This window comes from Equus quagga, chromosome 13 (genome assembly GCF_021613505.1).
Source record: "Equus quagga isolate Etosha38 chromosome 13, UCLA_HA_Equagga_1.0, whole genome shotgun sequence".
Taxonomy (NCBI): Eukaryota; Metazoa; Chordata; class Mammalia; order Perissodactyla; family Equidae; genus Equus; species Equus quagga.
The window spans coordinates 93250603-93322691 of NC_060279.1; the positions used below are offsets into that span (position 1 = coordinate 93250603).

Genomic DNA, 72089 nt, shown 5'->3' on the forward strand with positions numbered 1-72089 from the left:
TAAATTTTCCTATCTTCTTCTGCATTCTGTCTGTGGTGATGTATTGTTTTGGTTGAAGAAATGAAGAAAATCCAGCCTCCCACAGTTATAGGTGGAAAAGAAAGGATTACTTTAATAGACTTTGCAGATAATATTCTCCTTTGATCCTGCACAAAAGTTCGACAAGTGATAGTTGCTTAACGTTATTGCAGTGAAACCATATCGGAGTACTTTTTGTGCTCTGTTACTTTAAAACCCCATGATCTACCTTCTATTTTGAGTCTTTTACCCATTCATGGTTTTGTGAAATTATGCATTGCTCATTTGGAAAATATTAAAGGACTGAGTTTTGCAGATCTTTCAAATATTGACGCGTTTGATTTTAAAATAGTTTTAAAAATCACTTTTGTCAATATCACCACCCATCTCATCAAAAAAAGTTCTGTCTCTAAAGTCTTTAAGTCTTTAACTATTGGGAAACTGTCCAGCTCTCACTTCCTACCACTATAGGAATTCTCCAAAATTCCATTACTTGTTTGAAAGCATAAATTTTGTCATTGGCAACAGATGCTGTCGGTAATTTACTTTGACGTGACTGGCTTGTTTTGCTCATTTCCAAAAGTTCTGCCAAATACATAGGTCTGAGTAACCACTGTTTCTCAGTCTTTTGAGAAAGAGACGTTCTATGGGGGAAAGTGCCTACTTCACCTCATAACTCAACCCAAATGACGCAACTACATTCCTTCGGACAACCTTTGTATGTGGCCGTGCTGACTGCTTACTTGACAAGGAAGCATAAGTTTTACCACAGAATGTTGTGAGGACATAGCCTCAAGAGTTGAGATGCAATAAAATTAATAATTTTTACTGCTTCTTCAAGTGCATTCTTAAGTGGAACTCTAACTTTTTAAAATTTGTTTTTACTGTAAGTGCATGGCAATAAATACAGTAGGGGCCGGCCTGGTGGCATACTGGTTAAGTTTGCATACTCCACTTTGGCGGCCCAGGGTTTGACAGTTCAGATCCCAGGTGCGGACATGGCACCGCTTGTGAAGCCATGCTGTGGCAGGCGTCCCACATATAAAGTAGGGGAAGATGGGCACGGATGTTAGCTCAGGGCCAGTCTTCCTCAGTGAAAAGAGGAGGATTGGCAGCAGTTAGCTCGGGGCCAATCTTCCTCAAAAACAAAACAAACAAAGCAGAACTCAGATAAGATGCTTTCCAAGTACATTTGGGGCTGGCCCAGTGGTGTAGTGGTTACGTTTGCACACTCTGGTTCAATGGCCCCGGGGTTTGCAGGTTCACACCCGAGGCACAGACCTAGCAGCACTCATCAAGCCATGCTGAGGTGTGTCCCACGTAAAGTAGAGGAGGACTGGCACAGATGTTAGCTCAGGGACAATCTTCCCCCCCACACACACACAAAGAGAAGCAGGCTCTAAACAACTAGAAATGTGTTTATTTGGGCTACATACAAACAATTGGATGTGTAAAGATTTGAGTTTGGCACCAGCGATAGTCCCAGCCTGCTATGAAGAAGTAAACACACAGGGCTAATACACAGGGGCCATCATTGGCTAATTTATAAAACAGTTCTCAAGGTGGGTTCTGATTTGGGACTCTTTGCAGTATTTCATTGCTTATATACAATATGAGTGGAACTATCATTTGTGATTTTTGTGACAGTCCAGCCTGACTCAAAATTATTTTTGTTAACATTTCAGTAACAGGATGCTACGTAACACTTGAATCTTTTGACCCCATTACAGTGTTAAAGTCGAATTTTACTGTAATACTTAGAAAGTGTCGAAAGTAGTTATTCATGACAAAAATTTTCCTAGTAAACCCTGATTGATCATTGCTTTTTTAATTCTCTCTATTGTCATCAGGGCGTTGATATGATTGTAGAATGCTGTAGCATTTCTTCTATTAACATTTCTTAGGTAGGGCTATGTTGAATTAATTTTTTCAAGTTCCCTATCCAATGTTCTCCCAATCCTCGAGGGAATTTTTTTTAAAAAAAATTTTGTCATTTGGTCATTTAATTTTCAAATGTATTCATTATTTGGGGCAGGGCTGACATTTTTACACATATATAGGGGAAATGGGCAAACAAGGGAAGTTTCAGAATGTCGACCGTCTGGGGTGACACACTTCAAGGCATCACATTATCTCTTTCTTCTGTCATTCGTGATGGGTACCAATGTAGGAATTTTCTTCCTGGAGGTCATCACGTCCCTGGGGATCTCAGAGAATAAAGTTATTGTCTTATTGCAGCTGGGAAATATATGCAAGCAAGAGTCGTAAAACTAGCAGAGCAGAAGCGAGAGGTGCTTGATCCTTTAGGCGACATGCGGGCTAGAACATATTCACAGAGACTAGCGAGTCAGGGTCATATATATTTACAATGTTTCCCTAAGATGTTTCCTTTCCCTAATATGGCTTCCCTCATGCTAACTTAAGATCCAACTGTTACAAAGTGAGGTCTCATAATGGTGATGAACAGATGTGTTCTTAATTTTAATAGGGTCTAACATATCAGGCTTTCCTTTTATGATCAGTAGATTTTATGTACTTACTAAGAAAACTTTTCCTGCCCTGAGATCATAAAGGCATTCCCGCGTACTATTTGGTGGTGCAAAGACTCCTGACACCAACTACCCAGAGTTAGGTCAAACTTCACAGTTTAAGGGCACACTCTTCACAAGACTCCACTTCAAGCTGCAAGTTCAGGGGTTCCGATGCCACCCTCACTTCTGACCATCTGACCACTTCTGACCACTAACCCCTGAGGTTCAATAATTCACTAGAACAACTCACAGAACTCAGAAAAGCACTGTATTTATAAATTACAATTTTATTATAGCAAAAGGATATAAATCAGAACCAGCCAAAGGGAGAGGCACATAGGTCGAGGTCTGGGAGGGTTCCAGATGCAGAGCTTTCATTGTCCTCTCACGATGGAGTCAAGACACATTACCCTCCCAGCACCCAGATGTGTGACGATACACAGAGTATTGCCAACTAGGGGAATGTCATCCAAGCTTCTCTGTCCATGGACTTCATTGGGGCTTTATTATCTAGGCATGATTGATTGAATCATTGACCATGTGACTCAGTCACCAGCCTTCCTCCCCTCCACAGACTGCTATTACCTGGCTCAAAGTCCCAACCTTCAAATCACCTGCTTGGTCTGTCTGGTATGATCAGATCCTGAGTCATCTCATTATCATAAACTCTCTAGGGACCCACCATAAGTCACCTCTGTAGCATAAGCAATCAGGTGTAGCCTGAGGGGCTCACCATGAACAACCAAGACGCTTCTTTCACTCAGGAGATCCTAAGGGTTTAGAGGGTACGTCCCAGCAACTGGGGACAAAGGCCAGCCAAATTATTTATTATACAGGTGCATACAAATTTAGAATTGTTGTATGTTATTGATGAGCTTAACATTTTATCAGTATGAAGGGCATCTCTAGCCATGCTTTCTTTGAAAACAGCTTTATTGACATATAAGTCACACACTACAAAATTCACCCTTTGAAACTGTACGATTCAATGGGTTTTAGTATAGTCACAGAGTTGTGCAACCATCACCATTATCTAATTTCAGAACAGTTTCATCACCCGAAAATGAAACACTATACCCATTCACAGTGACTCCCTCTACCTTCCCCAAAGCCCCTGGCAACCACTAATCTACTTCTGTCTCTAGAGATTTGCCTATTCTGGACATTTCACGTAAATGGAATCACACAGTAGCTGGCCTTTTGGCTTTTCTGTAGCTTTTGCTTAGCATAATGTTTTCAAGTCTTGTCCATGTATCAGTACTTCATTCTTTTCTTTATTTTTCTCCCCAAAGCCCCAGTGCATAGTTGTATATCATAGTTGTAAGTCATTCTAGTTCTTCTATGTGGGACGCCACCACAGCACATCTTGATGAGTGGTGTGTAGGTCCACACCCAGGATCCAAACCAGCGAACTCCGGGCCGCTGAAGCAGAGCACGCAAACTTAACCACTCGGCCATGGGGCCAGCCCCTTCATTCTTTTATTTTATGACCAAATTATATTCTATTGTATGGATACACCACATTTTGTTTACCCACTCATCAGTTGGTGGACATTTGGAGAGTTTCCACTTTTTGGCTATTATGAATAATGGGCTATCAACGTCCACGTACAACTTTCTGTATGGTCTAGCAATGCTTTTTTAAAAAATAGCTTTTTACTGGGGCTGGCCCCGTGGCCGAGTGGTTAAGTTCACAAGCTCCGCTGCAGGCAGCCCAGTGTTTCGTTGGTTCGAATCCTGGCTGCGGACATGGCACTGCTCATCAGACCATGCTGAGGCAGCGTCCCACATGCTACAACTAGAAGGACCCACAATGAAGAATATACAACTATGTACCGGGGGGCTTTGGGGAGAAAAAGGAAAAAAATAAAATCTTTAAAAAAATAGCTTTTTAAAAATATATTTTGTCTGATAATATTATATTTGAAAATTTGTCAAAATGATTTCAGGCTTATGGTAATATTATCTTTTTTCCAAAGAGGGCTTTCTTTTGACTCTGTCTGATGCCTGAGAGCATTAGCAATTAGGGACTACTTTTATACAACTTCAAAGATACAGCTGATTTGGGGCCGTGCTTCAGACCCTGTGAGGGCAGATCTGTATCCTTGACACCTTTACCTCCAGGGTGCAGAGGCTGCTGGCGTCCAACACAAATGTAGGAGTTCTACCAGTTTCCCACTCTTGGCAGGCCCTTGACTCCAACTTTCATAACCCTAGCCCCATGACAGTGTCAAAGACAAGTGTCTTACTTCTCAGCCTTACAGTTTCCAGAACTGGCCAGTGCCCCTCAGGGCAAAAGTGGCTTCAAGTAACTAAGCTCTCCTCTTTAGATGTCCCTATTCTTCTGAATTTTGGACTGCTAATTCATTCTCCACATGTTGTTTTCTTGCCGATAGACTTCACGTGTGTGTATGCATGTATATGTCGTGTGTGTCTAGTTAATGAGAATTACCTATTTTGCCATTACGCAAAGCCTCCATCCTATTTTTTATTTTGGCAGTCATTTTTATCTGAAAACTATCTTTTCTGTTATCAGATAATCCTGTTTAATATATGAAACTACAAAACAATTACTACCAAAAGTTTTTACTGTGGGGCAGAATCCTTTCATCTTATTCCTTAAGATTTTTTTTTCTTGAAAACCACTATTTTTCACATATTTACTGGGGTTTTTTCCCTATCCAGAGGTGCTTTGCCCAGGATTTGAATTGACTTCAGTTTGTCTTTATTCGGATATTTCCAGCAGCACCTATGGAGTGGTCTTTTTGTCAAGGGTTGAACTTAAATCTAATCAGGACTTCAGATTATAGGAAACACATAGGATAGAGGAAGAAATTATTTAATGACCCAAAAAATAAACAATGGGAGAAATCCAGAATGTGAGACATTGAGACAACCGACCTGATTCCTCAACAGGTGAAAGATGTAAAAAATGAAATGGGGGGCTGGCCCCGTGGCCGAGTGGTTAAGTTCGAGCGCTCCGCTGCAGGCGGCCCAGTGTTTCCTTGGTTCAGATCCTGGGTGCAGACATGGCACTGCTCATTGGACCACGCTGAGGTGGTGTCCCACATGCCACAGCTGGAAGGACCCACAACTGAGAATATACAACTATGTACCGGGGGGCTTTGGGGAGAAAAAAGGAAAAAATAAAATCTTTAAAAAAAAAATGAAATGGAAGGATAGTATTCAAGTATAAATGCATCAGAGTAGGTAAACAAATAAAATGAATGGACTCTGTGGACATTGATTTGAACAATACAGTTATGAGAGATTTTTGAGGAAAATTTGAATAGGCTTTGGATATTAGAAAATATTAAGGAATCATTGATAATTATTTAGTGTGATAACGGTATTGTGCTTTCGAAAGAAAACACTTTTATTTTAAGAATATTTAGCAAGGTATTTGGGGTGAAAAGACATGATGTCAGAGATTTGTTTGAAAATTCCATTGTAACTAAAAGAAGAAAAATAATGATAGATGAATTAAATGGTTCAAACAGTGTTAATTAAATTTGGGATGGAAGGATATGGGGTCCATTTTACTATTCTCTCTACTTTTGTCTATGTTTGAAAACTTTCATAATAAAAAGCTACAAAATATATTCCCAGCCTGGGAGAAAAATCATGCCTTCCTGGTTTCACTTGGCTTACTCAGTCACAAGACAATTTCTGTCAGGAGCAGAATAGAAGTATGTAATGAAATGTCTGAAGGCAAAACCCGAATTACAAAACAGTTTAGGATTTCATATATGCACGCATCACAACATTTTCTTAAATTCCCAGCGATGGAACTGCTTTCGTTTGCTATAACAACCAATGTGTTTATTTTTAATGAAGTTTATAGCCTAATCAATGTTTGTATCGCCTTTTTGTAAATTCTTAGCATATTGGAATGAACAGCTCGTTCCACACACTTGTCAAGAGTGTTAAGGTGCCTTGTGGAATAAAGGAGTCAAACGCTTTATTCCTTCCCCTCCCCTCCCCCCAGGACACAAAGCTTGGACAACCTAGACAATGAAGATTGGAACTTCCTACTTACCCACCTCTCCTCCCACAGTTTACTGTCTACATTAACATAACTATTCAGTTGTCATTAGCATGCCTCTCCTATTCCAGGAGATTCCTGCACAAGCAAACTGCTTGATTGTTCATTACAGGAACTTTCACAAATACCCATCAACTCTTCCAGAGAAAGCACCAACCGTTTGCTCCTACGGATTCCTCGCCTACAAAATTCCTTGCTGCTCCCACCAATCCTGGACTGTCGCATCATGATCCTTAGCAATCCTAATAAAGTCTCTTGCATTGAAAGACCCGGTTTAAGCCAAATTTCCAATTCCTATTGAATCTCAACCTTGCCTTCCCGGCTCCGACACTTTGCTCGTCAAGGTGCCAAGGTCTGGTGTTCTCCCCCACCCCGAGAAGCAATAACTCCGTCATTGTCTTATTAACAGGTTTTATTGGTGATATCTGGGGAGCCAGCATTCGAAACAAGTTTGAGGTCCAGTGTTCCTTAAGGTCGTGTTAGCAAGCTCAGCCTACATCACTTTCATGTTTCCCATTTTTAGCCTCCCGTAAAAAACTTGGTTTTTAACCCATTTTTATACTGCAACCTTCGCTTTCCTCTAAGATGGCCACCTTTTTTCACATTCGCGATTATTTTTCTCATGAGTTTGAAGAAATGAGTAAAACAAGAAGGAACTGACACTCTCCGCGCCTGAAAAGTCAGTCCACCGAACGCGCTTCAGCCAAAACAAAAGCCAGCGGGTCGGAAGCGAGGTCCCCCGAGCTTCATTCTGGGAAATGTAGTCCAAGAGGTGTGTGAAATTGGAGGCGCTTCCGCTTGGGGATTCTGGGAAGTGTAGTCCGGGACCTGCGTCCAGAAGGAGGCAGTTCCGCTCCGGGAAGGCGAGGTCGGGCCGAGCCTGCTCCGAGTGAGGTGAGTGAGCCGCGCGTCCCGGCCATCCCTCGGGCTCCCGGCCGCGGCGTGGGGCCGGCGGGGACCCGGTCCCGGCTCCTGGGCACGGGAAGCGGCGGCCCGCGGCGGAGGGCGGGCTGGAGGCGGCGGGGGCGCGCTGGGGTCGTGCTCCGAGTTGGCGGGTCCCCCGCGCTCCGCTCCCCCAGCCCTCGCCCCGGACCTCCCGGCCGGCTCTGCCTGTTTCTCCGGGGAGATGAAGGGCAAGTTACTTAATCTGGCCTCGCCTCCGTCTTCTCATAGCTAAAAAGGATGATCCCCTCCCACTGGTGTTCTTGGGAGCATTAAATGAGATTACTTAGAGAAAGCTTAGAAACAGTGCCTGGGAAAATGCTGGCTGGTACCATCAATTCTGTTCTGATGCTCGGAGCGGCGCCCTGTTGTTTGGCTGCTCCTGCGAGCCGGGGCTGCGATCGGAGCTCCAGCTGCAGTGCCACTGTCCTGAAGGGGAGCAGAATTTGTCAACCCAAAATAGGCCACTTTGGCATGAGGATTATTTTGAGCTGAAAGCATCCCAAACCCAGCAGGTTCCGGAAAAACTCTTTTCCTCCCCCCCTTGAAACTCCGTAAATTTACATCCGAAAGGGGGCCGGTACCAGGAAGAAAGCTATTAACCCTTTTAACCTAAGAAACTTCTCTGCATAACAGGGCAACCTTTGTTTTCGAAACATCTCTGCCGCCCTGTGCTTTCCTCACCTTTTGCATCCCCAGACCCCCCACCCATTTCCGTGGTTGGTGATGTATAAACCTCAATTACCTAGCCACCCTTTGAGTCCTCAAATCTTTCTGAGGCTCCTGCTTTTCTCCTGGTAGTCTGCTTTATAGCAATTTAATTATCAGACTAACCAAAGAACCTACAAGGGAGGAAAGGAGCACTTTTTCCACCCCTATAGTCCTTTCACTGATCGCTGCCTGACGTGGGGCTGCTCCTGGATTCCTGCACTTCTAGGCTCTCGGTTAGAAGGGAGCGTTGTCTGCAGCAGGACTCTGGGATGTCCTCCGTGGTTTATCCGCATCAGGACCAATGCTGATCGCAGCTTTGCAGAGCGACTGATGTGGAGCGAGGCGTTAAGAAGCGTTCAGTGCTGTGTCGTAACCCCGCGCTGTTGATCTAAATTCAACACGATTTCTTGAGGTGGTTTTTATTAGTCATTGATTACCGCCACGCCTATGGGAAAAGAAGCTTCGTTGAGGTTTTTCCAGTTTGATAATGTGTGTGAGTAATTACGTCTGTTGGCGAGGAATCCGTGGTAATTTAACTTTCATTACCGACGGAGCCAATTATCTGTGAGATAACCTGTCAGAACTAGACTTGTCTGAGAATCACCGTAACTCTTGGCACAGCAGTCATCTTTGAAGTCGAGGTTTCTTAGAAGACTCATTTTCGGGAATCACCTTCCCAAGGGCTGTTTTATGAAGCGTGAGAGCCCAAGCTTGTCTGAAGCTGCAGGAACCAGGGAATACCAGCATTATCCGCATCTCCCTAGACAGGTGCCTGTGTTGAGGACAGAGAGATGAGCTTGCCCAGGGTTTACACAGCTAGTAAGTAATAAGTAGAAATGCCGGAATTTGAGTGCAGGCATTTTGGCCTTGTGACGTTACACTGCCTGTCTGTGTAGCTCATTCTTCTGACACCCAGGCTCCGAAGTCCCCCAGGAGCTCCCTGGGGCTAGGGCTGTTGTGTGGATTGTTCTTGAACAAAGGCAGCTGGCAGAGGGTGCCCAGGGGAAGCTGGAATCGGCCCCTCCAGCCAGGTTGCCACTGTGTCTGCCTAGAGAAAGGCCATCCCTTTCTGTTCCCCTGGAGTGCCATGTGGACCAGCGGCATCCCGAAGCATCTCTCTCATGATGCCTTTCCCTTCCCCAGTTTTGCCTTCCCAGATCTCTGCCTTTCCCCAGAAGGAAGAGGAGAAAAATGACCAAGTTCCAGGTGAGTTGGGTTTGCCTTTCTGTTTCTTAAAAGGACATCTCATTTCCCAGAGATTGGACATACTGTTTTCTTGCTTGGTCACATAAAAGGGAACCAAAGTCACTTGAGGAATTGCTATAAGCTAGGCTCTTGCTTTTTGCTTATTTGCAAATAATTATGTGAAAATTAAAATTTAATACTTTTTTTTTTTTTGGTGAGGAAGATTCACCCTGAGCTAATAGCCGTTGCCACGCTTCCTTTTTTTTCCTTTTTTTTTTTTGCTTAAGTAAGATTAACTCAGCTAATGTTGCCGCTCCAAATTGGGGGTCTTTGCCTGATTTGCATAAACAAGCCAATTAATTACACATTAGCTTTTGAGGGGAGAAAGCAGCTTTTATTCTGTGAGATCGATCTCCAGGGAGACAGGGGGCGTGTGTCCTCAGATCTGTCTCCCTGATTCCCAATTTAGGATGAAGTTTAAGAGGTTAGGGAGAACAGGTTGGCACATGGAAACGGTGGTGGGACAGGCTTTGATTGGTGGGCTTCAGGCATTTGTGATAAGGTTCTAAACATTTATGGTGGGCTTCTAAACATTTTGCACGTGGAGGAGAAAGAATTTTAACACCAGATCTTCCTGAATGTGGGACCCCTCGCTTCTGATAAGAGTCCAGCTTTCGAGTTCCAGTTGTGTCCCAGTCCTTAGGTTCCGCGGGAAGGATGAGCTTTGGTTCTGAGGTCATTTCAGGTCAGGATTTCTTCTTTTGTGCCTGCCTTGGCTGCATGACTTTGCAGTTTTTCTGAAAGACAATCCTTAATCGTTTTTGTTGATCAGAGATGGAGGTCTGTTCAGACTGACTCTAAAAATGGGCCCAGGGTTACAAATCCCCCCTATTTATTGTTCATTCCTCAATCTTGAGGGAATGGGGTGATGACCACTCTAGCTGCTTCCTGCTGGTAAAGGGCGTGGGCCTAACAGGGACTTGAGGAATGATCAGCTTATAATTGTAACTACTCACAAGTTCCAGAGAGTTGTTCTTGGAGGGATTGATCTCCTTGGGTCTCTGGGAGTAGACTTGACAAGAGAGTTAAGATTCTCAAACCTGAACAGGAGGCATAACAAGACCGTCACCAAAGGACCTGTTAGTAGGTACAGCCATGCCTCACTGGGGAGAAATTCTTATGTATAAAGAGAGACTGGGTTGAGAGGAGGGTGGCATCTCTATCTTGGCTTTGGGGACATTGTCAGTGCCTAAAGCAGATGTACAAAGCCTGCCCAACAGGCCAGTCAGGCCTTTTTGTGAAAAACTGGGTTAGGCCAAATTAACTTGAAACTAAGCAGCTCCCTCCTATGTTCTAATATATTCTATTGCTTTCCATGTATTTATCCTTTTCCCCATTTTTGATGATCCTTCTGTGGAAGGCACTGATGATCAAAGTATCGTCCATCGGCGCCAGGGTGGTTACTGCCTGCCCTGGACCCCTCAGGTGCCTCTGTGCTAGGCCTTTGTCCCATTGGTTTGCCTAGTTATCCACGTTGGGGGGACACTGTGGACAAGCGTGGATATATACCCATTAACAGAGGAAGCTTTTCATATGTTTTTCAATTAACTTTAGATTGTTGTGCGGACATTGTACCTGTGCTTTTTGTGATTCTTTATGATTATATTGTTTATAATTATGGAAAAGACTATTTTCAAAATAAGTTCTTAAGTTTTATCAGAAATAGTCTTTATCAGGAAGAGAAATTCGTTCAGAGTCATAAAATTGATCGACCATTTCGAGTTGTCGAGCCATCATTACGTTAGCTTGCATACTAGTCTTACAACACTGGGTAAAGAAAACAGTAATCAGTTTGAATACTATGACTAATACAAGAATTCCAAAAAGTAATAGAAATTGAAATCCGGATCTTAAAAAGGAACCAACACCCGAGGGAAGCAACCAAATAAATCAGGACCGAGGGTGGGGTCACTCAGGGCATTCGCTTGCTTTCTCATGTGCTTTAACCCGGATGGCACATTGGAGATTCATCAGGTGTACAGACACAGCAGTCAGTCTGAAGAATTGCACATGTTCGACCTTGGGAGGCTGTGAGAATATCTAAGGCCATTCTGTTTTGGAGGACATCCTTCCTCATTAAAGACACTTAAGTAGTTAACAAGGCTGTTCCTACTTGACTTTTGGGAAGGGCCTAAATTTAGTCAGAGCTTCTACATGTGTTATGACATCTTCTAGCCCCAAGGGAGGAGCAAATATAGCTGCTAAGTGGGTCGTACCAGTGGAACACCGAATGAGTCCATCTGACCTTAAGGACAGGAAGAGTAGCAACGGAGGTCAGCTCGGGACGCATCCTTTCCTGCTTCCAAGGGAAGCCCAGGGCATAGCGCCCTAGCCATCCAGGTGGTAGCCAAGGCCAGAGGTTTGTTGCACAGAACCACTGAGTCCCATTAGGAGCCATCCAGTAAATGCCTGGCCATCGAGACCAGTCTGTTCCAGACCAATCACTTTCTTTAAGTACGATAGTATTTTGACATGACTCAGGGGATATGCATCCCGTATTTCTGGTGCAATTCGGAAAATTTTGTTTGGAATGATTTCTTTGTTCCCAACATAAGGGTACCGGTGCATTTAAAGATCCATAACTAGGAGGACGCCAAACGCATCCATCCCAGATTGGGGTAAAACCTCCCATAGTTCTTGCAGTATTACCTGTCTGCTTTAGTTTCTTTGTGAGTTCTTGGGATCATTGTATGGTCTGAGTAAGAGAGAAAGAGAAGCCACATCCTGTATCATGAATGGTGTGGGCCATTGGCCACGTTTCAGGATCATAATTGGTAATATTGGATATACTGTGAATACTAGATCTTTCTATCTTAATAAATCACTTTAAAGCTTTTCAATCTGTACCTTGTAGGAGAGAGACCAAGCAAGGTAACCCAGACGTACTGGAAACGGGAAGTGGGTCACATGTGCAGCAATTAGACTGACTGTTGTGTGCCGCCAAGGAGGGAATCCATTGTAAAACCTTGCGATTAGAGGCCCATTCAGATGTAGATTGGAAAAACAAACAGAATATCAGGAAAATCTTAAGTGGCATTTTGTGATTAATGAAAGGGTCTTATATTCCAGCTTATAGAACCGGCAGAGGGAGGTACTGGGGTAGGTTTAAAAGTAAGACAATCTAGAAATTAATTGTTAGAGCAATTTAAATGTCATGAGGATTTGAAATGAGATAAAAGGTTAAGGATACAGGCCTGGTCCGGAGTCTTGGGACAGCTGTCTACAACAGATGCCGTCTTCTCATCCTGGTTTGGAGATAGTTGTATTGGTCAGTCGAAGTCAGGGGTCAGAAAGGGTATTGAAACCCACTCAGCCTGGTACCTGGAGACCCAAGGGTTCCCTCAGTTTTTGTTGCTTTTTCTGGAAAGTAACTTAAGATCAGTTAGAGGTTCACAGGAATATTCTCGGGTGGAACTGCGTGCCATAGGCCGCCATGCCCGCCCAGTGTTTGCAAGATTCGGTCCTTCTGTTTGCTGCTGTCTGTGAAGGGCGTTCCCTGTTAGAGAATTAGAAAGAGGACGAGGGAGCTCCTGGCTGGAAATCAGGGCTATTTGAACTCGTGAGTGGTGTACCCAAGGCTTCACTCCCTTTTTTTTTTAAAGATTTTTTTAATTTTTTCCTTTTTCTCCCCAAAGCCCCCCGGTACATAGTTGTATATTCTTCGTTGTGGGTCCTTCTAGTTGTGGCATGTGGGACGCTGCCTCAGTGTGGTTTGATGAGCAGTGCCATGTCCGCGCCCAGGATTCGAACCAACGAAACACGGGGCCGCCTGCAGCGGAGCGTGTGAATTTAACCACTCGGCCATGGGGCCAGCCCTGCTTCACTCCCTTTAATTTCACTGAAGAATGTGTGACCAGAAGGACATCATTCCACTTAGGTTGCAGTTGGTCCTCAGGGTGTTGACTTTTCCACGTCTTGAGGAGGGACCCACCCAATGCCCTGGGCTTACGCGGTGCAGGGGCACGTCGGGAGGGGGAACATCAATCGCCTGGAAGTGTACTTACGTATAGCACGTAAAGTAGCACCTAGAGACCGTACACGTTTTATAGCATCCAGTTCTTTTACAACATGACCATCTTCAAGATTGCAGTAGTACTGAGTGTGAAGGAGGGGTCTCCCATGTGACAATTCAGAAGGTCTTGACTGAAGCCTGCTTCTCGGGGCTGCTCTTACCCAAGCAGGGCAACTGCAAGACCCTATCCCATGTTAGGTTGGTTTCCTGACGTATTTTGGCAATTGTTTTCTTTAGGGTCTGGTTCATCTTTTCAGTCTTTCCCGTAGACTGAGGCCTCCGTGAAACGCATGACTTCCATTGCATTCCGAGGGCTCCAGACACCTCTTGTGTTGCTTTGGCTGTGCAGGCTCCTCCGCTGTCGCTTTGAATTGAAAGACGCAGCCCAAAGCGAGGGGTCATTCCTTTTAGTGAGGCCTTTGTTACTTTGGAAGCCTCTTCTGTCTTGCACGGAAAGGCTTCGACCCATCCTAGGAGGGTCCACAAATACCAGCAAAAATCTGTAACTTCCCACAGCTCTTTGCATCGCAGTAAAGTCTATTTGCCAATCCTCCCATGGTTCTGTCCTTCAGGTTTGCCCCCTGTGGATTATAGGTGGTGGCCCACTTTGGGGATTGCTTCTGGCACATATCAAGCAATTCTGTACTACCTTCTGGATAGTCCTTTGCATTTGTGGACCAACATTAAACTTTGTAGCCACTGGTAGGTTGCGTCTTTCCCATAATGGGTTCCCGGATGCAGGTGAGTACTGATTTTTCCCGTTCGGTGCTCGGCTGTAAGCACTGGTCCCCATTCTTTATAGGTCCAGCCTGCTTTAGGCGTTTGGTACTGATCGCCACCTGAGCTTCGTGAGTCTGTGTGCAAACCCCATTCGTCTGCTCACTTTAAATCCGTTTCTGATACTGAGGCTTAACCAGGGACAGATCCACGCTCAGGGTGAGTGCTGGGGCTTTAGGATCTGGGTCTTTGGTTCTGGCTGCCTGTTCTACTCCCCGATCAGCCAGATTATTTCCTTTCGCTATGTAGCTGTCAGTCTTTGGGTGGCCCCGGCAATGTACTACGGCCACTTTTTCCAGCATCAGAACAGATTCTAATAGGGCCAGTATCCCCTCTGCGTGTTTGATGACTTTTCTTCTTAGAGTTAGCAGCCCTCTCTCTTTCCATATGGCCCCATGTGCGTGCACGATGGAGGAGGCATCCTGAGCATCGTATAAATGGTTACCTTCCTCTTAGCTCCAAGGTGCACGGCTCTCGAGGGGGCTGATCTCTGCCTTCTGGGCAGACGGACCTGGAGGGAGGGCTTCTGCTTCTGGGCTTTCCTGAGGAGTCACCACTGCGTACTCAGCATCCTGGAGTCCACGGTCCATGAAGATGCTCCATCAGTCAACATTTCCGTATCCGGATTTTCCAAAGGCTGGGCAGTCAGGTCGGGGCTGCTGGAATAAACTTCTTCAATTATTTGCATGCAATCATGGACAGGTTCTCCTACGGTAGAGCGAGGCAAAGTGGCTGGATTTGCGGTGGATACCACCTTTAATTTTACATTCACGTTGTCTGGTGGTAGTGCCTGGTATTTACCTATCCTCCCCGAGGTGAGCCAGTATCCTCCCTTTTGTTCTAGAAGAGGACGTACACAGTGAGGAGTCTGCACAGTAGTGGGCCGACCCAAAGGAAACTTTTCTGTCTCCTGTAACAAGGCACAGCTGGCGGCTACCGCCCTCAGGCAGACGGGCCATCCTTTAGTCACTGTATCCATCTGTTCTGAGAAGTAGGCTACAGGCCTTCTCATGTTACCCCAATTCTGGGTTAGTGCCCGAGGCTAACTCCTTGCCTTTCATGAACAAACAGGTCAGACGGCTTCCTGCTGTCTGGGAGGCCTTGAGCAGGGCGGTGAGCAGCTTCTCTTTCACGGTTTGGAAGGCTTTATGGCGTCCTCCAGTCCAGTGAAGGAGTTCACTGTCTGCACCCTTGAGAGCCTCATGGACGGGCTTGGCTGTCAGTCCAGAGTTGGGGATCTAGCTACGGCACAATCCTGCCATGCCCAGGAACCCTCGCACTTGTCTCTGGTGGTGGGCAGAGCCACCCTAGCTAGTGCCTCCCTTCCATCAGGCAGTAAGTTTCTTTGTCCTTGTGATAACTCAAATCCTAGGGACTTTACAGTCGGTTGAGAAATTGGTGATTTTTCTTAGAGACTTTATATCCCCTTTCTGCCAGAAAGTGTAAGGTAATGATCGTAGTTGGGTCTGAAGCTTCCTTAGTTTTACCGGCAATCAGTACGTCATCCATGTATTGGAGTAAGACTCCTTCACTTAACTGGAGATCCCTTACGTCCTTGGCTGGGGCTTCCCCGAAGACGGTGGGGGCATTTTGGAATCCTTGCGGGAGGACCATCCAGCAGTATCGTTTTACGTTAGTCTCTGGATTGTCCCATTCAAGGCAAGCAGTTGCTGGAACTCAGGACTCGGGTATGCAGTAAAAGGCATCCTTCAAGTCTGGAACTGTAAGCCAGCCGAAGTCTCCAGATAGAGTTGTAAGCAGAGTATAAGGATTTGGTACCACTGGATGTGCATCCTCTAACATTTGATTATTGGCTCTCGAATCCTGTACACAATGGTTGTCTTCGGTCCCGGGTGTTTGCACTGGTAGGATGGGAGTGTTATATGGGGATCGACACAGTCAGATTGATTGGCATTTGAGAAAGGCGGCTGTCAGAGGCTTCGCACCCTCTCTCGCATGTGTCTGTGAAGGGGCTTGCCTTGAACCTGGAGCCTTGGCGTCCGGGCAGAGTTTAACTACTCTTGGATTAACTGTCTTGGCTCTCCCTGGTTCCCCGTCGGCCCAAACGTCTGCTCTTACTTTTGCAGAATTTCATCAGGGACTTCCGATTGAGGCTCTTCTCCCAGTTGTGACAGCGCTGCTTGGAAGGCACGGGCTTGATCTGGGAGGACTTTAGTGTCTGCTTTTTCTGGTGAAAAGGTCGCTTGGGCATTTAATTTTGTCAGTAGATCTCGTCCCAACAACGGACTAGGGAACTCAGGCATATACAGAAAGCTGTGTTTTGGCTATGATTTCTCTATGTGGCACTCGAGCGACTGTCGGAAAGGCTCATGACAAACTTTGCCAGAGACACTAGGGATGGATGTGGCCCTGGGGGAGAGAGGGCCCTGCCTGGGATTTAGAATAAGTTCAGAATAAGTAGTTCTGGTGTCAATCACACAGTCTCTGAGTTTCTTTCCCACTGCTGTGGTTCCCTGGCGTTCCTCGTAGGAAATGTCAATGGAGCTAATGGAGTTTGAAGGACCCACCAGGCTCCATCCTTCCTGCAGCTGTGGCATCTGGGGGACTTTGAGGCCAGCCTCTTTCCCCTCCAGCAGAGGGAGGTTGGGACATTCTCATTTCCAGTGTCCCTGCTGCTTACAAAGGGCACATTGTCTTGGCCCCAGGCCTGAGTCTCTCTTGCGGTTGGAAGGTGGGGGCCCCAGCAGTCTCACCCGTGGCTGTCTGTCTTCTCTCATTGGCCTTGGCGGATTGTGGCTGAAGGCTGCCGAGCTGCGAGTAGACTGACCTGGTGCCACATCTCCCGCTGTTTTCGTTTCTCTTGTTCCTGGTCTCGGCTATTGGACACCTTAAATGCAATCTCAACACGCTGTGAGATGGGCATCCCTAATCCCCCATCCCATTTGTGCAGTTTCTTCTTTACCTCAGGTGCTCTCTGGCTGAAAGAGGCCATGTTGACCAGCTTCATGCTATCCGGATGCTCCGGGTCCATGTCAGCGCGCTTTCTGCAGGCTTCAAAGACTCTAGAAAGGTTGAAGGATTTTCTTTTGGCCCTTGTTGTACTTCCTGGACCTTATTTAGGCTTCTTAGTTTTGGAACCCCCTCCTGCATTCCAGTTATTAGACATGCTTTATGTTGGCTTAACCTTGCCCGATCTCCGGGGTCATTGGGATCCCAGCCTGGGTCAACTCCAGGTGGGGCCTCTGCCGCTGGAGCCCTGATTGGATTGTTAGGTTGTGACTCATGGAGTCTCTCCGCCCCCTGATGAACTCTGTCCAGTACTGTCCTCTGCTCCTCTGGGGTGAGGAGTGTGTCCATAAGGGCCTGAATGTCCGCCCAGTTGGGGTCATGAGTAGCAAAGATGGACGTAAATAAACTTTCCATCCTTTTGGGATCGTCTTGATAAGTAGACATGTTGTTTTTCCATTTGTCTAAGTCCGAAGTTGAAAAGGGAGTATGCACATAGAAAACCCTCTGGGCTGGCCGGGGCCATCGACACCTGCAGCGACTTGTCTTAAGGGAAATTGTCCTGCCTGGGGTGGAGCGTTCCCCAGGTCAAATTGAGTACCTGACGGGTATGAGGAGGGGAGACCATCCTGTCTGACTATTAGGTAAAGGGGGCTATAAAGCCGAGCCAGCAGCTTCAGGGGGGTCATCATACCCTTCCCGGTCATCTCCAGCTGCACCTCTGGCACGTGGTGTGGGAGCTGTGGGAGACTGCAAATGCGGAAGGACAAGGTCAGCCTCTGGCTTTGATTCTGGAAGGACAGGATTTTTCTGCAGATCCTCCCTCTGAAGCATGATCTTCCATCTTTTTGCCAAATTCTTCTTCTGATATAAAGACATAAAAGACTGCACGTAGGGATCTCATCTCATTTCTCTTCCCTTTTATGGAATAGGTCTAATTGCAAGATGGTATTGTAATTCAGAGACCCGTTCTAGGGCCATACCTCATCTGATCCCAATGAGTATTGGGGCCAGCTTGTGTTACAAAGAAAAGTCATTGTCTTCTTCTTCGTGGCCTTATCACTGGACATTGCCCACTTCTGAAGAATGTTTCACAGTGGGCTACATTCTGGTTACTGTTTTTATTTCCCATTTTGAGGGGGCTTTTATCAAGGTGGCTGCAACAAACAAGGTCCTTCTAGGGAAAGGTGTTTCAGGGCTGACATAGTGCTTGTGGGAACAGCTCTCCCAAGAAACACCAAGGGGTTAGCTCTTCCCCTTACGTGTTCTGGCCCCCACCAAGTTTAGGTCATTCAGGCCCCGGATGAACTGCCGCTGTCGACTGCCTTCCCATGACCAGTGAGGGCCCAGTAAGATAGTCTTCCAATGGGGTCCCTATGAGGCCGTTGCACATCATGGGCAGATGCCCCGACACCTCTGCAAGGCCCCAGTCACCTGGGAACATCCCGAAGGACCAGAGGGAACGGTGCCTCTCTTCTTCGGAGTCAGAGGACCCTCATAAGATTAATCTAAAAAGGCAGTTTGTACGGTCACCAAGAAATTCAGTCCCCAAGCAGCCAATTTTTAACAAATAACACAGTCATACAGACAAACGTGAACAGACAGAGAAATGCATTGCTCTGGGACCCCACCCCAGGGCTCGGGACTCTAACCCGATCCTTCAGGGGCCTCAGCGGCTGTCACCCTTTGTATTGTCCCCCACAATCCTAGATTTGGGACTTTAACCCAGCAGCCAGATCTCATCGGTGGGCCTCCAACCCACAATCCTTATGAGGTATTAGACAATTTAGGCACAGGTGCGTTTCAACGAGGTCACTCACCCAAAAGACATCTGATCCTGGAGCTGTTTTCTTCTCTCAAAGGAAACAAAAAAATGCCTTGGGGCCTGGAGCGCTGCTGCGGGGAAACGGGAATCCAGTCAGTTGAGCGTCTGGACGAAATTGTCTAGGCAGCCGCTTAGGGTCGATGGAAAGACCCCACACCCCGCAGGGGGTTTCAGAGCCTCGGGCAGGCTGTTACATGACCTCGTCCCTTTGTGGTCGCCAATTGTTGCAGCCCCAAATTGGAGCTCTCTGCCCGATGTGCGTAAACAAACCAATCAATTATGGCACCAGCCTTGGAGGGGAGAAAGCAGCTTTTATTCTGTGAGATCAATCTCCAGGGAGACACGGGGCATGTGTCCTCAGATCTGTCTCCCCGATGCATGATTCAGGACGAAATTTAAGAGGTTAGGGAGAACAGGTCTGCATGCGGAAACCCTGGTGGGACAGGCTTTGACTGGTGGGCTTCAGGCATTTATGGTAAGATTGTAAGCATTTATGATGGGGCTCTAAGCATTTACGGTGGGGCTCTAAGCATTTATGGCGGGGTTCTAAGCATTCTGCACATGGAGGAGAAAGAATTTTAACACCGGATCTTCCTGAATGTGGCACCCCTCGCTTCTGATAAGAGTCCAGTTTTCAAGTTCCGGTCACATCCCAGTCCTTGGGTTCTGTGGGAGGGAGGATCTTTGGATCTGAGGTCGTTTCAGGTCAGGATTTCTCCTTTTGTGCGTGCCCTGGCTGCATGACTTCGCAGTTTTTCTGAAAGACAATCCTTAATCACTTTTGTTGATCAGAGATGGAGGTCTGTTCAGACTGGCTCTAAATGGGCCCAAGGTTACACTAACATCTGTGCCGATCTTCCTCCACTTTGTATGTGGGACGCCTCCACCGCGTGGCTGATGAGTGCGTGCAGCAGGTGCATGCCCAGTGTCCAAACCCGCGAACCTGGGCTGCCAAAGTGGAGTGCACGGAACTTTAACCGCTCAGCCACAGGCCAGCCCCTAATAGATATTTTTTTTTAAAAATGAAGAGCAATACCCTCAGGATAAACATGTTTACAGATCAACAGTTTTCGTTTTCCCACATTCCTTTTCCTTTGCATATACATGTATGTATTTGTGATCACAATTTAAGGACCATTTTGGATGTCTCCAATTTAATTTTATAGTCCCTACATCATAAATGGCTGCATCATTTTCCATAGTTTACCTAATATTTTTCCCCATTCTCCTTATTTCTGTGGTTTATGAATTTTACTATTTGATAGATGTTTCCAGTGACAGTTTTTCTATGTACAGCCTTTCTTTCCGAACAGGAATCCTGACAATTCTACCATTTTTTTCCTCCAAGTTCCCCAGACGGAATTGTTTTTTCGCACGTGCTGCCTCACATTTTGTGCAAAGAGTGTCTGAAGAACGGCTTGTGCAACACAGTCCAACTGGTACTGAGCTCGGAGAAAATAATTTTAGTTTCAAACAAAAAGAGTTGGATTCTTTAATTCTAAGTTAAATCATGTTTGTGTTATAGCCAAGTATCAGTTTTATTCATCGACACGTTAGTCTGTTTCAAAGAAGTACATACTTAGTTTCCAAAGGCTTTCGCACCAGGCGCTTGCCAGGCATTTCCTCCATGGAGCAGCCGGGCGAGGATGTTGATGGTCTCACCTGCATTTTAACACAAAGAAACAGGTTTCTGAACCCAGAGACCTACTGAAGTCCGGCCAGTGCCCACCTGACACTCAAGTCCCTGTTGCCTAAGCCAGGAATTTCAGGCATCCAATTAGGGTAAATGGAGAGACTCAGAGGAAAAGCGACTTCATTCAGGGACCCGAGGCCACATTGTGGGTGTGCCTGGCATGTCTGGTGGATGGAAGACTCCAGAAATAGCACTGCTTCTCACTTGGGTCCTCTTCTTCGCGCCTGCCTCCTTACCATGTGTGTCATCCAGTTTTTTAGTCCAGAGATGCTCAGAACTCTGGCCAAAACAAATGCAGAGATGAGTTGAGTCTTTAGATGAATAATTGTTATTTCCATACAGAGAAACACCGTAAACAAAGACAAATGGGAAACAGGAAGGGGTGAGGGTGGGAATTTATCCGTGCTGGAGACACGCCTGACAGTCTCAAGAGGAATCGTACTGATGCATAAGATACTCAGGACTGTGAGCAAGGAAAGGATCATGCAGTATGTGAAAAAAATATATCGAAAGAGCATCTGTTCAAGAAGTTAAGTAAATGGGAATTTTTTTTAAAGAGCTGTTTTTGTCACTTACCAAATTGCCGAAGATTTAAAAAGATAAGGTAATGTCCAGCTTGGGCCAGAGTGTGGAGAATTAGGGACACTTCTCTCTTCCAGGAAGAGTTAATTGGGAAAATTGCCATTATACTAGCAAAATAAAGGTGCATATTTTTTGATAGTGCAATTGGCACTTCTTGGAACTTATCGTAAGGAAACAACCAGACAAGTTGGCTGAGACCCATGTAAAAATGTGGTTTTTGCAACATTCTTAATAATTTAAATTTTTTAAATTATTGTGTTTTAATTATTTGGAATGGTTAAATATATTAGATCATCACCTTTTTTTCCTTTTGGTGAGGAAGATTGGCCCTGAGTTAACATCTGTGCCAGTCTTCCTCTATTTTTTGTGTTATGCCGCCACAGCACGGCTTGATGAGTGGTGCATAGGTCCACAGCCAAGATCCAAACTGGCAAACCTCAGCTGCTGAAGCAGAGCGTGTGAACTTAACCACTTGGCCACAGGGCAGCCCTATATTACATCATCACTTTTGTGGAATACCATGCAACCAGGAAAAATGATGATAGTAATAGTGACAGCTGACATTTATGGGGTAATCAATGTGCGTCAGATACTGTCCTAACTGAGTCCTTCACCTATTCTCACTGACCCCCTTCAAGTACCCTATGATGCACTGCTCTTAAACAGATGAGGAAATTGACGTATGCAGAAGTTAGGTGACTTGTCCAAGGTCACACAGCTAGTCACGGACAGGGCCTTAGCGTGTGAACCGAGGCCGCCAGTCTCCAGAGCCTGTGCTCCTAAGCTTGACGCTGACTGCTGCTGCAGGCGACAGATCCGGCGTGCTCTGAGAAGAGAATGAACCGTGTGCCTGCCCTGGAGGGGCCCTGGAGGCCTGTCAGGTTGGCAGGCATCGACCAGGGAGGGCAGGAGACAGGCACTATTCGATACGGTTGGCACCAAAGGAACTCAAAATTGCTTACAGGATTTGACAGTCAGTCAGACTGTAAAACGTGTGCATCCCCGATTTAACAATGACAGTTCTAGAGACGTGACTGTATAAGAGGCACCGTATTACATGTACACGAGACAGTGTTCTTTCTGTTTCCTTCCTTCTCCTGTCACCCTCGCCCCCAGCATTTTTGGTGTGAATGTGGAGGGGGAAGAGAAACGACCAGGAAGAGTTGTTGAGGTTCCTCAGAATCTGGAAGAGCTCCCCACACATGTCCTCCACCTTCTTGGTCTGCTCGTCTCCCAGCGGCCATTGGTGGAAGATTGAGGTTGCGCGTGTTTGGTGTTGTAGGAGGCAGTGACCTTCAAGGACGTTGCCGTGACCTTCAATGAGGACGAGCTGGGGCTGCTGGACCCCGCCCAGAGGAAGCTGTACCGGGACGTGATGCTGGAGAACTTCCGGAACCTGCTCTCTGTGGGTGAGGACAGACGCCCTCTCTAACTGATCCCCTCAAGCAGGGTTTCCCAACCTTGGCACTGCTGACATTTTGGGGCACATAATTCTTGGTTGTGGGAACTGTCCTGTGCATATTAAGATGTTTAGTAGCACCCCTGACCTCTGCCGAGTGGTTCAAGGCTTCAGGGCTCCTTAGAGATCAGAGTTTTCTAGTTCCTTTGGAGCATAAAGAGAAGATGTTTCTACTCTTTTTACATTATCTTTTTTTTTTTTTTGGTGAGGAAGATTGGCCCTGAGCTAACATCTGTTGCCAATCTTCCTCTTTTTGCTTGAGGGAGATTTGTCGCTGAGCTAACATCTGTGCCAATCTTCCTCTGTTTTATGTGGGATGCCGCCAAAGTGTGGCTTGATGAGTGGTGCTAGATCTGCGCCTGGGATCCGAACCAGCAAACCCTGAGCCACTGAAGCAGAGTGCACGAACTTAAACACTATGCCACTGGGCCAGCCCTACATTATCTCTTATAAATGAACTATAAATGAACAGTTGAGTTGGGTTCCCCTTGCTCCTTATTTCATTTATCTTTTTTAAACTTGTGGATCATGATCCATTGGTGTGTCTTGAAATTAATTTAGTAAGTTGCATCAGCATTTTTATAATAGAGAATAGAGTTGCAATCTCAGAGCTCCTTAGCAAGAACAGTGTGCATCGTAGCAGTCACTGCAAGTTTACAGGAAGGACGTCAGACTCCGGAAAGGATGGGATGAGAACACACATTGGTTAGAAACAGGGTCTTTAAACTTTTATTTCAGCAATTTGTGTGGTTGCAAAGGGTGCTGGATCCCATTCCAACACGTGTATGTAGAGGCTTCTTCACACTAACACGCAGTCCTCAGATGCCAGCAGAGAGTCCAGCAATTCAACTCACTTCTCAGACTGTCTACCCGGAGATAGATTCCAGAGGGAAAGGGCTCAGGCCCAGAAGACCACCCTCCACTCCAGGCACCTGTCGCAACCCAGGTTGTTACCTGTGCTTCTGGACAACCAGCCACAAACTGGAGATTCCTACGGCCCCCTCCTCGAACGGCTCACTGAGAACCTGAGACAGTCTGTTCACTCACTCAGTTACTGATTTATTACAAAAGATGTTACAGGATATGAATCAACAGCCCCATGAAGAGATAGATAGGACAAGGTCCCAAACAGAGGAGCTTCTGTCCTCGTGGAGTTTGGGGCCCGGCTCAGTGGCACAAGGAAGTGTTCTGGTTTCCCAACATGGAAGCCTTCCAAGAAAGGGCCAGTGAGCTGTCCTGTTGGGTTTTATGGAGGTTTCGTCATGTAGTCATGGTTGATTAGGTCATTGACCGCTGGCAGTTGATTCAGCCTCAGGCTCCCCAGAAATCAGCGGGTGGGAATGAAAGATCCGATCCTCTGATCATATGGCTGGTTCTCCTGGCAACCAGCCCTCACCCTTGGGTGGGGTCCAGAAGTCACCCTCAGTGAACAAGAGACACCTGTATCACACTCAACACTTATGAAATTCTGAGGGTTCTGGGACCTGTGAAGGAAATTCCAAGGGTTGCAGGACCTGTGAGCCAGGAATCGTGGATGAAGGCCAAATATGTTTTGGTCATCTGAGTGACCAAGTATGTCTTCTGAATCACGATATGGCGGTGATAGTAATGGACTTCTAATGATCCTAAATGTATTTCTTTTGATGGGTCTTGAGAAACCATGCTTTGGGGGAGGGGCAGAGCCTTACGTTATGGGATTGGAGCCATTTTTCAGTTCTCTTTGTCTTTAATGTTTTCACTTAAATCTTTTGACAGGGCATCCATCCTCCAAACCAGATATGATATCCCAGCTGGAGAGAGAGGAAAAGCTTTCACTGAAGGAGACTCCAGCTCAGAGAGGTGGGCCCTCAGGGGAGAACTGGGCAGCTCGAGGCCTCGCAGGTGACAGCCCCATTGTTCTGCCTCTGTGCTGGATGCTCTCTTCACACAGCAGCTAGAGACCCTTTGAGAACGTCAGTCGTGTCATGTCACTGCTCTGCCTCAAACCCTCTGCTGGCTTCTCATTTCACTCAGGCAAATCCAGATAATTTAAGGGGCCTGGAAGGCCCTATGTTTTGCTCATTCACCTAGCTTTACCATTCACTCTACATTTTTCTCCTGTCATCTCCTCCTCCATTTGTCTCTGCCAGCCTCACTTGTTCCTCACATATGACAGTTATGCTTCTGCCTCAGGACTGTGTACTTTCTTTTTTCTGGCTGGAAAGGTGCTGTGCCATAAACCTCTGACCCCTGTTTCTTATTCATTCATGTCTCTGCTCAGAAATCATTCACCCGAGTCCGTCTCTGACTGCTCTGTTCAAAATACCATCTTCCCTTCACTCTCCATGTCCTTAACTTGCATTAATTTGTGACTAAGCACTACACCACCCATCTTATTAGCATATACAGATTTTTTAATTGGGGCCAAATATACATAATGTAAAATTTATTCTAACCATTTTTAAGTGTACAATCAGTGGATTGAGAACATTCACATTGTTGTGCAACCATCACCACTGTCCATCTCCAGAACTTTTTAATTATCCCAAACTGAGACTGTGTCCCCATGAAACAGTGACTCCCCGTCTCCCCTACTCCTCGTCCTCAGTCACACTGTTCTACTTTCTGCCTCTGTGACTTTGACTATTCCAGGTCCTCACCTAAGTGGAATTTTGCAGTATTTGTCGTTGTGTCTGGCTTATTTCACTTAACATCATATCTTCAAGGTTCATGCATGTTGTAACATGTGTCAGAATTTCCTTTTTTAAGGCTGAATAATATTCCATTGGATGTACACACCACATTTCCTTGATTCATCCATTGAATTTGGGGTTGTTTGTACTGTTTAGGTACCGTGAATAATGCTGCTGTGAACATGGCTGTAGACATATTTGCAGAAGTCCCTTCTTTCTATTCTTTTGGGTATATATTTAGAATAGAAATGTTGGGTCATGTGGTAATTCTGTTTTTAATTTTTGAGGAACCACCATTCTGTTTTCCACAATAGCTGCACCATTATGTCGCCACCTGCAATGCACAAGGCTTCCAGTTTTTCACATCTGCTCCAGCACTTATTTTCTCCTTTTTTAAAAAAGTAATAGCCATCCTAATGCATATCAGGTGGGATCTCATTGTTTTGATTTGCATTTCTCTAGTGATGTTGAGCCTCTTTTCATGTGCTTATTCGCCCTTTGTGTATCTTTGCAGAACTGTCTATTCAAGTCTTTTGCCCATTTTTGAGTCAGGGTGTTTGTTTTTTGTTGTTGAGTTTTAGGCATTATCTGTGTATTCTGAATAATAATCCCTTACCAGACACATGATTTGAAAGTATTTTCTCTCATTATGGGTGTGGCTCTTCTACTCTGTTGATAGGGTCTTTTGATGCACGAAAGATTTTAATATTCACGAAGTCAAGTTTGTCTATTGTTACTTGTGCCTTTTGGTGTCATGTCTAAGAAATCATGGCAAAATCCAGTCTCATGATGCTTTTGCTCTGTTTTTTTCTAGGAGTTTCATCCCTTGCATTTAGGTCTTTGATGCATTTTGAGTTGATTTTTGTATATGGCGTAAGGCAGAGTTTAACTTCATTCATTCGCACGTAGATATCCAATTTTCCCAGAACCACTTGTAAAAAAGACAGTTCTCTTCCTACTGAGTGGTCTTGGCACCCTTGTCAAAAATCATTTGATGATATATCCAGTGGTTTATTTCTGGGCTCTCTGACCCTTTTCCTTGTTCTGTCTGTGTGTACGTCTTTATGCCAGTACCACACTGCTTTGATTTCTGTAGCTTTGTAGTAAGTTTTAAAATCAGGGTGTGAGTCCTCCAGATTTTTCTTCTTTTTCAAGATTGTCTTCGCTCTTCCAGTTCCCTTGAGATTCTCTGTGAATTTTAGGATGGGTTTTTCCATTACTGTGTTGTTGGGATTTTCACAGGGATTGCATGGAATCTGTAGATCTGTTTGGGTGGCATTGACATCTTAACAATGATAAATCTTGCAATCCATGAACATGGTATGTGATTCCATTTTTTTAATGACTTCTTTAATTTCTTATGTCAGCGTTTTATAGTTTTCAATGTATAAAACTTTCACCTCTTTTGCTAATTCCTGAGTATTTTATTTTTCTTGATGGTATTGTAAATGGAATTGTTTGCTTAATTGCCCTTATGGGTCATTCATTGTTTGTGTATACAAATGCAACTGATTTTTATGTGTTGACATTGCATCCTGCTACTTTGCTGAATTCATTTATTAGTTTTAACAGGTTTTTCAGGTGCAATCCACATTCCCAGCCAGGCAGTCAGCTTCTCACTTACCCATCCATCCTGTCTTCTCTGTCCCTCTCTCCTAGTACTTAATCACGTGACCTAGGTGAAGTTTTCTGGTACAAATTTCAAGCATGACATTTACGAAAGTCACTGATGCATCTGTGTAGATAAGGAGAATCCTGTGTAGGAAAAGAAAATTACTGAAATGTTGAACCTTTTGTGAGTCTGAGTCAGTTCACATGTAATTTGCGTCATTTGGTAATGTCGTCACGTGCTGTCCGATCAGCTTCGACCCTCAGTGATGTCCACAACGTCCTGTCCTCAGCAGCTCTGCTCAGCTCTCATGGACTCAGGCCTATGGCTTCCTTTAAGGAGTCTTTCCCTGCTGCCTTCTACTTTTCCCAGCATTATTGTCTTTTCCAAAGAATCCTGCCTTCTCTTGATGTGCCCAAAGCAGGACAGCCTCAGTTTTACCATTTCTGCCTCCAGCGGTTGTTCAGGCTTAATTTCCTCTAGGACCCACTTGTTCGTCTCTCTGGCAGTCCAGGGCATCCACAGAGCTCTCCTCCAGCACCATATGCCGAATGACTCCATTGTCTTCCTGCCAGCCTTCTTCACTGTCTGGCCTTTGCACCTGTACGTAGTAATTGGGAATACGAGGATGTGGATAGTCTTGGCCTTGGTCTCAAATGTCACTTCTGTACACTTGATAATGTTTCCTAATTCTTTCATTGCCATCCTTCTGAGTCTCAGTCTTCTCTTGATTTCTTGGCTGCATCTCCATTTAAATTGATGACTGAACCAAGGTAAACGAAATCTTTAACGATTCCAGTGCCTTCATTGTCTACCTTACAGTTGTGTAGCTCTTCTGTAGTCATGAGTTTTGTCTCCTTGATGTTCAAAGGCAGTCCTGCTTTGGTACTTTCTTCTTTCACTTCCGTCAAGTCATTACTGCTGAATCACGGCCCCTACAACAGTAACTCTTTATTGTCATTTAAACCTATTCTGTGATCACTGTGGACTGAGGTATATTGATTTTATATTTTGGGTCATAATGCAATAGCACGCTGTTTATTTTGCTGTCAAATTGATGCTGCTTTGATCTTTCAGGTTGGCTGCCGTATCCCTTTGTCATGCCCCATCCTTACGTTTTTTGAGCGTTTTCTTATTCTGACTCTACAAGATGCTCCACGCCCCCCTCCTTGGGTTCCAGAAATTTGCTAGAGTGGCTCACAGAACTCAGAGAAACATTGTACTTACTTGATTGCCAGTTGATTATGAAAAGACATAACTCAGGAACAGCCAGATGCAAGAGATGCTCAGGGTAAGGTATGTGGAAAGAGGCCCAGAGCTTCCAGGGTCTCTCTGGGCCTCCACTCTCCCTGCCATCTCCTCGGGGTCACCAACCTGGAAGCTCCCCCAGCCCCCTCCTTTTGAGTTTTTATGGAGGCTCTGTCCATAGGCATGATTGATGAAACCATTGGCCATTGGTGATTTAACCTCCTCCCCATCTCCCCAGAGATTGGGGGAGTGAATGGGATGACAGGACACAGGACTGAAAGTTCCACCCTCTAATCGTGGTCTGTTCCCCTGGCAACCATCCCCCATTGTTAGTTGCTTTCCAAAAGTTACTTCAGTAACATAAACTCGGGTGTGGTTGACAGGGGCTTGTTATGGATAACAGGATACCCATTGCATCTTTATGGCTCTGAAGCCACTTGAGGAACTGATGATAAAAGACCACATACTATAAGAAAAAATGCTCCCATTTATCACTTAAGAAATTCCGAGGGTTTGGGGAGCCCCGAGACAGGAGCTATGGACAAAGACCACAACATATATATGCTGTAAATCACAGTATCACATTTATAGTGTTTAGTGTATAGGAGTTGTATATTTTAATTTTTTAGAAGTGTTTCATTCTTTAGATGCTATATAAAGAATAGCTTTTTAATTTCAATTACTTGCTTCTACCGTAGAGGAATACAGTTGGTTTTTCTACATCAACCTTGTATCCTGTAACCTTCCTCTATTCACTTGTTCTAGAAGCATTGTTTTTTATTGAGGTTATGATGGTTTACAACATTGTGAAGTTTCAGTTGCACATTATTATTTGTCAGTCATCTTGAAGCATTTTCGTACATTTCTAAAGAGTTTCTATGTATAGAATCATAACCTCTGCAAATAAATAGTTTTCTTTCCTTCCTGTCCAGTCCGTGTGCCTCTTGTCCCCTTTTGTCTGAATGCAGGTGCACAGCGTCCAGTCTTTCATCACTGAGTGTGGCGTTCACAGTGGGGATGTTTCAGCTTCCCTGAATGGGTTGAGTTCCTCTCTCTTTCTCATTTAATGAGAGTTTTTAGCTTGAACGCATAGGTATCAAAATGCTTATTCTGCTTTTACTGAGATAAGATTTTTTTCTCCTTTATGTTGTTAATAATGGTAAAATGCATTGGAGATTTCACATGTTAAAGTAGTCTTGCATTCCTGGGATTAACCCCACATATTTATTATTTAGGGCCTTTTTAAATTATGTTTCTAGAAACAGATAAGATTTCCTCTTTGTTAAGGATTTTCACACCTTTGTTAAGTATGGATTTGGGTCTGTAATTTCTTTGCATTTGACGTCTTTGTCTGGTTTTGATGTCAGGATAGCACTGGCCTTAGTCAGTCACTTGAGAAGTAACCCTCTTCTGTTTTCCGAAAGGGTTTGTCTGGGACTGGAGTTAATCCTTTCCTCAGTGCTAAATGGAATTCACCAGTGAAGTTGTCTAGTCCTTTTGTGACAATGTTTTTATTTATGAATTCAATTCATGAACTATTTAAATGTTTTGCCTTTCTTGTAGCAGATTTGCTAATTTGTATCTTTCAGGGAATTAGAATGTTTTATCCAAGTTGTTCAATGTATCTCCTTATTTTATTTATTTATTTATTTATTTTTTGAGGAAGATTGGCCCTGAGCTAAGATCTGTTGCCAATCTTCCTCCCTTTTTTCCCTCCCCAAAGCCCCAGTACGTAGTTGTGTATCTTAGTTGTAAGTCCTAGCTTTTCTCTGGGGGACGCGGCCTCAGCATGGCTTGATGAGTGGTGTGTAGGTCCGCGCCCAGGATTCAGACTGGCGAACCCTAGACTGCCAAAGCAGAGCGCACGAACTTAACCACTGAGCCACAGGGCCAGCCCCATATCTTATTTTAATGCCCCTGTGATTTTTAGTATTATCGCATCTTTCATTCCTGGTGTTGGTGATGTCTGTCTTTTCTATTTTCTTTCTTGATTAGTCTAGAGGTTATCACTTTCATTAATTATTTTTTAAAGGCCCAGCTTTTGGTTTCCTTGATTTTTCCCTATTGTCTGTCTTTTTTTTTTTTTTTTTTTTAAGATTTTTTCCTTTTTCTCCCCAAAGCCCCCCGGGTATATAGTTGTGTGTTTTTAGTTGTGGGTCCTTCTAGTTGTGGCATGTGGGATGCCACCTCAGTGTGGCCTGATGAGCGGTGCCATGTCCGTGCCCAGGATCCGAACCAGCGAAACCCTGGGCTGCCAAAGCAGACCTCACGAACTCAGCCACTCCACCATAGGGCTGGCCCTCTGTGTGTTTCTATTTAGTTGATTTTCACTCTTTATTTCTTTCCTCCTTCTTAATTTCTCCTTTTATGGCTTCTTGAGATGGAACCTTAGGTTATTGATTTAGATGTTTCTTGCTTTCTAATACAAACATTTAAAACTAACTTTATCTGAGTGCTATTTAACTGCGTGCCAGAAATTGTGACATGACGTTCTTTATTATTTCAAAATATTTTCTAATTTCCCATGTGGTTCTTGTTTGACATGTGGGTTATTTAGAGTGTGTTTAATTTCCATGTAATTAGGGCTTTTCTGGATATCTTCTTGTTACTGGTTTTGAATTTAATTTTACTGTGTGTGGCCAGAGACCGTATTCTTTAATATTCCACTCTTTTGAAATCTTTGGAAACTTAATTTATAGCCCTGCATAGGGTTTATCGTGATGGATCTTGCATGTGTAATTTGGAAAAAATGTGTGTTCCGTAGTTGGGAGCAGTGATCTCTAAGTTTCATTTTGGGTTCAGATCTTGTCTGGCTTTACTGATTTTTTTTTATGGTCTAACTATTCTTTCAACAATTGAGAGAAGTGTTAAAATCTCCAACTCTGATTGCAGACTTGTCCGTTTCTCACTTTACTTGTTTTTGCTTCGTGTATTTTGGTGCCATTTTTAGACACACGCTTTCACAATTCTTGTATCTTTTTGCTGTATTGATGTTTTTGTTATAAAATGTCTCTCTTTGTCTCTAATAGCTCTCTATTTTGTAAGGTCCCTTTTTGTCTTATATTAGTCTAGCCACTCAAGCTTTCTTAGGCTTTGCCTCATATATTTGTATGATATACTCAAAAGAAAAGGTCAAGAAAAAGACCTATGTATTTAAGATGTGTCTCTTGTTGACAGCGTATTTTGGTTTTTTGAGCAAGATTAGCCCTGAGCTAACATCCGTGCCCATCTTCCTCTATTTTATACGTGGGACGCCTACCACAGTGTGGCTTGCCAAGCGGTGCCATGTCTGCACCTGGGATCCAACCGCTGCGCCACCGGGCCGGCCCCAGACAGCATATTTTGGATCTTGCTTATGATGTTCTCTGCCAATGTCTGCCTTTTGGTTTTAGGGGGGGCTCCACTTACACATCATGTAGTTATTGATACAGATGTTTTTACATTTACCATCTTCCTTTTTTCTTTCTTTTTTTGGTCTCATCTCTTTTATTCACCCATATGTCCTTTTGTGCCTTCTATTGGGTAAATCAAATGTTTTTTTAGTATTACATTTTCATGTCCATTGCCTTCCAGCTGCTCCTTCTTTGGTCCAGGCCCTCGGGTCTTCCTGTGTCTGCATAGTTGACAGATCTGCCAAGGATGTGGGCAGACCTTCTCCTCAGAGACTGGCTCTCTGTGGTCTCCTTGCCTTTGACTTTCTCCCCTAAATTTCCTGTGGTATTTCCAGCCCCGAGTGCTGCCCTCTGGCACTTTAAGCCACGTGTGGGTTACATAATGCACTCAGTCCGAAGAGCGTCAGACTCAAACCACCTGTGCAGTAGTGGTCAGCCGGGTGTTTGGAAGGAACATACATTCACAGTGATCTCACGCCTTTTGTGGCCTTCTCGCTTTCCAGAATTTCCGCCCTAAATTTCCAACTCTTCCCCAGCCCGAACTCTGCCTTTTGCCAACTCGAGCTGTTTTGCTGCCAGATCTGGGAAATGGGGGTTAATTTGCAGAGCACATCAAAGCAAAAGAAATCCTTAAAAGCCCTACAAAATCCTCCTGTCCATTTGTAGTCTCTCCCTCTCTCCCCACTTTCTTGTCCCAGACCCTTCCCAAGGCAACCAGTGATCTACTCCGTCACTATACATTACAAATGAAATCATGCAGGATCTGTTCTTTTGTGTGTCTATTTCACTCAGCATAATTTGAGATTCACCCATGTTGTCACATGTATCAGTAGTTCATTTTTTATTGCTGAGTAGTATTCCACTATGTGGCTATACCAGCATTTGTTTATTCATTCACCTGTTGATGGATGTTGGTTTCCAAGTTTTGGCTATTACAAATGAAGGTGTTAAATATTCTTATACAAATGTTTGTATGGCCATCAGCTTTCATTTTTCTTGGGTAAGAATCAGGAGTGGAATGGCTGGATCCATGTGGTTGGTGTATGTTATTTTTTATTTATTTTTTCACTGGTGTGTGTGTGTGTGTTATTTATTTATTTAAATAGATTTTCTTTTTCACAGCAATTTTAGTTTCCCAACAAAATTGAGCAGGAAGTGGAGAGTTCCCATAGACCACCCACACACAGGCTCCCCAGCTATCACCACCCCATACTCGAGCAGTGTGTTTGAACCTATATTGACACATCGTTATCACCCAGGGTCCATAGTTTACATTGGGTGTTGTACATTCTGTGGGTTTGGACAAATGTGTCCTGACGTGTATCCTTCATCATAGCGTCACACAGAATGGGTCGCCTGCCCTCCAAGTCCTGTGTGCTTCACCCCTTCACCTCTCCCTCCCCTGGAACCCCAGGCAACCACTGCTCTTTTTGTCTCCATAGATTTGCCTTTTCCAGAACATCCTACAGTTGGAACCGTACAGTAGGCAGCCTTTTCACATTGGCTTCTTTCACTTACTGATGTGCATTTACGTTTTCTTCCTGTCTTTTCATGGCTTGGTAGCTCATTTCTTTCTACCACTGAATAATGTTCCATTGTTCAGATGTCCCACAGTTTACTTACCTGTTTGTCTTCATTGCTTCCAAGTGTTGGCAATTATGAGTAAAGCTCCCATAAACGTCTGTGTGACAATTTTTGTGTGGATATAAGTTTTCAGTTCATTTGGATAAATACTAAGGAGCAGAATTGCTGAATCCTATGGTAAGAGTATATTTAGTTTTGTAGTTTTCTGAGAAACCGCCAAACCGTCTTGCAGTGGCTGTATCACTTTTCATTCCCACCAGCAATGAATGAGCGTTCCTGTTGCTCCACATCCTCAGTAGCATTTGATGTTGTCATTGTTGTGGATCTTGGCCATTCTCATAGATGGGTAGTGGTGTCTTGTTTTAATTTGCAGTTCCCTAATGACATACGATGTGGAGCATGTTTTAATATGCCTATTTGCCATCTGTATACCTTCTTTGGTGAGGTGTGTGGTCAGGTCCTTTGCCCATTTTTCAATCTGGTTGTTTTCTTACTGTTGCCATTTGAGAGTTTTGTGTATATCTTGGTTATTGGTCCTTTACCAGATATGTCTTCTACAAGTATTTTCTCCCAGTCTGTGGCTTGTCTTCTCATTCTTGGACAGTGTCTTTCAGAGTAGAAAATTTTAATTTAGGAGTTTGATAGTTTTGCATTTACATTAAGGTCTGTGATCTGTTTGGAGCTAATATTTGTGAAAGGTGTAAGTTTGTGTAGGTCTTTTCGCATCCGAATGTTCAGTTCCAGCACCATCTGTTGAAAAGACTGTCTTTGCTCTTTTATTACCTTTGCTCTTTCATCAAAGATCAATTGATGATATTTGTGTGGGTCTGTCTCAGCTCTTTATTCTGTTTGTTCTCTCACTGATACTACACTGTCTTGAATACTACACATTTATAGTAAGACTAGAAGTTGGTTGATGTCAGTACTCCAACTTTGTTCTTCTTTTTTGATATTGTGTTGGTTCTTTTGGGTCTTTGCCTCTTCATATAAACTTTCAAATTCATTTGTCAATATCCACCCAGTATCTTGCTGGGATTCTGATTGGGTTTGCACTGAATCTGTAGATGAAGTTGGGAAGGACTGACGTCTTGACAATGTTAAGTCTTTCTATCCATGAACATAGAATATCACTTCATTTATTTATTTGAGTTTGCTCATCAGAGTTTTGTAATTTTCCTCTTATAGATCTTGAACATGTTTTGTTAGATCCATACCTAAGTATTTCATTTTGGGAGGTGCTAATGTAAATGGTAATGTGATTTTAATTTCAAATTCCCCTTGTCCATTGCTTGTATAAAGTGATAGACTTTTGTATATTAACTTTTGTCCAGCAACCTTGCTATAATTTTTAATTAGTTCCAGGGGATTTTTTTGTTGATTCTTGGGGATTTTCTACATGAGCAATCATGTCATCTGCAAACAATGAGAGTTTTATTTCTTCTTCCCTAGTCTGTATCCTTTTTATTTCCTTTTCTTAACTACATTAGCTGGACCTTTCAGTACAGTGTATAAAAGGCATGGTGAGAGGGACATCCTTACTTGTTCCTGATCTTAGTGGGAAAGCTTTGAGGATCTCACCATTTAAGTATGATGTTAGCTGTTGGTTTTTCTAGATGTCCTTTATCCCGGGGAATTTCCCCTATCTTACTAGTTTGCTGAGAGTTTTTATCAATTAATAGGTGTTAGAATTTATCAAATGCTTTTTTGTCTGTATCTGTTAATAGGATCATTTGATTTTTCTTATTTAGTTTATTCATATGATGGATTACAGTAATTGACTTTCCACTGTTGAACCAGTCTTGCATACCTGGCATAAATCCCACTTGGTGATGGTGCATAATTCTTTTTATACATTGTTGGATTTGATTTGCTGATATTTTTGACAATTTTTACATCTATATGCATGAAAGATAGTAGTCTGTAGTTTTCTTTTTTTTTTTTTTCCCCTGCTTTTTCTTCCCAAATCCCTCCAGTACATAGTTACATTTTAGTTGTGGGTCCTTCTAGTTGTGGCATGTGGGACACCACCTCAGCATGGCTTGATGAGCAGTGCCATGTCTGTGCCCAGGATTCAAACTGGTGAAACCCTGGGGCACTGAAGTGGAGGGTGCGAACTCAGCCACTCGGCCACGGGGCCAGCCCTTAGGTCTGTAGTTTTCTTGTCCTGTCCTTGTCTGGTTTTGGTATGAGAGTAATGCTGGCCTTGTAGAATGAGTTACGAAGATTCCCTCTGTTTCTGTCATCTGAAAGATATTGTAGAGAATTGGTATAATCTCTTTCTTAAATGTTTGGTGAAATTCACCAGTGAGCCCATCTGGGCCTGGTGCTTTCTGTTTTGAAAGGTTATTAATTGATTCAAGTTCTTTAATAGATATAGGCCTATTCAGATTGTCTGTTTCTTCTTGTATGAGTTTTGGCAGATTGTGTTGTTCAATAATTTGGTCCATATCATCTAGGTTAGTAAATTCTTGGGCATAGAGTTGTTCATAGTATCCATTTATTATCCTTTTCATGCCCATAGGATCTGTATTGATGTCCCCTCTTTCATTTCTTTTTTCTTTCAATTTTCAGATATTATTGATATACAGCACTGTGAAAATTTAAGATGTATATCATAATGACTTGACTTATGTATACCACAAAATGATTACCACAGTAAGTTTAGTTAAAATCCATCACCTTATGTAGATACCAAAAAAACTTTTTTTCCTTGTAATAAGAACTTTTAGGATTTACTGTCTTAGCAACTTTCGAATATACCACATAGCAGTGTTAAGTGTAGTCAGCATGTTGTCCATTACATCCTCAGGACTTATTTATCTTATAACTGCAAGTTTGTACCTTTTGATCACCTTCATCCAATTCACCCACCCCCTGCCTCTGGTAACCACAAATCTGATCTCATTTTCTATCAGTTTGGGGTTTTTGTGGATTCCATATATAACTGAGATCATACAGTATTTGTCTTTCTCTGGCTGACTTATTTCACTTAGCATAATGCTCCCAAGGTCCATCTCTGTTGTTGCAAATGGCAGGATTTCCTTCTTTTTTATGCCTGAGTAGTAGTCCATTATATATGTGTGTGTCTCTATATATATTTCTCCCATATTTTCTTTGTCCATTCAAATGTTGATGGACACTTAGGTTGTTTCCATGTCTTGGCTAATGTGAATAATGCTGCAGTGAACATAGGCGCACAGATCTCTCTTCAAATAGATATACACCCAGAAGTGGAGTTGCTGGATCACATGCTACTTCTATGTTTAATTTTTTGAGGGACCTCCATATGGTTTAGTGGCTGTACCACTTTACAATCCCACCAGCAGCCAAGGATTCCCTCTTCTTCACCTCCTCACCAGCATTTATTCTCGCTCATCTTTGTGATGCTACTCATGCTAACAGCTGTCAGGTGGTGTCTCATTGTGGTTTTGATTTGCATTTCCCTGATGGTTAGTGATGCTGAGCATCTTTTATGTCCCTGTTAGCCATCTGTATCTTTGGGGAAATGTCTAGTCGGATCCTCTGTTCATTTTTTTAATTGGATCGTTTGTGTGGGTTCTTTTGCTGTTGAGTTATTTATATATTTTAGATATTAACCCTTATCAGATATATTATTTGCAAATATTTTCTCCCAGTCAGTAGGCTGCCCTTTCATTTTGTTGGCTTCCTTTGCTGTGCAGAAGCTTTTTAGTTTGGTGGAGTCCCACTTGTTTATTTTTGCTTTTGACGTCAAATCCAAAAATCACCACCAAAGCCAATGTCAGGGAGCTTCCCCCCCGTGTTTTCTTCTAGGAGTTTTGTGGTTCCGGGTCGTACGTTCAAGTCTGTAGTCCATTTGGAGTTTTTGTGTGGGGTGTAAGACAGTGGTCCAGTTTCATTCTTTGCATGTGGCTGTCCAGCTTTCCCAGCACCATTTATTGAAGAAACTGTCCTTTTCCATTATATATTCTGGGCTCATTTGTCATAAATTAATTGGCCATATATATGTGGGTTTATTTCTGTGTTCTCTATTCTCTTCCATTGATCTTTGTGTCTGTTTTTATGCCAGTACCATACTGTTTTGATTACTATAGCTTTTTAATATAGTTTCAAGGGGCTGGCCCCATGGCCGAGTGGTTAAGTTCACGCGCTCCACTGCAGGCGGCCGTGTTTCGTTGGTTTGAATCCTGGGCGTGGACATGGCACTGCTCATCAGACCACGCTGAGGCAGCGTCCCACATGCCACAACTAGAAGGACCCACAATGAAGAATATACAACTGTGTACTGGGGGGCTTTGGGGAGAAAAAGGAAAAAAATAAAATCTTTAATATAGTTTCAAACCAGGGAGAATGATGCCTCCAGCCTTGTTCCTCTTTCTCAAGATTGCTGTGGCTATTTGGAGTCTCGTTTTCAATAATGTACAGTCTGTAGTGATGTCACTTCTCATTGCTGATGTTTGTGATTTGTCTTTTTTTTTCTTTTCATGAATGGTCACAGGTTTATCAATTTTGTTCTTTTCAAAAACCAGCTTTTGCTTCTTTGTATTTATATATATATTTTAAAGATTTTATTTTTCCTTTTTCTCCCCAAAGCCCCCGGTACATAGTTGTATATTTTTAGTTGTGGGTCCTTCCAGTTGTGGTATGTGGGGTGCTGCCTCAGCATGGCTTGATGAGCAGTGCCATGTCCATGCCCAGGATCCGAACCAGCGAAACCTTGGGCCACTGCAGCAGAGCGCGCGAACTTAGCCACTCGGCCACAGGGCCAGCTGATTTATATTTTTTGTTTTCTATTTCATTCGTTGATTTCTGCTCTGACTTATTTATTTATAATTTATTTGCTTACTTTGGATTTAATTTGCTTTTGGTTTTCTGGTTTCTTTGAGACTTTCACTCTGTATAAATTTCCCTCTAAGTTCTGTTTCAGTAGCATGTCACAAATTGATATTTTATGTTTTCACTATCATTCAGTTCAAAATACCCTTTATACTGTGTTTTTTTATTCACAGTTTAGAGTTATTTATTTTCTAAGTACTCAGGGATTTCCCAGACTTTTCTGTTATTAATTTCAGTCATGGTTGGCCTATACTTTGTATGACTTGAATCCTTCTGCATTTATTACAAGCCTGTTTCATGACCCAAAATATAGTGTGTTTTGGAGTATGTTCCATGTGCACCTAAAAAGAATGTTTTGTGCTGTTTATTCTGTAAAGGCCAGGTAGTCAAGCTGATTGATAGTCTTGTTCCAGTGTTCTGTATCTTTACTCGTTCTCTACTTGTTTTGCTAGTTATTGAGAAGGCAGATTGAAATCTCCAAGTATAAATGTGGATTTGTCGATTTCTCCTTAGAGTGAACACCTTTTCCACGTGTGCAGGTTGTGCAATGAGGTCCTGAAACTGAGGCAGAAACTTAGGCGGATTTATGTAGATGGTACTTACAATTCAGTAGCTGTAGCTAAAGAAGAACAGACTTTTAATTTACCATTTTTATAGGCAAGGAAGTCAATTTCTCCTTTCTGAGAATTTCTTGGGGTGTTTTTATGTTGCTCTGCAACAGGCTAATTTTAATTTCTGCCTCATACCCTATTCTTAGATCTGTAGTTCTAATGAATCTCATCCATGCTTGGTGCCTAGGAGCCCAGTGACTGTTTCCATGGGCGCAGAAGAGCAAAGAAAATCCAACATGATAGTCAAGTTGGAGATTCCCTTCAGGAAGCGAAGCCTCTTATTGAGGACTGTGTTACATTTTGAAATATCTGAACAAAGTAATCGCTGTCAGTTTTTTTCGAGGTAAAATATAAAACTTAGATTGTAACCATTTTTAGATGTACAGTTCAGTCTCATTAAGTACATTCAAATTGTTGTGCAAACATTACCACCATCCACCTCTCCATCGTTTTCATTTTCCCAAAGTAAAACTCTGTACTCAATAATTAACACTTACCATCAGTCCCCCTACCCCCCAGCCCTTGGCGACAACAATACTATTTTCTGTCCCTATGAATGTGACTACTCTGAGTACCTGCCAATGAGTGGAATCACACAATATTTGTCTTTTGGAGACAGATATATTTCCCTTAACATAACGTCCTCAGGGTTCCTCCATGTTGCAGCAAGTGTCAGAATTTGCTTCCTTTTTGAGTCTGAATCACTCCATTGTACGTACATACCACCTTCTGATTATCCATTCATCTGTTGATGGACCCTTGGGTTTCCTCTGCCTTTCGGCCATTGTGAATAATGCTGCACAGAACATGGGTGTACAGACACCTCTTTGATGCTCTGTTGCATCTGTTTTTGGTATACACCCACAAGTGGAATTCTTGGGTCATATGGTCTAGTTTTTAATTTCCTTGAAGAATCACCATACCGTTCATGGTGGCTGCATCGTGCTACATTCCCACCAACAGTGTACAAGGGTTCCAGTTTCTCCACATCCTGACCAACGCTTTCACTTTCTGTTTTTTTTTGATAGTACCCATACTAATGGGTGTAAGGTTGTATCCCATTATGGTTTTCATTGACATTTCCCTAATGATTATAGATGTTGAGCATCTTTTTATGAGCTTGTTGGCCATTTGTGATATTATCTTTGCAGAAATGTCTATTCAAATCTTGTGCCTAGTTTTTAATCATATTGTTTTTTTGTTTATTTATAGGAGTTCTTTATATATTCTGGATATTAATCCCTTATCAGATACATGATTTGAAAATATTTCCTTCCTCAGGGGCTGGCCCCATGGCCAAGTGGTTAAGTTCGTGTGCTCTGCTTCAGCGGCCCAGGGTTTGCATGTCTGGATCCTGGGTGGGGACCTAGACACCGCTCATCAAGCCATGCTGAGGCAGCATCCCACATAGAAGAACTAGAAAGACTTACAACTAGGATACACAACTATGTACTGGGGATTTGGGGAGGCGAAAAGAAAGATTGGCAACAGATGTTACCTCAGGAGCAATCTTCCTCACCAAAAAAAAAAAAAAAAAGTTTCCTTCCATTCTGTAGGTTTTCTTTTCACTCTGGTATTTGTGTCCTTTGATTCCCAGAGGTTTTTTTATTTTGATGTAATCCAATGTATCTGTTTTTATTTTTGTTGCCCATACTTTGGTGTCATTCAAGAAATCATCACCCAATCTAATAGGAAGATTTCCTCTGTGGTTTTTTTCTAGGAGTTCTATAGTTTTAGCTTTTTAGTTTAGGTCTGTGATGCATTTTGATTTGATTTTTTATATGGTGTAAGGGAAGCGTCCAACTTTGTTCTTTTGCATGTGGACTGCCCAACACCATTTGTTGAAAAGATTGTCCTTCCCCTGTTGAATGGTCTTGCCAGCCTTGTTGAAATCCATTTGACTGTATATGCGAATGTTTATTTCTAGGGTTTATATTCTATTCCATTGTTTTTGTAATTAGATTTGAAATCAGGAAATGGGAGTCCTCTAACTTTGCTCTTTTTTTCAAGATTGTTTTAGCAATTCGGAGTCTACTAAGATTCCATATGAATCTTAGGACGGAGTTTTATATTTCTGCAGAAAGCACTGTTGGGGTTTCCACAGGGATTGTGTGGAATGTGTAGATTGCTCTGGGTACTGTTGACATCTTTACAATGTGAAGTCTTCCAGCCATGAACACAGAATATCTTTCCATTGATTTATGTCTTCAGTTTCTTTCAGCAGTGTTTTGTGTTTTTCTGTGTACAAATCTTTCACCTCCTTGGTTAAGTGAATTCCCGAGTATTCGTTTTGATGTTAATTGTTAGTGTGTAGAAGCAACTGATTTTTGTGTGGCATTTTGTGTCCTGCAACTTTGTTGAATTTGCTCCTTGATACTTAAGCGTTTGTTCTGTTTTGTGGGATCTTTACGGTTTTCTACAAATAAGATAATGTCATCTGTAAACAGGTATTATTTACTTATCTTTTCCAACTTAGATGGCTTTCTTTCTCCTTCTTGCCTAATTTCTCTGGCTAGGACTTTGAGGACCGTGTTAAATAAAAGTGGCAAAAGTGGGCATCCTTGTTTCTGCTGTTAGGGAAAGCTTTCAGTCTCTCGCTGTGGAGGATGATGTTTGCTGGGGGCTTTTCACATGGTCCTTATTATGTTGAGGGACTTTCCTTCTATTCCTGGTTTGTTGAGTGTTTTTGTTAGGCAGCGGTGTTAAATCTTGTCAACGTTTTTACTGCATCACCTGCGAGGACCATGTGTTTTCTTCATTCTGTTGTGGTGTGTTACTTTGTGGGATTTTTGTATTTTGAACCGTCTTTATATTGCAGGAATAAATCTCACTTGGTCATAGTATATAATCCTCCTATTTTGCTGGTGAATTCTGTTTGCTAGTATTTTGTTGAGGATTTTTGCATCCATATTCCTCACAGGATCATTGGTCTGTAGTTTTCTTTTTTGTAGTCTCTTTGTTTGGCTTTGGGATCAGGGTAATGCTAACCTCACAGAATGAGTTTGAAAATGTTTGCTCTGTGATAATTCTTTACATATTTGATAGAATTCTCTAGTAAAGCCATCCGGTCCTGGGCTTTTCTTTGTTGGGAGGTTTTTGATCACTGTTTCAATCTCTACTACTTATCGGGCTGTTTAAATTTGTATTCATGATTCAGACTTGGTAGTTTACATGTTCTCTAGGAATTTATCCATTTCATCTACGTTTAATTTTTTTTTTTTTAAAGATTGGCACCTGAGCTAACAACTATTCCAATCTTCCTTTTTTTTTTTCTGCTTTCTCTCCCCCAGAGCCCCCTAGTACATAGTTGTATATTCTAGTTGTGGGTCCTTCTAGTTGTGGCATGTGGGATGCCACCTTTGCATGACCTGACGAGCAGTGCCATGTCTGCACCCAGAATGCGAACCAGCAAAACCCTGGGCCACCGAAGCAGAGTGTAGGAACTTAACCACTCGGCCACAGGGCCGGCCCCTAGTTTTAATTTTTAACATACAGTTTTTCATAGTATTCTCTCATAATCCTTTTCATTGCTGTAAAATAAGTTGTAATGGCCCTCTTTCTTTTCTGATTTTGATAAAATTCATTAGTGAAGCTATGTGGTTGTGTCCTGGATTTTTCGTAGTTGACAAGTTTTTGATTACTGATTCGGTCTCCTTATTCTAGTTATTTATCTGTTCAGATTTTTAGTTTTTCACGATTCAGTCTTGGTAGGTGGTGTGTTTCTAGGAATTTATCCATTTTGTCTAATATCTCCAATTTGTTGGCATACTAACATTCATTGTATTCTTATAATCATTTTTATTTATCTCCGGTCAGTAGTAGTAGTGTTCTACTTTCTAATTCGAGTTTGTTTAATTGTCTCTTTTTCTTAATCTAGCTAGAGGTTTGTCAATTTCATCTTTTTGATAAACCACTCTTATTTTTGTTGATTTTTCTGTATTTTTCTATTCACTATTTCATTTTTCTCTGCTCTGATCTTTATTATTTCCTTCCTTCTGTTAGCTTTGGGTTCAGTTTATTCTTATTTTCCTATGGTTCTTTAAGGTATAAAGTTAGGTTGTTGATTTCAGATCTTACTTATTTTTTTTGTGAGGAAGATTGGCCCTGAGGTAACATCTATGCCCATCTTCCTCTACTTTGTTTATGGGCTGCCTCCACAGCATGGCTGATGAGTGGAGTGGGTCCAAACCCGTGAACCCAGGCTGCTGAAGTGGAGCATATGAAACTTTAACCACTTGGCCACGGGGCCAGCCCGAGATCTTCTTTTTTAGTGAAAGCATTTACAGCTATAAATTTCACTTTTAGCACTGCTTTCACTGCATCCCATAAGTTTTGGTATGCTATAATATTTTTCTTTTTGTCTCTAGATAGTATTTTTCTTGTGATTTCTTCTTTGACTCATTGTATGTTAATTTCCACATACTTCTGGATTTTCCTGTTTATTTCTATTAATGTCTGATTTTATTTCATTGTGATTAGAAAAGATGCTTTGTATGACTTTAGTCCTTTTAAATTTATTATGAATTGTTTCTGACCTGATATATGGTCCATCCTATAGAGTGTTCAGCCAGCACCTGGAAAATGTCTGTTCTGCTGTTGTTGGCTGGAGCGTTTTGTATGAGTCTTGAAGGTCCAGTTGGTCAGTAATGTTGTTCAAGGCATCCGTTTCCTCATTGATCATCTCTTTGCTTGTTCTTTCCTTTATTGAAAGTGAGGTTTTCAAGTTTCCTACCATTACTGTTGAGCTCTCTGTCCTTTCAGATCTGTTAGTGTTTGCCTCGTATATTTAAGAGCTCTGATGCTTGGTACATATATGTTTATTATTGTTAGACTTTCTTAGTGATTTGACCCTTTTATCATATAGTGTTCTTCCTTGTGTCTTGTAATAGTTTTTGACTTAAAGTCTATTTCATCTGATATTAGTATAGCCACTCATATGATTTCTTTTGGTTACTATGCACAGAATATATTGTTCCATCGTTTTGCTTTCTATCTGTGTGCATGCTTAGATTTAAGGTGAGTTTCTTCTAGACAGCATATACTGGAATGCTGTTTTCTTAATCCATTCACCCTTCTATGTCTTTTTTGTGTGTGTGTGTAAGGTTGGCCCTGAGCTCATGTCCGTTGCCAAGCCTTCTCTTTTTGCTTGAGTAAGATTGATGCTGAGCTAACGTCTGTGCCCATCTTCCTCTATTTTGTGTGTTGGACGCCACCACAGCATGGCCTGATGAGCGGTGTGTAGGTCAGCACCCAGGATCAGAACCTGCCAACCACAGGTCGCTGAAGTAGAGTGTGCTTCACTACCCCACTGGGCAGGCCCCTCTAGTTGCTTTGTTCATATTTCCATGCGGGAACAACGGCTTGGAGCTTTGTAGTCCCCCATCTTGCTGATGTCACTCTCTCTGTCCTTAATTCTTTCAGGAGGCAGCAGTCAGAATGAGAGGAAAACTCTTCCTGAAGCAGGAGTCAGGTGCATTTCCTTGGGAGAGCTTTCATGCTGGCAAATCAAGAAACACACAAGCAAATTAACCCAAAGTCAAGACTCCATGATAAATATTCAAGGAAAGAATTCTCAGTTCCCCCAACAATGTAATCCCCCCTGTGAAGCGGGAGCCAGAGTATCCATTCAAGCTTATGTGGATGACAGCTGTGTAATGAATCTTATAGAGGATCAGTCCAACATTACTGAAAATCAAGAATTTCCAACTGGGACAGCTCAGAATTCTTGGAGTAAAATATATCTGAATGAGACACAGAATTATCAGAGAAGTTGTGAGCAGACTCAGCTGAAAAGCAGATTGTGTATATTTGCTCCATATGTTGACATTTTCAGTTGTGTTTCACACCCTGATGCTGACACGGTCGACAAAAGAGATGAAGCTCATGGCAACAGAGACTGTGGGAAAGACATGGTGAAGGCATCACCTCTTGCCCAGCACAGTGTAATCCACACAGGACAGAGCACCTACCCATGCAATGAACGTGAAAAAGCCTTCAGTGGTGGCTCCAGGCTGGAACTTCATCAGCAGGTTCACTTGGGAAAGATGTCCCCTGCATATGGTGCCCATGAGGAGGACGCCAGTTACAATTCAGCTATTCCCATTCAACAGAGTGTTTGCACAGGAAATAAACGCTATTGGTGTCATGAGTGTGGGAAGGGTTTCAGCCAGAGCTCAAACCTGCAGACTCATCAGAGAGTCCACACAGGGGAAAAACCCTATTCGTGCCACGAGTGTGGGAAGAGCTTTAACCAGACCTCACATCTTTATGCCCACCTTCCTATTCACACAGGAGAGAAGCCCTATAGGTGTGAAAGCTGTGGGAAGGGCTTCAGTCGTAGTACAGACCTCAATATTCACTGCAGAGTTCATACTGGAGAGAAACCTTATAAATGTGAGGTGTGTGGGAAGGGCTTCACTCAGAGATCGCATCTTCAGGCCCACGAAAGGATCCACACTGGAGAGAAACCATATAAATGTGCAGATTGTGGTAAACGCTTTAGTTGTAGCTCAAATCTTCACACCCACCAGAGAGTCCACACAGAAGAGAAACCGTACAAATGTGATGAGTGCGGGAAGTGCTTTAGTTTGAGCTTTAATCTTCATAGTCATCAACGCGTCCACACGGGAGAGAAACCCTATAAATGTGAAGAGTGTGGAAAGGGTTTCAGTTCCGCCTCAAGTTTCCAGAGCCATCAGAGGGTTCACACAGGAGAGAAGCCATTTCGGTGCAATGTGTGTGGTAAAGGCTTCAGTCAGAGTTCCTATTTTCAAGCCCACCAGAGGGTCCACACTGGAGAAAAACCCTACAAATGTGAGGTCTGTGGGAAGCGCTTCAACTGGAGCTTGAATCTTCACAATCATCAGAGAGTCCACACTGGAGAGAAACCCTACAAATGTGAGGAGTGTGGGAAGGGTTTCAGTCAGGCCTCAAATCTTCAAGCTCATCAGAGCGTCCACACTGGGGAGAAACCATTCAAATGCGATGCGTGTCAGAAGAGATTCAGTCAGGCGTCACATCTTCAGGCCCACCAGAGAGTCCACACCGGAGAGAAACCATATAAATGTGACACGTGTGGGAAGGCCTTCAGCCAGAGGTCCAATCTACAAGTCCATCAGATCATTCACACCGGAGAGAAACCATTTAAATGTGAGGAGTGTGGAAAAGAATTCAGTTGGAGTGCAGGACTCAGTGCTCATCAGAGGGTCCACACAGGGGAAAAACCCTATATGTGTCAGCAGTGTGGCAAGGGCTTCAGTCAGGCCTCACACTTTCACACACATCAGAGGGTCCACACTGGAGAGAGACCGTATATCTGTGATGTGTGTTGTAAGGGTTTCAGCCAGAGATCACATCTCGTATACCATCAGAGAGTCCACACCGGAGGGAATCTGTAGAAATGTGGCGAGCAGTGTAGCCTTCAGTCAGACTTCACATCTTCCTGTCCATTGCAAAGTCTGTGCTGATCCCTGTGGAGCGTTCCTTCCGAACTCAGAAGCTTCAGGGAATCTTTGCGGGAAAGAAGCTCCATAAAATGCTGTGTTTTAAGGATTCCAGTGGGAGATTGTTTACAAACATCAGAGTTCACAGATGAAAGAAAACCGACTCTAGAAAGATGGTCAGTGTTTGTACCACAGTTCTGAATGTCCCAGTTCTCAAACAGAAGAGTCTGGAAATTCACCGGAATCTGCCCAGGAGATGGCTTATCAATGAAGATTTGGGGCAGGACTTTAGCAAAAGGATAATGATCGACAAAACTGATGTCCACTACAATGGAACCTCCATGTAGGAGCGATGGTTTCCAGCCCTGTATCTCTACCATGTAGAACTGGGCTTGGCTCGCCATAGCTGCCCAGCCATTGCTAAACCAAGTGCAGAAAATCCCTATAATTAGGACAAATAGTTGGAAATTCTAGTCCTTTCTCTACCCTAAATTCATAATGACGTACTCAAAAGGAATCCTGCAAGTAGCCTTAATAAGATTAATCTGAGGAAATACTGATTGAAGTACAGGAAGTCATGTGATACTGCCGTCCACAATACTAGAAATTTGGACAAGACTTGTGAATGGCCACTGTCCCTCCCAGCCTTCCTTCTCTGTACAATGCACCATCCGTTGTGTTCAGTGTAATATTTAGTATCCTTAGTTTGTATTTTACAGACTAAAAAAATTAATCTAGTTACATGATACTGCAATTTGTATGATTGGAAATTTTGAACCTTAATTCATTAAGGTAGGAGTTTTCTGTACCTCTCTGAAAAATGTTAAAAGTAGTTACTAATGATAAAAAATTTCTTAGTCAACTTGAATTGTTGGTACTTGGTTTCTTCTCATCTTTTCCATTCAGGCCTAGCCCAGAAGGCTTTCTCTATGCCTAGTCTTCCTCCATCCAGACCTCTAGGCAGGGGCTTTTCAGATTTCAAGGACATTAATTTTGTCGCATTCCACCCCATTCTTCCCCCCAAATGGGGACGACAAGACACCTGTTGAATTTTGTTGAAATTTATGAAATGTAACAATCTAGATGGGTTGCCATTTACACAGCATTCTGTTCGCTTCTCTTGGTAGGAAGTCAACAACCTCAGCTGGTCAACATGTCTCAAAATATCCTTTGACCTGGCACGAGAGGTTTTGCTTCGGAGATGATAGCAAAAGTGAGAAGGACTGCACGCGAGGATGTTTACACTGAATTCTTTAAAATAGGAAGTATCAGCGAAATATTTCAGTATGTTCTAATAAACAGCCATGAAAACAATGATACAGATCCTAATGACAGGCAAGGAACCATCATTCATGGAAAAACTAGGTGGCTGGACCTGATCCAGCTCTGCCTCTAGGGCCTGTGCACTTCATTTTGTCACCGGGCTGCTCTAATGACATATACAGATCGGGGGGCGTTCTCGTAGAATCCGTGAGAGGACCATCGAGGGGTGCCTTAGTTTCCTATGGCTGCCGTAAAAAGTTAGCACCAACTTAGCTTAAAACAACACCAACGTCTTCCCATACCGCTCTGGAGGTCAGAAGTCCAAAGCGAGTCCTACAGGGCTAAGGTTAAGGTGTTGGCAGGGCTGGTCCCCTCTGGAGGCTCGGGGAGAATCCGCTCCTCGCCTCCTCCAGGTTCTAGAGGCTGCTCGTGGCCCCTTCCCATCTTCAGCACTGGCTGCATAGCATCTTCTCTCCTCCCTCCTGCCTCCCTCTTATGAGACCCTGTGATTCCCCTGGGTCCACCTGGATAATCCAGGATGCTCTGTCCATCTTAAGAGCCTTAACTTCATCACACCCGCAAAGTCCCTTTTGCCAGAGAAGGGAACAGATTCACAGGTTCTGGGAACTAGGACATGGACATCTTTGGGTGGGGGGCACCATTCATCCGCCACAAAGAGTAAAGGACGGACACAAAAAAAGAGGGCGAGGGCTCCTGTGGCCGAATGGTCTGATGGCGAGATGACATCCCGGGGGAAAGGGTGTGGTTCTGGAGCCGCATCTTTGCGGTTCTCATGCTGACTGGCTCCCTCTCTGTGCCTCATCACCTCGTCCATGTAAAAGGGAGATAATCGGGACTTCCTCACAGGGCTGTTGTGAGGCTTAACGCAGTCAATATACGTAAAACCCACAGGATGGTGCCCGGCACACGGCAAGCATTCAGGACATGTTACCCATTATTGTTATTTTCTCTTCCCGCTTGGAGAAGAACCCCCCCTCACCCCAGCCCGCACAGCCCTTCCTTTCCTCTCTCGGGCTCCGGCGAGGTCAGATGCCCTCTGCTCTGTCCATAACTGGGAGTTGCCCGGAGATCTAACAATTCCAGGGATTCAGGGAAACATCCGCCAGCCCAATAAGGGGTTGGTGCGCCTGGCTCGGTTGTGTCCGTGACGTCCACAGGGCCCCTTTCCTAGACCTGAATTTCCAGACGTGGCCTCCCCTGAGTCCTCAAGACCTCTCACCCCTTTGTTCAGGCCATTGTCTCCCCTTGGAAGACTGTCTTTCCCTGTATTTTCCTGGAGACCTTTCCCATGCCCTTCAAAACCCTACTCCGGTCTTGCCTCCCAGAAGCTTCCACCGCTCTCCGGGATATTCTGCTAACTAACCGCCTGTGTTGTCTGGGAGAGTAATTCTTACCGAGCTTCTATTGCCAGTCCCTGAGACACACAAGGGGCGAGATGCACAATGAAGGAACCCACAGTCCGACGGGGCAGGTGTGGACGAGGTGACAGCTGAGGTTCCCAGGTCAGGGGGTTTGAGCTGCAGTTTCATTTTCCGGGGGCATCTTCTGGGTTTCTCGCCTCGTCTGCTGGCCCCAAGCATCTCGAGGACATCTGTGGGATGTCTTTGAAGACATTAAGCACTTCCTGTCAGAGGCCTGATTGGCCCACCTGCTCCTGGCCTCCTTCTCCCCCACAAAGTTCCCGCTAGCCCTTCTTACCCCGCCTTATGAAAGAAACGCCCTTTTCTGTTTAAATCTGAGATACTTGCAGATTTCTGAAATCCCAGCATCCTCCCCATTGCACGTCTCTTTGCAGGGAGCCTCCCCTTACTGAAGTCCGGATGTGTTTCTAGCTGACAGACAGAAGGCAGCCGGTCTCTGCTTTAGACACAGTCTCACTCGGCAGCTCAGCTTCAGACGGTCCCGTCAGACAATACGCCCTTTTCTGGGGGCCTTTCCCTGTGACCCAGAGGGTGCAGCAGCATCCATGATGGGTTTATTTTCAACTTCTCTTAACTGAGATGCTTTGGACAGACAACATTGTGTAAGTTTAAGGTGCACACCATACTGATTTGGGACATTTATATTGCACTGTGCTTGCCATTGTAGTGTTAGTTAACACCTCTATCATGCCACCTAAGTATCATTTCTTCCAGTGTTGGGAACAATAAAGACCTAGTCTCTTAGCAAGATTAATGTTTCTAATACAGTTTCGTGGTCCATAATCACGATACTGTGCATTAGATCTCCAGAGCTTATTTATCTACTAGTTCTGGAGTACTAGGGTACGAGTAAGTACCCTTAAACACTCTCCCATTCCCCAGCTTCCAGCCCCTGGTAGCCACTGCTTTTACTCTGCTTTTACACTTTCAGTTTTTTAGATTCCACACACATGAGAAAATCATACAGTATTTGTCTTTCTCTGACTGACTTGGCATAATGCCCTCAAGGTCCATCTGTGTTGTCCCAAATGGCAGAATGTCCTCCTTTCTCATGGCTGAATAATAGTCCATTGTGGGGGCCAGCCCCCGTGGCCTAGTGGTTAAGTTTGGCGTGCTCTGCTTTGGTGGCCTGGGTTTAGTTCCTGAGCACGGACCTAGACCACTCATCTATCAGTGGCCATGCTGTGCTGGCAGCTCATATACAAAATAGAGGAAGATTGTCAACAGCAGTTAGCTCAGGGCAAATCTTCCTCAGCAAAAAATAAAAAATAAATATTCCATTGTGTACATGTACCACATCTTCTTTATCCATTTACCTGTTGCTGGATGCTTGGGTTGTTTCCACGTCTTGGCTATTGCGAATATTGCTGCAAGGAGCATAGGAGCGCATATGTCTCTTCAGCAGCTTGTTTTCATTTCCTTTGGATATCTATCCGGAAGTGGCAGCACCCAGGATGTTTTGTCACAGCTAGGGTCCCCCTAGAGGGGTGTCTTAAGTCTGCAATAGTCACATAGCCTGAGCCGTTTTCTTGAGGGAAAGAATGCCATCCCATTTCAGTTCAGCACAGCACGCGCTGGGGCGGAAAGAGTCAGGCTCAGTATCAGGTCTCAGCTCAGAGCCAGGGCCAGGCAATCAGGATCTGTGATTGCAGATTCTAAAAGGTCGGCTGCTTTTCTGTGGCAGCAGCAAAGCCGAGACTCTATAGGGCCAGACGGCTGTGCCCCGAGTCCAGGGAAGGCCTCCGGAAGCCCTCTCTACCCTGTTATTCTTCACGTGCACGCCGACCCTCTCACAACCATGCACGTGCACACCAGGCTGCGGACGCATCAGCCTCGCAGGGTCAGACTTCTGATTCCCCAGGAGCTCCACAGCGACTAAAAACTGCTTTTGCAAACTCCACAGGTGCATCTCCCTCTGGACTGCCTCTCTTTTCATGTGCTCTCCCTTTTTGTTCAGAGGCTCCAAGAGGCAAGACTCAGAGCAAAAATCACCAGTTAAGGAGACTTATTCTGTTCCTAAAACTCAAAGAGTTTAAGTTTCAACGCACCCATCAACAGCAGCGAGCAAGGGAATGTGGGACCGACACTGTTTCTGTGCTGCTTCCCGTGACTGGGCCGACCCTCTAGCATTCATGAAGTTATAAGCACAGAACATTTTACATCAATTTTTATCATATATCCGGGTGCAACAGCCACAAAATACAAAAGCATGGTTTTGGGGTGGGTTTTTTTTTTTTTTTTGGTAAGGAAGATTGTCGCTGAGCTAACATTGGTGCCAGTCTTCCTCTATTTTATGTGGGACACCACCTCAGGGTGGCTTGGTGAGCCATCTGTAGGTTCGCACCCAGGATCTGAACCCATGACCCCAGGTGGCCAAAGTGGAGCACACAAACGTAACCACTATGCCACCTGGCCAGCCCCAAAGGTGTGTTTTTAAAAGTCCCTTCCCCGCCCCCAGCCCCTGACAATAAACCCAGCATTTACAAGGTCAGCATTACAGCTGCTGGCAGAGAGAGGCTGGGACAACTCTGTGCTGTGTTTTCTATCTGGGAGGCTCAGTGTTTCCCTTCCTCACTCTCTTTTTTCCCTCTGGTTTATCTAAAGCTTTGTTCCATGGGGCGAAGTGTGGAGGAAGCCAGTCTAAATTTCCAACTGTCCTCTCTGTGTGAAGTCACACAGCACACACTTAATCCCCCCGACAACACGTGGGGCCGCATGTGTGAAGCGTCTCCCTCAGGCAAGCCCCTTAGACGCAGAGTGCCCGTGACACTGACTGCAGGCCGCTCACACGGGCACGCTCTGCCCGACACTTGCTCAAAGTCCCGACGCCCAGAGGGAAGGCAGGTGTTCAGCATGCACCGCATTATTTGCACCAAGAGTCTAGGCACAGGGGATCCCTGTTATCAGTCAGGGAACCGTGGAAACCTGACAAAAATCCAGTTCCCAGACATCCCTCGAGGGCAACCTTGGAAGCAGGCCTTTCTCCAGACGGCAGCCTGAGACCTGCTATGGTACCTCTTCTGCACAGGAGCTCTTCCCAGGAAAAGGAGAAAAACAGAATGCACCTTGCGGTTTGGGATTAGAATCGGAGGTATCGGTGTCAGTTTATGCTTTTCAAAAATATAGAAAATATGTAAAGGAGCAATGAGCCTCTAAAGTAATGTGTGTACCTAGTATCCACATTTTGGCTTATAAATACCATTCTCCACTGAATGAAAGAAGGGATTCTTGTAAAAACGGCTGATTCTGGGGCTGGGAAAGTATGAGGGGAGCCTCGCACATCCTTTTGTCCCAGCAAGTAAGGGGGTGACTCAAGAATGACGGGGACATGTCAACAGAACAGAGAAGCCAGATTGAAGGGGTTCCCATTACCAAAGCTGGGTTCATCTGAGGATCAAAATAAACGAAAGCAACTGATCATAAGACATTGATAGATTAGAAATCCAGGAGTCCATATCGATATTAATAAATAAATTAATGAGAGCTTAATGAAGAGTGGATATTTACACGAATTCCAAGTGCCACTCCACAAACTACTTCTTAATTATAAAGGAAAAAAGAGTAGCTTTGCGGTGGAAAGTTCTGGCAGACATCACATTATCCAGTAATCACAATTAATGTCACCACAAGTGGGATAATCGAGTGTAAGCCTAAGAGCATATTGTCACTTCTGTGATGTTCTGGCCAAAGACACATAGCCTGAATCTAATCACGAGGACACATCAGACAAGTCCAAATAAAGGGATGTCCTACACAATAAAAAAATAACTAGCATGTAATCTTCAAAAGTGACAAGGTCATGAAAGTCTGAAGAACTGTTCAATAGTGATGGAGCCTAAGGAGACAGGACAACAAAATGCATTGTGTGATCCTGGATTGGATAATTTTCCTATAAAGGATATTAACGGGACAATTGGTGAAAAGTGAATGGAATATGGGGGTTAGATGGTAGTAATGCCCGACTGTTAACTTCCTGACTTTGATTGTTATAAAATGGTTGTGTAGAGAAATATCCATATTTGTGTATAACATACACTAGAGCATGCAGGGGGGATGGGGCATCATGAGATCTTATTTTTACAAAAGTTCAGGAAAGTCCTTTGTTACTGTGCCTGTAAATTTCATGTGTTCGAAAATAATTATTTCAAAATTTTAAGGGGGGGAGGGAGAGAGGGAATTACAGGGTGACCTTCGTGGGTAATTATGAAATCGGCTGCTACTGAGACCTTTTGTATTATTCAGGACAGACATACACTTCAGAGAACCCCTGAAATCTCAGGGGCTTAGCGCATCAAAAGTTCCTCACTCAACGGATGCCCAGCAGGGGTCAGGCAGTCCGTCCCCTTAGAGCGACACAATATGGAACAAGCGGCATCCATGACTCACGGTTAGAGGTCCGGGTGGAAGAGGAAGGGGAGAACCACGTGGAATAGCTTCATGGGCAAGGCCAGGAAGTGGTACATATACCTTGTGTCCTCAGTCCATTGGCCAGAACTCAGTCACTTGGCTACAACCCAGCTGTGTAGGAGGATGTGAACGTAGCTTTCCTGTGTGTCCAGAAAGACACGCACGGTGACCAGATAGCAGGGTTCCCATTACACTCTTAAGATATCACTTTAGTCGACCTTCTCTCATGTGGTGGAGACTAAAGAATTTAAGAGTCTGAGTGCTGACTAAAGTTCTCACCACACTCTCATTTATACTCTGAATACACTCTCTGATAACTTGTCTGACCTGACCACATTCAGGTTATTTTTCTAACATGGTCTTTTTAATAAATCTGCAGACTCATCCGAATTACAATTTTCTTCCTGTGTAGACAGTAGGATCGCAGTCTCTGATGATAGCCATGGTTACAACGATCACATTAACAGTTTCTGCTCTGCATCGATGTCTAACGATTGGGAAGACCAGAGGTTCCCTTGGCATCCTCGCCAGTCATGACACCGATAGGGTCTCTCAACTGTATGGGCAAAATTGGTCCTCACAGAGGCGAGCGCTAACTGTAGCCCTTCTTTCAGCATCACATATGTGGACTGAACACAAATGAGCGTGGACTCTGGTGTTTACTAAGACTTGAAGTGCAAATGAAGCCCTTACAGCACTATGCTAGACTGTGTGTGGTTGACTTGGCTTCATCACTTCTTCATGACTGGCTCTTCTAAGGTCTCCTACACTGGAAGAGAAGACAAGAACAGCGTATCTCAGAATCCCCTTCCCCAGATGCTTCTTGGGTACAGTTAGCCACTGAGAAGGCGCTCACATGGGATTCAGAAAGCCTAAGAAGAGAGGGCATTATTCTCTGCAGGCAGAGGCAGGGGCGGGCAAGAACTTTGAGGCAGCTTCCAGGAGAGCTTCTTGGTAATCACCCACATTGGTGTCCACGACTGAGATAGTATGTGGGGCCTTCCCCGTCTTTAGCAGCTTCAGAGAAAGCCCTGGAGGATCACCCCCTTGACTGCTGTAGACAGATTCTCAAGATTGGCAGAAGCATCTAAGAGAGCTCCTGAGAGTCCACTTTGATGCTGCAGGCTGGTGTTGCTTCCCTGGTCATCATTCCCTTAGCCTTTCCAACAGTTGTGTGTGTCTCTGGCTCTTCTGAAAGCATTCATGCCCGGATTATAGAGAGTGGCATCTGATTCTGCACTGAGCCCTGAAGGGTCAAGAATTCTGTTCTCTTGTGCAGACTTTGATGAGCGAGAAGGTGTGCACTATTATTGAAAACAGTAAATTCTTCACACGTATATGGTTTTCTCTTCTTCATTCATCTCTGATGAGCCAAAAGATGGCAGTTTCAATTGAAGTCCCTACTGTATTTTTTACATTTACGGAGCCTTGTCTCCCACGTGGATTCTGAGATGAACATGAAGATCTGAATTCCAAGTGAAGCCCTTATTGCACTCATCACGTTCATGGTCTTTTTCATTCTTACCACATTCATGATATCTGTGGGATGGATTTCCTGAGAGAACTCTCCGATGAGTGTGGAGAACTCAGCCGTACGTCAAATCCTTTCTAAGTATGGAGCATTCGTAGGGCTTCTTTTCCTTGTGGACTCTCGTGAATGTGAAGGTATGTGCTCTCTCTGCTGCTCTTCCCACCCTTATTCACAGGAAGTCCTCTCTCCTCAGTGCAAACTGAGTGGACTTGAAGAATATCACTTCAACCAAAACACTCTCCACTCTCACTGCCTTTTAGGATTTCTCTCCAACATGCATCTTCCAGGGGACAAGATGGGAGCTCTGATCAAATCCCTCTCCATACTCGTCATTTGCTTAGCACTTCTTTCCTCTCCTCCCTGATGAACACAAATAGGTGACCTAAACCCAAATCCCTTAGCATGCAATTATACTTGTCACACTGTTCTTCCAGTGTGAATTCAATGGTGGCTGTAAGACATGAGTTCCCTCTACAGCCCTTACCACATGCGTAATATTTATATTGTTTTCTCCCTGAGGGAATGAATTGATGTCTGGGAATATATGAGCTGATCAAAATCATAAGAAGTATGTTCTCTGACCGTGATGGAATCAAACTAGAAATTAAACTAAAAAACAAAACAAATTTTAAAACAAGAAAATCTCCAAATATTTGGAATGGAATGAAAATAAAAATATAACATATTAAAATCCGTGGGGCTGAGAGGGGAAATTTATGCCACTAAATGCTTACATTAGAAAGAGGAGAGGTCTCAAAACAATAATCAAAGCTCCTACTCAAGGAACTGGAAAAAGAAAAGCAAGATAAATCAAAAGCAAGCACAAGAAAGGAAGTAATAAAGAGCAGAAATAAATGTAATTGAAAACAGAAAAGTAAAGAAAAAGCAATGAAACTAAAGCTGGTTCTTTGAAAAGATTGGTAAAATTGATAAGCTTTCAGCAAGACTGACAGAGATAAGACAGCACACAACCAACATCAAGAATAAAGTGAGGGATATAACTACAGATCCTACAGCCAATAAAAGAATTCTGTGAAAAACTCTACTCATGTAAATTCAACAACTTAAATGAAATGGACCAATTCTTCAAAACAAACTACCCAGATTCACCCAATGTGAAATAATCAGAATAGCCCTATAACCATTAAAGAAATGTAATCCATAACTTAAAAGTTTCCAAAAAAAGAAATCTCTAAGCCCAGATGGTTTCACTGGAGAATTCTGCCAAATATTTGAAGCAGCAGCAGCACCAATTATACACAACCTCTTTGAGAAAATGGAAGAGGCCAATTATCATCCTGGTACCCTAACTAGAGAAAGGTAATACAAAAAAAAAGAAGAAAAAAGAAAGGAGGGGAAGGAAAGGGGGGAAAGAGAGAGAGAGAGAGGGAGAGGGAGAGAGAGAAGAGGGAGGGAGGGAGGGAGAGAAAGAGGGAAATAAAACTACAGACTAAACTGTAAAGTGAAAATTTGAAATAATCACAGAAATTTGATTATTAATTATGTCAGGTATGAGAATGGCTTTGCAGTTTTGCAAAAACTACTATGTAGTTAAGAAATGCCTTTTGAAGTAGGTAGGTGTGAAATGATATATCAGGGATTAGCTTTAAATTACTTTGGCGTATAAGAAAAAAGGAAAAAGGGATAGATTAAGCAAATGTGGTAAAATCTTGATCACTGTTGAATTTGGGTGATGAATATATAGGAGTCCATTATATTTTCTCCTTTTGAGTATTTTTGAAATTTTTCATAATTAATAATTAACATCTGGGGCCAGCCCAGTGGCGTAGTGGTTAAGTTTGCGCGCTCCTCTTTAGGGGCCTGGGGTTCACAGGTTCAGATCCTGGGCATGGACCTACGCACCGTTTGTGAAGCCATGCTGTGGCGGTGTCCCATGTACAAAATAGAGGAAGACTGGCACAGATGTTAGCTCAGGCCCAATCTTCCTCGTTGAAAAAAGAAAAATTAAAATCTTGAATTTTGAGAACTGTTTAAATCCTGCTACTTGTGCGAACTAGGGCGATGGTTTTAACCTCCCTGATCCTATTTCCTAACATTGCAATGGGAATACTATCACTTTCCTCACTGAGGCTGAAACACACGAAGGATGGTGCCCCTGCAGTGCCCCTCAATGGACGCTAAGCTCCATCCCTAAGAGAGACCTAGCCATTCTCTGAGGATGAACAAGGTATTGAACAAAGAAAGGAAACCTGACTTCCCTGGAATTTGTTGAACTGTCCTCCTTTCAGAAAGGGAGAAGGCAAAAATGACAGAAAAGGATGCATAGTACCAGGTCTGCCTGATCCTCCCCAGCCAGGATGGTCAGTGGGGCTGAGTGGAGAGCGGAATTTCCACCTCCCCACCTCACTCCCACCACCCACAGGAATGAGGCCATCTGAGTCAGGGCTCCAATTCACCCCACTAGGGCTGTGTCAGTAGGCTGGACAGGGACAGCTGAATTTTCACCCCCACCCAGCAGCAAGGAAGTGGTGCCAACTGGCTCTCTGCCCCCTACCCGCCCCCACACCACCCCTGTCCACACACACACAGTGTCAAGAGGGCCCAGAGGAGAGTTGAACTTTCACCCCCACTTGGACCTATTACCACACCTAAACAGGGTGATTGCTTGCTAAAAAAGAGTAAACGGAATCCAAAATCTTGCACCATAATACCCAAAATATCCAGGATACAATAAAACAAAAAAATCACGCATGATACCCAGAACCAGAACAATCACAACTTGAAGGAGACAATACAGTCAACAGACATAAACACCGAGACAACTTAGATGTTGGGATTATCTGACAAGGATTTATGAGTAGTAATCCTCATTTTTGTGTCAGCTGGTTTGAGTTGGGTTTTCTATTTCTTACGACTGAAGACGTCCTAGCTGACATGCGCAACCATGAGCTGTGGTCCCCACCCTAGTGTCTGGTAACAAAGCAGAGCAGTGTTGGCCCTGGATTTCTGAGGGTAACATGAAACCTGAGATAACAGGGAACTTAAGTATACAGCGTCCTGGAAGGTAAAGTTTAGGGGAAAAAATGGTGGGAAACTGTCCCCTGCCTCCAGTCAACATACACCTGAGTAAACTGATCAACCAAGCACACCTGAAAACCACTGAGGCATCTGAGAAGCATGGGGCAGTGTCCAAGACGCTCACTCAGTGCCTTAATCCCTTAGCTCAACATCCAAAATGCACACTATAATACGCTCCCTCTTTTTTCCTTTTTTTTTTTTTTTTTGCTGAGGAAGATTCCCCCTGAGCTAACATCTACTGCCAATCTTCCTCGTTTTCTATGTGAGTCACTGCCACAGCATGACCACTGACAGACGGATGGTGTAGGTCCACACCTAGGAACTGAACCTGGGCTGCCAAAGAGAACACGCCAAACTTAACCACTGGGCCACCAGGGTGGGCCCTGTTCCCTCTTTTTTGTACACTCTTTTCTCACGAAGCTTTATGGAATTAAAGACAAGTTTCTCTTTTTACATTCAGTCTGTTCCTGTCACAAAAGACTCAAAAAAGAAAGATAGTGAAACTTACCTTATTGGTGGTATGCTGCACAGAAAAAGTCTGCAATAAGATAAAAACTTTAGCCCTTCGCTGCTTGAAAAGAGAAGCTGAACAGAGGACAGAAGCCAGCTGCAAAAGTCTTACACTCAAACTGCAGATGCATGATTTTATGTATTTTTATTAAATGATCATTTCCTTGGATTAATTTTTGAGGCTTCTACAAGAGTCCTTTTCCTAGTACAACTTATTATGACTAACTGAGGTTGAGCTCACTAAAAACTTCAAATACTTGTCCTATTTAGAATAGGTTTTCTTCTCCAGCAAGTTAGACAAGCCCAGGGCACGTACTATTTGTCAGGCACTGGTTCAAGGTCATGGTCATACAGCAGTAAACAGACTTCCTGCCCCATGGAGCTCACATTCTAGTGGATATGGACTTTGTCATGTCCATCATTACACCTGCTAGTGCACTGCTCTTCTTTATCATTTTTTTTTTTTTTGAGGAAGATTAGCCCTGAGCTAACATCTGCTTCCAATCCTCCTCTTTTTGCTGAGGAAGACAGGCCCTGAGCTAACATCTGTGCCCATCTTCCTCTACTTTATATGTGGGATGCCTCCCACAGCATGGCTCGATAAGCGGTGTGTAGGTCTGTGCCTGGGGTTGGAACCAGTGAACCCTGGGCTGCTGAAGTGGAACGTGTGAACCTAACCTCTGTACCACTGCGCTGGACCCTTCCTTATAATTTTTGAGGCGTCTCTCCTGTGCAGATTCTATTGAACGTGAAGGTTCCGGCAAACTTATTGTACATTATTAACAAGGTTTCTCTGTTGTGCATTCTCTTAAGAATTGTGACATTCTGAGCTCTGTCAGAAACAACAGCCGTATTCATACAGCAAACAGGTTTCCTCCAACGGAATTCGGATGACTGTAAAAAACTTTAAGAATTCAGTACTGAATTCTTAAAACACAACATTTTATAAATACTCTCTGCTGTGTGGATCTTCTGATGAAAATGAGAAATCTAAGTTCTGAAGAACACCTTTATCACACTCATCACGTGTATTGGACTTGACACCATTATGGGCTCTCTGATGAATGTGAAGACACGAACTCTTACTAAAGCCCTTGCCACAGTCAAAACATTTGTAGGGCTTCTCTCCAGTGTGGACTCTCCGATGGGCTTGAAGATGTGAGGTCTGACTGAAGCTCTTCCCACACATGCCACATCTATAGGGTTTCTCTCTGGTGTGGATCCTCTGGTGAACGTGCAGATAGGAGTTCCAGAGGAAGCCTTTCCCACACTCTTCACATCTGTAGGGTTTCTCTCCTGTGTGGACCCTCTGATGGGCTTGAAGGTGTGAGCTCCAACTGAAGCCCTTCTCACACACGTCACATTTGTAGGGTTTCTCTCCAGTGTGGACTCGCTGATGGTCCTGAAGGTGTGAACTCTGGCTGAAGCCCTTCCCACATGTCTCACATTTGTAGGGCTTCTCTCCTGTGTGGACTTGCTGGCGGGCCTGAAGATGAGAAATCTGACTGAAGTCCTTCCCACACGTGTCACACTTGTAGGGCTTCTCTCCTGTGTGGACTCGCTGGTGGGCTTGAAGGTGGGAATTACGGCTGAAGCTCTTGGCACACAAATCACATTTGTAGGGTTTCTCTCCAGTGTGGATTCTCTGATGGGCTTGAAGATTTGAGGCCTTACTGAAGTCCTTCCCACACACCTCACATTTATAGGGTTTCTCTCCAGTGTGGACTCTCTGATGAGGACCAGAATTCTGATGAAATATCCTGTCACATGCCTCCCATTTGTAGGTTTTGTCTCTACAGTGGGTGCTGGGATGGGCATGAAGTTGTGATGTCTGACTGAAGCCTTTATTGCACATCTCATGTTTCCCAGATTTCTCTCCAGTGTTGTCTATGCAGTGAACGCTAAGATCTAAGCTAGGACTGGAGCCTTTTCTGCAGCTGTCACACTCATACACATCCTCTCCTGGGGGAATGGGCTCATGAGCAGGAAGAGAGGGGTTCTGATTGAAATTCTCAGCACACACTTGACACACACCGGGTTTCTCTCCTGTGCGAACACTCCAATGAACACAAGGCACTGAGCTATAACTGATGCCCTTCCCACACTCGCTACACACATAGAGTTTCTCTCCTATGTGCGACTGCTCATGAAGTTCAAGATTAGAGCCAGGGCCCAAGCCTCTTCCATTCTCATCAGAGGTTTGCTCTCCTGTGTGGATTATACTCTGCTGGGACAATTTCTTCATGAAGTCTTTTCTGCAGTTATTGTGGCTGGAGGCCTTCTCTCCTTTGTGTACTTCCTGACCATCAAGGCGACGAGAGATCCTTCTCACAACACAACACTCACACTTACACAGTTTATTTTTCACGTCAATTTGCTGACACCTATGCTGATAATTCTGTGGCTCTCTCAGATACATTTTCTTCCAGAAATCCCAGGTGGTCTTAATCGGCAACTCTTGGTTTTTGACACTACTGGAACTCTCCCCCTGAAGCTTTATTCCATGGTTCTCATCTTCAGAAACCTGAGCAGAGTCTCCTGCCCACACCTGACAGGGGGAATGACCCTGTTTTGGTAACTTGGACTTCTTGCCTTGCAGATTTATTATTGAGTCTTGATTTCTGGTTACCTGACATGTAAATTGCTCCCATATCTGCCGGCACATAAGTTCTTCATGGTAAAGGTATCTTAATCCCACTTCTTGAAGCATCTCTATCTCATTCTGATTCTTGTGTCCTGGAAGGATAAAGAGAATTCAGAGATGAAAATAAGGACATTTTCATGTGAATGCTTGTTCAGAGAGAAAAATACCTCACAGGTCCACCACAGTGGGAGACTTATTCAGCCAGGGGAGGATTAAGCTTGACTTCACCATTGGGTTTTTTTTTTTCTTAAGATTTTATTTTTCCTTTTTCTCCCCAAAGCCCCCCAGTACATAGTTGTGTATTTTTAGTTGTGAGTCCTTCTAGTTGTGGCATGTGGCATGCTGCCTCAGCATGGCTTGACGAGCGGTGCCATGTCCGTGCCCAGGATCCAAACCAGCAAAACCCTGGGTCGCCAAAGCAGAGCACATGAACTTAACCACTCGGCCCTGGGGCTGGCCCACCATTGGTTGTTTTGATGCTGATGGAAACAGAGGTGAAAAGTAGGCTCCTATCCACTAAGTGTTAATGAGACTCATTTAGAACTATACCACAACTTATGTATGAGGTCAAAATTAGAAATTCGAGGCTAGAGAGCAGGGGACATTCTCAGCAAAAGGAAAAGAATATATCTGCAAAGGGAAATATCTCCTCTGTCCTTTTAATGAACTCATGAGATTATTTCCTTTAATTCAGCCAGTAAACACATATTAATAAACAGGCTAGATTTGAGAAAATTCTCCTTTATTTCAATGAAGTCCTAGTATATAATATTCAACACGAACATTATAACTGGAAAAGAAAACCCGAGAAAACTTACTTTCATAACTGACACATCCTATGGGAGTAAAAATCCTATGATAATTGTTGTCACTTAATTTGGCTGAATTTTCGGATGAACCTGAATGGCTAATATTATCTGCTAGGTTTTGTAGGTATGTATCTACCAAAAGGTGCTCTGGTAGCCAGCACACAAGATGGTCCCCAATGAGCCCTACCTCCTGGTATCCATACCTTACTAAAGTCCCCTCCCACGATGTAGCAGGATTGGCCTGTGAAATATGGCCGAAGTGATAACACATCACTTCCAAGGTTAGGTCATAAAAGACACTGTGGTTTCTGCTTTCCACTCTCTTGGGTGTCACCGGCCGGGGGAAGCCAGTTGCCATGTTTGGAGGACCCTCAGGCAGCTCTAGGGAGAGGCCTCCCGCCAACAGCCATGGGAGTGAGTTGAGTCCATCTTGGGAGCAGGTCCTTCAGTCCCATCCAGCCCACACAGGCCTGCCGCTCTGGTGGCCTCACAGCAACTTTATGAGACCCTAACCCAGAACCACCGAGCTAAGCTGCTGCTAGATTCCTCACGGAAACTGTAAATAAATGTTTGTTGTTTTAAGCCGCTAAGTTTAAGAGTAATTTGTTACACAGCAATAGATAGCTAATACAGGTACCACAGAAATTATAATTAGGTTAGACACGCATCAGAAGATTAACAATGTTCTGAAATAATCCTTCAATTGCACTGGTTTATTCTCTACTTGTCGGCCGTCTCCAGGAGAAGGGAAGACAGTGAGGTCCTCTTAGCATCCTTCTTTGGGAGCTTCTGTTTGTAAGGATCCTCAAGGAAGAAGAAACCTGTTAGTTTGTGCTTCTGTGCAGTGAAAACAGGCCTCGAGGATATTCTTTTAGATGAAGCAGGGCACCCAGATGCAAAATCCTGGGATATTCTGACGTTTGCCAAAAGAACTTTTAATAAGGCACTAGCCTAGTGGTGTAGTGGTTCAGTTTGGTACATGCCACTTTGGTGGCCCAGGTTCGTGGGTTCAGACCCACATCACTCAACAAGCCATGCTGTGGCGGTGATCCACACACATAACAGAGGAAAGACTAGCAGAGGTGTTAGCTCAGGGCCAATCTTCCTCAAAAAAACAACTTTTAATAAGGGAGAGGAGAGTGGAAGATGCTGTTAGATTGTTCAGCTCTCTGAGGGGCTGAGTTACAGAGGTGCGTCCACATGTGAAAACTCATCAAATCGCATACTTAAGATGTGCACATTTAAATTTTACCTCAATATAGAAAGGACTGCAAAACAAATAAGAAGTCATTTTCCACCCTGAAAATTCGTGGAGCTGCATGTTTATAATTTGTGCAGTTTTCCGTATATGATATATTTTGATTAAAAGTCGGCTCCAAATTTAAAGCTAAAAGTAAAGATTTGTTCAAGGAGGCAAAGCAGTTGGGAAACTACTTATTAAGAAAAAAACAGGGGCCAGTCCTGTGGCCGAGTGGTTGAGTTTGTGCACTCCGCTCCAGGGGCCCAGGGTTCCACCAGTTCAGATCCTGGGCATGGACCTAGCACTGCTCATCAGGTCATGCTGAGGCGGTGACCCACACAGCACAGCCAGAAGGACCTATAACTAGAATATACAACTATGTGCTGGGGGGCTTTGGGGAGAAGAAGAAAAAGAAAAGAAAAAAGAAGATTGGCAACAGATGTTAGCTCAGGTGCCAATCTTAAAAAAAAAAAGAAAAAAAACAGGCAATGGTCATAACTGGAATCAGAATTCCCAAGGTTAGGTTTGTACAGAAAAACAAGGGAGCGAGTCAAATGGAGCAGGTGCCCAATATGCCCAACTGTGAAACCTTCGCGCAGCACAAAGTTATGAGAAAAGCAAGGATCAAATGACTGGAAAGATTTCCCCCAACTCCTCACAAGAGGCAGGGCCTAATCCATCCAATCAGCAGCTACGAAGTCCTGGGTTTTTGTTTGTTTGATTTAGTTTTTGGTGCTTATGTCTATTAGGAATGACTGTCATTACTATATGTCGGGCTGGGTTTACCTGAGGGCATACACAATCTCAAGACAGATGAAGGAAGTAAGGGGGACATGAAGCTTGGAAGGTAGGAAGGAGAGGAGTGGGTGTGGATGGGGGACAGCACTGAAAATGCGGACGACGTGGCACTCACCAATGGCCACGCAGACACCGCAGGTTAGGACAAGCTGTGAGGGAGCCTTAAATGGGACCACCTACCCATCCATCCATCCAACTATCCATCCATCTATCCATCCATTCATCTATCCATCCATCCATCCATCCATCCATCCATCCATCCATCTATCCATTCATCCATCCATCCATTCATCCATCCTTCCATTCCTCCATCCATCCATTCTTCCATGCATCTATCCATCCATCCATCCATTCATTCATTAGACAAGTATTTAATGAACATGTAGTACATATCAAGGCTTTTTATAAGCACTGAGTATACAGCAGTAAAGAAAACAGATACAATGCCTGCTCTCATGAATTTCCTCTCTAATGGGGAGAGACCATAAACAAGTAAACAAAATAGACTATGTTAATATGCCAGCTGATTATGACTAGTCACAAAATAAGGCAGACGGGTGTTTTAATCAGGGTGGTTAGCACAGGCTCTGGGATAAGAGGACATCTGAGCAGACATAAATGAAGCCAGGCGGGGAGCTGGGAGGGCAGATGGGAAAAGAACATCCTGGAGAGATGAACGAGCAAGGGACCAGCCGGGAGTTGTGTAGAAGCCGACTGGGCACATCCAAGACACAGAGGGCAGTCCGTGTGGCTGGAAAAGACTGAGAAAAAGGGCAAAGGAGGGGAAATCAATCCAGACATGGGGTGGTGGCCAGATCACCCTGGAGGTCTCTGTAAGGTCCTGGATTACACTGAGTGAGATGGGAAGTCATGGGAGGGTGAACACACAGGTGACACGATCTGTATTACGTGATCCAGCTGCTGTGTGGAGAATGGACTGTAGGAGCACAGAGGCAGGGAGGCAGCGAGGAAGGTGTTGCCACAAAGCAGGGTCATGAACCATGGGGCCCGGGCCGGGGTGGCAGCCGGGGGTGGGGAGAAGGAGGGCACCTGGCTGGATCCCGCAAGGACTCAGAGCCCCAAGCGCTCACCTGAACACTCATCTCCTTGGGTTTCTGGCTCCATCACCCAAAGCTTCTCTTCTCTGCCCAAGTGTACTATCATGTCTAATTTGAAAGGTTGATATCTTGTGAAAAAGAAATGGCATATGTATAAGGTGGAGGCAAAAAGTTTAATTCCAATACTATAATCTTCATGTGCTCTATGTAGAATTTTTTCAAATTCTAATCGTGACCTGTTACAATAAATACCTTTGATTGTACACAAACACATCAGTGTATATCACTGAATCAGGTGACTGAAGGATCTGATCCTAACCATTATCTACTTTTATCACATCTCCTTTCCTGGTTTTCACTCACAATTTCTGTTGCACTGTATGCAGTTCCTGAGAAGGAGCTATGATATTTCTGTACTATTTCATTAAACATATTAATGAGGTAACCCACCGACTGATTACAAATCCCACCAAGATGTCGCAACTATAATTTGAAAAAAACAGACAAGGTATAGACAAGATGTCCCACAGGAACTAGGAAATTCAGATCCCCAGGTTTGGGGAAGCATTTCAAGCATCCCAAAGTCTTAAACGTTTGAAATCAAGACACTCTGGGGGCTGACACTGAGCACAGAGGGCGCCTGTCCTCACCCACAGAGAGCAGGTTCTGGAAGTTCTCCAGCATCACGTCCCAGTACAGTTGCCTCTGGGTGGCGTCCAGCAGCCCCAGCTCCTCCTCATTGAAGGTCACAGCCACGTCCTTGAATGTCACCACCTCCTACAATGCAAAACACATGCAACCTCAATCTTATGACCAATGGGCACTGGGAGAGGGGCCACGGGTGGAGAGGATGGGTGGGAAGTTGTTCTGGATTCTGAGGGCCTTCAATTTCCCTCACGTGGTTTCCTCCTTTGCTCCATCCCGCATGCTAATTCCATACAGGAATGTTCCACAGTCACATCAAAAGTACATGCGATGAAACGTAATTCCAGTACATTTAATGTGGTGTCATTTGTGAGTATTCCTAGAGCCAGCACCCTAGACCTGGAACTCCTGAATCTTGGGGTATATACATTTTATAATTTAATTGATACTACCAAATTGTCCTAGAAATCTTAGGTCCCTTTAGTCCCCAACGAGGTCTGACAGTTTTTGTCTTTCCTTTCTCACCCGCACATTCATTCAGCCTGCGCAGTGTCACTTTGCTACAACGTGACAAACCAACTGGTCATCCTTCCTGGGGAGCTATGCAACTGGTCCTCTGTGCTCTGCAGGCACATGCCACCTCTCTATGACACTATGACAGCATTCAAAGCATCAAAGGGCACAGTTTTTCATGCCAGAATACCTCAGTTTAAATCCCAAAGTTCTGTGACCTTAGACAGACAAATCCCTTAATCCATTTCCTCACCTGTGTGGTGGCACCCATATCAGAAGATTCTTATACATATAAATGAATAAATATATATAAAGTTCTTAGAACTGTACTAATTCAGTAGCCATTAGTCACATGTGGCTACGTAAATTTACACTGAAAATTACATACGATTAAAAATTCACTCCCTCAGTTGCACTAGCCACATTTCAAGAGCTCAAGAGTCACAGGTGGCTAGTGGCTACTGTATTGGACAACACAGTACAGAACACTTCCATCATCACAAAGGTTCTACTGAACAGCGATGCCTTAGAACAAATATACCTGGCATATAGTAGGTCCTCAATGAATGTTAGCTTTTATCAATATAATTATGATTGGTATGCTAAGTGTATGACTACATTTTTATATTAATTTAGTCACCCCTGCTGTCTTTTGAATAATGATTTTTACCCTCAACCTGCCTATATCATGAAGTGAGTTTTTTTTTTTAAGATTTTATTTTTCTTTTTTCTCCCCAAAGCCCCCGGTACATAGTTGTATATTTCAGTTGTGGGTCCTTCTAGTTGTGGCATGTGGGATGCCGCCTCAGCATGGCTTGATGAGCGGTGCCATGTCCCCGCCCAGGATGTGATCCGGTGAAACCGTGGGCTGCCAAAGAGGAGTGTGGGAACTTAACCACTTGGCCATGGGGCTGGCCCCATGAAGAAATTTTTTTTTTTTTGGAGGAAGATTAGCCCTGAGCTAACTACTGCCAGTCCTTCTCTTTTTGCTGAGGAAGCTTGGCCCTGAGCTAACATCTGTGCCCATCTTCCTCTACTTTATATGTAGGATACCTACCACAGCATGGCGTGCCAAGTGGTGCCATGTCTGCACCCGGGATCTTAACGAGCAAACCCCGGGCTGCTGAGAAGCGGAACATGCGAACTTAACCACTGTGCCTCCGGGCCAGCCCCGTGAAGTGAGTTTCTTATAGATTGCATATAGTGGGTTCATGGTTTTTAATCCACAATACTAATCTCTGTATTTTAATTGGTGTATTTAGACCATTTACATTTAATGAATTATTCACGTTAGGACATAAGTCTGCCATTTTATTTTTTCTCATGTTTTTGTTTCTGTTTTCCTCCCTACTTTCCTGTGTTATTTGAACATTTTTAGAATTACATTTTGATTTGTCTATAGTGTCTTTGAGTGTATCTCTTGGTATAGTTTTTTAGTGGCTGCTGTAGGTTTTACATTATATATACATAACTTATCAGTCTACTGTTGTCGATGTTACTAGTTTGAGAGAAACTTTACCTCCCTTTAAGTCCCTTCACCTTACCTCATTTATAACTATCTTAAATATTTCTTCTATATACATTTAGAACTACATCAATGTTACGATTTTTGCTTCAACCATCAAATATAAAACTCAAGAAGAGAAAGATAGTTTATTATGTTTCTCCCTACTTTTTACCCATTCATTGTTCTTTCTTCCTCCCTGAAACCCCAAGCCTTTTCTATTTTCTTTCTTTTCTGTTTGGAGAACTTCCTTTAGCTATCCTTTTACAGCAGGTCTGCTGGCTACAAGTACACTTAGTTTCTTTCATTTGAGAATGTCTTGATTTTCCCTTCATTCCCAAAGGATATTATTACTGGATACACAGAATTCTGAGTTGACAGTTCTTTACTTTCAGCATTTGAAAAACAATGTACCACTTCTTTCTGGCCTCCCTGGTTACTGATGAGAAATCTACTGTTATTTGAATTGTTTTTCCCTTACAGCTAAGGTGTCAATTCTCTCTGACTGCTTTCAAGATCTTTTCTTCACTGCTAGTTTTCAGAAGTTTAACTATAACACGTCTTGGTGTGATTTCTTTGGGTTTACCCTGCTTAGCGTTCACTCAGCTTTTGAACCTGTAGACTTATGTCTCTTGGAAAATTTGGGAAATTTTCAATCATATTTATTCAAACACTTCTTCAGTCTCACCCTCTTCTTCCTCTCCTCCTGGTACCCCAGTGACATGAACGTTAGGTATTTTGTTATATTCCCATGGGTCCCTGAGGCTCTGTTCATTTTTTTCCAGTCTATTTTCTCTCTTTTATTCATATTAAATAATTTCTATGATTCTATCTTCAAGTTCTTCCCTCTGTCCCTTCATTCTGCTGTTGAGCCCATCCACTGAGTTTTAAAATTTCATTTACTGTATTTTTCAGTTCTAAAATTTGCATTTGGTTCTATTTTATAGCTTCTATTTCTTTGCTGAGATTTTCTATTTTTTCACTTGTTTCCAGCATGTCTGTAATTGCTTATTGAAATATTTTTATGATAACTGCTTTACAATCCTGGTCAGATGGATGAACCTTGAAGACATTATGCTAAGTGAAATAAGCCAGTCATAAAAGGATTACATATTATGTATATGATTCCACTCATATGAGGTACCTATAGCTGTCAAATGCATAGAGACAGAAAGTAAAATGGCTGCCAGAGACTAGAAGAGCAGCGAGTAAGGGGTTACTGTTTAACGGGTATGGAGTTTCAGTTTGGGAAGATGTAGAAAGTTGTGGAGATGTGATGGTTGCATGACATTGTGAATGTACTTAATGTCACTGAATGGTACACTTAAAAATGGTTAAAATGGCAAATTCTACGTTCTGTATGTTTTACCACAATAAAACAAATGTTCTTGTCAGATAACTAACATCTGGGTCATCTCACTGTGTCTGTTGATTGTCTTTCTCGTAAGTTGAGATTTTCCTGGTTCTTGGATACCAAGTGATTTTCCACTAAAACTTGGACATTTTGGGTATTATGTTATGAGACTCAGGATTTCATTTAAACTTTCTGTTTTCCTAGGTATCCTCTGACACCTCTCTGGAAGGGGAAGGGAGACAGAGCTTTGTTACTGTCAGCTTGGGGATGAAAGTCCAGATTCCCCGTTTGGCCTTGTAGACACCTGGTGGGGTGAGGAGTTCATTACTTCTGGGCTGACGTGAGAGTTCTGGCTCTTCCCCAGGCCTATGCAGATACCACCCTGGTCATTTGTTCCTGTTCCCCATTTGGCCTCTACTGACGTGGGCGTAGCAGGGGTTTGGCCTCAATTCCACTGGGCAGTGATGAAAGTCCTGATTTTCCACTGACACCACCCAAGCAGGGAAAAGGAGAGGTGGCTCATTACCACCAGGTGGGGTGTCAGTCCAGGCTCCCACATTGACACCATAGTGGTGAGGGGGTACTCATTATCCCCTGGCAGGGAGATTGGGTCATTACAGCCTGGTGAGGCAGGAAGTCTAGGCTCCTCGTGACAGCTGGCAGGGGTGGGTGTGGGGCTGCAGTTCCTCTGTGTGGGGTATTTGGCTGGAAAAGAGCAGTTACCGTCTAAAAGTTTTCTGTCCTTGCCCTTTGACTAGACAGAGAAGGTTTTTCTTGGGCTTTTTTAGACTGCCCTCCTTGGTGTGCCCATGTTGCTGTCTTCTCCAGCAGTCAGTCTGGCATATATGAAGCAAAAAGGAAACTCAAGTAACTCATTGTCATGTCATTCCTTGAGTCTTGAGATCCCTGGCCATTCTGCCTTCTCTCTACCTTTCAAGTTTGTTTCATATAGAACATCCAGGATTCCTACTGTATTTAGCAGGAAGAACAGGAAAAAGTACCTCTCTTCTGTCTTTCCAGAAATGGTAGTCTCCAGAAATGCTTTTTGGGAACAGAGCTTATATATAAGAAATGCGTTTCAGCAATGTTCTCTAAAACATTGAAAAAAACATATTAAACAATCCAGGGGCCGGCCGAATGGCATGGTGGTTAAGTTCACGTGCTCCACCTCAGCGGCCTGGGGCTTGTGGGTTTGGATCCCTGGCGCGGACCTAGCACTGCTCATCAAGCCATGCTGTGGCAGTGTGCCATATAAAATAGAAGAAGATTGACAAAAGATGTTAGCTCAAGGCCAATCTTCCTCTCTCACACACACACACACACACACACATACACACAGATATATATTAAACAATCTAAAAGGCTAGGAAAAGGGAATTTTTTAAAGGAACATCAATTCATTGCAATATGATGTAGTGATTAAAAATGCAGGTGATATGGCGTGGCCCCATGGCGGAGTGGTTAAAGTTCCATGTGCTCCACTTTGGCGGTCGAGGTTTGCCCGTTTGGATCCTAGGTGCGGACCTACTCCATTCACCAGCCATGCTGCGGCAGTGTCCCACATACAAAAAAACAGAGGAAGGCTGGCAGAGATGTTAGCTCGGGGAGAATCCTCCTCAGCAAAAAAAAAAAAAAAAAAAAAAAAAGGCAGGTGACAAAGTTTCTGGTTGTAACAGAGTAACAGGTAGTAAACAAGCCTTCCTACCATGAATAAGTAGGAAAATAGGGACAAAATATATGTAACAACTGTTTTCAGCCATTGAAATCATAATACTTTGATCTCAGAAATGAAGGAAACAAATGAGATGAGCCCTGTGATCACCCTAGATCTCTGCCCGTAGATAATTTCTGAACTGCAGGTGCAGGAAGGGGGACCCCAAGCAGAGCCTCGCTGAGTTGAGGAGCCAGAAATCAGAGAACGGGAGACTGAGGTAGCTGGAAACCACAGGGCAGAGTTCCAGAAGGAAGGGATCCCTGCAGAGGAAGAGCACGGGAATCTGCCCAGGCACCCTTTTGCCTCTGCTGCTGAACACTAGCCCCTGCACGTACAGGATGAAACTGCACAGGCCAGGCAAAGAGCGGCTGGGGAGCTATGGGCTGCATGGTTCCTGGAGCCGAGCAGGAGCTAAGGAGTTTGAATTCCAAACAACCAAAGTGGAAAGCCCTCACCGATCACTAGGGGCGTTCTGCAGCAGCTGAAGGGCCGTGCATTAGTAGAAGGGCTACTGTAGAGCGGTGCTGCTGACATTTCACAGCAGGCAATTCACTGATGTGCAGGGCTATCCTGCACGTTGTAGGATGTTTAGCTGCATCCCTGGCCTCTGCCCAGTAGTTGTCAGTGGTATCCACCCCTCTAGTCATGATGATCTGAAACATCTACAGACATTGCCCAATGTCCCATGGTTGGGCAAAAGTGCTCCCAATTGAGAACCACTGCTCTGGAATAAAGGTTACTCTAGACCCACCCTAACACAGTTAAAAACAAAGCTCAATTAGGGCCAGCCTGGTGGCATAGCGGTTAAGTTCACACGTTCCACTTCAGCAGCCCAGCGTTCACGTTTGGATCCTAGGCGTGGACCTACACACCGCTTGCCAAGCCATGCTGTGGCAGGCATCCCACATATAAAGTAGAGGAAGATGGACACAGCTGTTGGCTCAGGGCCAGTCTTCCTCAGCAAAAAAGAGGAGGATTGGCGGCAGATAGTGACTCAGGGCTAATCTTCCTCAAAAAAAAAAAACAAAAAAACAAAAAAAACCAGGGCTCAAAAGAATCAATGGAACCAAAGGAACAAATAACCATCTGAGCATAAACAGAAAAAGCATTTGACAAAATTCAACTTTCATTCATGATAAAAACTCTGAATAAAGTAGGACTAGAAGGAACTTCCTCAGCTCCAAGGGAGGACATCTACAAAAAGCCCACCGAGTCAGCATGACAGACTGAAGGCTCTCTCCCTACAACTAGGCACAAGGCAAGGATGGATACGGTCAGTACTTATGTTCAAAATTGTTCTAGCAGTCCTAGCCAGTGCAATAAGGGAAGGAAAAGAAGTCAACAGAACAGGGCTGGGAATGGAAGAAGTATAACTCTTTATTTACGGATGGTCATCTAAGTAAAAAATCCTGAGAGGGAGAAAAATGTTACTAGAACT

The 72089-nt window shown here is 43.8% G+C and overlaps 2 protein-coding genes across 2 annotated transcripts in view; one reads left to right on the top strand and one right to left on the bottom strand.

The window, feature by feature from the left end:
* The first annotated feature begins 7437 nt into the window (after positions 1–7437).
* On the top strand, positions 7438–47042 carry ZNF235 (zinc finger protein 235). The gene is made up of 5 exons (XM_046681051.1): positions 7438–7488; positions 9391–9453; positions 22631–22757; positions 24563–24688; positions 44160–47042. Exons 2-5 carry the CDS (start codon positions 9439–9441, stop codon positions 46133–46135), a joined length of 2244 nt encoding a protein of 747 aa, XP_046537007.1. The 5' UTR covers positions 7438–7488; positions 9391–9438; the 3' UTR covers positions 46136–47042.
* Positions 47043–58930: 11888 nt separating this feature from the next.
* LOC124249759 (zinc finger protein 233-like) overlaps positions 58931–72089 on the bottom strand; it is a 19445-nt gene continuing 6286 nt past the window's right edge. Inside the window, exons 3-4 of the mRNA XM_046681053.1 lie at positions 65572–65698; positions 58931–61108 (exon numbers count right to left, since the gene is read on the bottom strand). Of these exons, the coding sequence (XP_046537009.1) occupies positions 59316–61108; positions 65572–65698 (1920 nt within the window). The 3' untranslated portion in view covers positions 58931–59315. The remainder of the gene's footprint in view (positions 61109–65571; positions 65699–72089) is intronic.

What these genes read in the sequence shown, in the direction of transcription:
- ZNF235 (XM_046681051.1), top strand. An exon ending in CCGGAACCTGCTCTCTGTGG is followed by an intron (nt 22,758 to 24,562) that starts GTGAGGACAGAC and finishes ATCTTTTGACAG; the next exon opens with GGCATCCATCCTCCAAACCA. An exon ending in GGCAGCTCGAGGCCTCGCAG is followed by an intron (nt 24,689 to 44,159) that starts GTGACAGCCCCA and finishes TAATTCTTTCAG; the next exon opens with GAGGCAGCAGTCAGAATGAG.